The sequence below is a fragment of the Mytilus californianus genome, unplaced genomic scaffold, assembly GCF_021869535.1.
Source record: "Mytilus californianus isolate M0D057914Y unplaced genomic scaffold, xbMytCali1.0.p SCAF_2, whole genome shotgun sequence".
Classification (NCBI taxonomy): Eukaryota; Metazoa; Mollusca; class Bivalvia; order Mytilida; family Mytilidae; genus Mytilus; species Mytilus californianus.
In genome coordinates, this window is record NW_026262668.1 from 19,327,457 (window position 1) to 19,397,614 (window position 70,158).

At 32.0% G+C, this 70,158-nt stretch overlaps 2 protein-coding genes across 3 annotated transcripts; one reads left to right on the forward strand and one right to left on the reverse strand.

The window, feature by feature from the left end:
- Positions 1 to 1,501: 1,501 nt before the first annotated feature.
- LOC127729429 (abasic site processing protein HMCES-like) lies at positions 1,502 to 17,386 on the reverse strand. The gene is made up of 9 exons (XM_052237256.1): positions 17,118 to 17,386; positions 11,944 to 12,087; positions 10,559 to 10,780; positions 8,734 to 8,894; positions 6,715 to 6,782; positions 5,733 to 5,813; positions 4,342 to 4,407; positions 4,026 to 4,135; positions 1,502 to 3,078 (listed from the first exon to the last, which is right to left on the reverse strand). The coding sequence occupies exons 1-9, from the start codon at positions 17,135 to 17,137 to the stop codon at positions 3,033 to 3,035; spliced, it is 918 nt and encodes a 305-aa protein (XP_052093216.1). The 5' UTR covers positions 17,138 to 17,386; the 3' UTR covers positions 1,502 to 3,032.
- A 44-nt stretch (positions 17,387 to 17,430) lies between these two features.
- Positions 17,431 to 55,834, forward strand: LOC127729428 (serine/threonine-protein kinase N2-like). Of its 2 annotated transcripts, none has more exons than XM_052237254.1 (21): positions 17,431 to 17,696; positions 23,077 to 23,392; positions 23,861 to 23,961; positions 24,257 to 24,422; positions 26,263 to 26,417; positions 27,437 to 27,660; positions 28,297 to 28,457; positions 32,127 to 32,236; positions 32,865 to 33,008; positions 33,623 to 33,698; positions 34,193 to 34,327; positions 37,215 to 37,375; positions 38,227 to 38,438; positions 40,714 to 40,786; positions 42,368 to 42,547; positions 42,943 to 43,094; positions 45,283 to 45,502; positions 46,454 to 46,561; positions 47,518 to 47,598; positions 50,200 to 50,259; positions 50,976 to 55,834. In XM_052237254.1, exons 1-21 carry the CDS (start codon positions 17,664 to 17,666, stop codon positions 51,117 to 51,119), a joined length of 3,012 nt encoding a protein of 1,003 aa, XP_052093214.1. In that variant the 5' UTR covers positions 17,431 to 17,663; the 3' UTR covers positions 51,120 to 55,834. The 2 variants fall into 2 exon arrangements, with proteins under 2 accessions (XP_052093214.1, XP_052093215.1); XM_052237255.1 differs by having other exon boundaries at positions 26,266 to 26,417.
- The last annotated feature ends 14,324 nt before the right edge of the window (positions 55,835 to 70,158 follow it).

Consider the following 70,158-nt stretch of genomic DNA (forward strand, 5'->3'; position numbering starts at 1 on the left):
GACCCCAATTTGGACCAACTTGAAAACTGGGCCAAAAATCAAAAATCTAAATACATGTTTAGATTCAGCATATCAAAGAACCTCATATATTCAATTTTTGCTAAAATCAAACAAAGTTTAATTTTGGACCCTTTGGACCTTAATGTAGACTATTTTGAAAACTGGACCCAAAATTAAAAATCTAAATACACTGTTAGATTCGGCATAACAAATAAATAAATGTGATCAAAGATTTTACAAATCTAATGCGCCATACTGTGCAATTAAAGATTACTTCTTGAAATTTTTCAATATTTGAAATTTGAAAAAAAAATAATATTTGAAGAATAATTCTTTTTAATTTCTGAAATCTGAAATGAGAAAAAATTGACCCCCCCCCCCCCCCCACAATTTCTTTTTATCCCCCCCCCCCCCTTTTTCCCCCAAAAAATTCTTTCCCTCAAGATATGGTCATAATCTCAATTCAAATTTCCAATGGAGTTGGCAACCATAATTATCCATTTAATTTTACCATAGTGCTAACTTAATCTATTTTATAATAGAATTAAAAATATAGTGTCAAATCTTTCATATGGATTTTTTTGTAAAATAAAATGATGCAACATTTGCAGATATTTTTACTGGTCTTCCTTTATAAATATGCATTTCTTTAAACATAATTTAAAAGCAGTGTAAGGGAAGTAACCAAAATGTTGTATTTGGATTACCTCCCTTACATTGTTTTAAATTATCTTTATTGTTCATTAACCATTACTTTATACATAATTTAAAAGCAGTGTAAGGGAGATAATTTCAATGATGTATTTGATTTATCTCCCTTACACTGCTTTAAATTATGTTTTGTACTAAAGTATTTGTCCATTAACCAGGACAACCTTGTTTTTCCCCCTTTTTTGCCCCTAATTCCTAAACGGTTTGAGCCATAACCCCCCAAAGCAAATCCTAACCATCCCTTTGTGGTATGGAAACTTGTAGTATAATTTCAGAGAGATCCATACACTGTTCCACAGTTATTGTCTGGAAACTAGAAAATGCTTATTTTTGGCCCCTTTTTGGCCCCTAATTCCTTAACTGTTGGTACCATAACCCCCAAAATCAATCCCAACCTTCCTTTTGTGGTATTTAACCTTATGGTAAAATTTCAAAAAGATCCATTCACTTAAACTAAAGTTAGAGTGCGAAAACCAATGTGTATTCGGACGACGACGCAGGACGACGACGACGACGACGACGACGACGACGCCAACGTCATACCAATATACGACCACAAAAATTTTTTTGCGGTCGTATAAAAACATCAAAAGACAGAAAAAATAATGATGGTTGTGCAATACTTCAACGGCATAGTTATTAGGAATACTATTTTTTACATACATGTAATTTTAATGAACTGTGCTATGAAATTCAGCATGGTAAATCTTTGACCTAAATCTGATTTTCATGTGTCTCATAAAAGATAATGAAGAATTGAATGGTTAGTGTTTGATTGAAAACTACAACATTTCCAGGTTAAACTTCTTTATTATTATAAAGTGCTAGCTTACTAACTTGTACATTAAGTAATAGTAACTAAAAAGGCTGATCAAAGCTTAACTTCAATAAATGAATAAGAAATATGTATACCTTACAACAATTCTGCAGAATAAATGTAGTTCTCGTTAAATTGAGAGTAAACAAAAGTACCACTTCAACACAAAAACTAAATGCTAATCAATAAACAATAAACTGTTGACACAGAGATATGCCTCGCCTGTCTGCATAAAATTCAGAAAAAGACAATCTGAAGGACAGCAACATTGCATATTAATTCAAAGTCGCTGGACCATGATCTAGTGTGCAGGGCCTAAATGGTCAACAAACTGAGATGTACTGATAGTAATGCAACTTTATACAAAATATCATTGATCTGTTACATGGTTCTTATCAAACTGACTTAAGCAGAAAACTTAACATTGAAAATTACTAATTAATTCAAAATCACAGGACCATGACCTACGGTGGGCAGGGCCTCAAAATAGTCGTCATACAGATATGTACTGATAGTAATGCAACTTCATACAAAATATCATTGATCTATCACAAGAAGATCCTATCAAACTAACTCGAGCAGAAAACTTAACATTGAAAAATGCTTATTAATTCAAAGTCACTAGACCATGTCCTAGGGGACAGGGCCTCAAAATAGTCGTCAAACTGATATGTATTGATAATTATGCGACATCATACAAAATATCAAATATCTATCACCAGTAAATCCTATCAAACTAACTTAAGCAGAAAACTTAACATTGAAAATTGCTTATTAATTCAAAGTCACTGGACCATGAATTAGGGGGGCAGGGCCTCGAAATAGTCGTCAAACTGATAAGTACTGTTAGTAAGCGATACAAATACATTAATTCTGCAAAAGAGGAATATCAGATCATTTTATTGCAAACACATCTTTTTTATATATCTTGTCACATTTTAAATATGTTAAATGGTATTTTACTAAACTTTACATCAATCAATATCATACCACTGTTACAATTTTAAATATTGGCTAGCAAAAACAAAAATGTGTCTAGATGACAATTAACGATACAATGACTCCATATAAACTATTATTTAACAAATAAAAAGTAAAGTCTTCACATATATATATATATATATATAAAATGATGTTTGAACACAAGGGTATTTGTGTAATGGTATGTATGATTAATTTCAAGCATTTCACAGCCAAATTATGATAATTATACGATTTGTTACAAAACTACATTTCAACATAAGATATTCATTTTTATTTTTGAACACAAATGGCACCAGAGTGTAAATTCCAAATAAATTCAAGCATCACAAGTTTTTATCTTCTTTGCTGGAGAGTTGTTATCTTCATCTGGTTCCCTTTTCCCCTTATGTAACCAGTTCATCATTAGATTACTACTTTTTGATTGTTTTGTTGGAGATGGTCTCATTGATGGTGAGTTAGATTTTAATGGGGATTTTGTAGGTGAACTTAGTCCATGGTCATTTTGTTCCTTTTTAGGCTGTTACAACCAGTTCTTCATAATGCTGTTTACTGGTGCTTTTGGTTTCCTTAAATAAAACATCGAAAATATAAATAAATATATATAAGTCTTGAATGATAATAAAAGAAAAAGAAAAAGTAACCTCAATCATGTGAAAATTTCCAGAAAATGTCCAGACCTTAAAGCTAGATACCCCCCAAAATAATTGATGGGTGAACCCTGTAGAATGTATATGTATTGTACATTGTACATGTACATTCTGTTTGTACCTGTCCCAAGTTAGAAGCCTGTAATTCAGCAGTTTACGATTGTTGCTGTACATCATTTTTTTTTTCAATTTGTTTTGTTCATAAATTAGGCCATTGATTCTCTCATTTGAATTGCGTTACTTTTTATTATGTTGGGGCCTTTTAAAGTTCGCTATCTGGTATTGGTTTTGCTCATTGTTGAAGGCCATACCGTGACCTATAGTTGCTGACATTTGGTCTCTGGTGGCTAGTTGTCTCATTGGCAATCAAACCACATCTCCTTATTTTATATGTTTACCTTTCAATGATTCTATATACCAAATATAGTTGTCCTATTTACCTCATAATAAGTGCAAAAATTATATGATAAAAAAAACTGTTTTTTCAAGCAGTTGCTGAAACATTAATATGAGTTCTAGGACAATGGATATATGCAAGATGGAATCATCAAATCATAAGGCATCTATATACAAGATATGAAGTATCTATGTCTTATACTTTCTGAAATATAAAGCTTTATACAAAAAACAAAAATTTGACGCTATCGCTGCTTAGCAACCCTATGTTCAGCATTTTGCGACTTTTGTCGCATGTTATACAAAAATGACATTACTGACAGTGGAGTCTCATTCACTGCATTGTATTTGAGTAAGTTATTTTATTTATTCTTATTTGAATATACATCTTCAACTTAGAATGGATGAAACTTGAGAAAATAACTCTTCTTAAAATGTATCCTAACATTAAAGATGACCAAGCAACTTACTTCAGATCTACTGGTTGAACACAGTCTGGTGATTTGTAACGTGAGTTACCCATGGCTGTTGTTACTGGGTGCATCTGTAAGCTTTCTGTAGGTCTAATATTCTGTACTGCCTATAGCATATAACTAAAAGAATTAGGCAAATAAAAAAAACGGGGACAGTACTTAAATACAAGTTCAGGCTATTCAAGTTTACAAGCTACTGCTTAGGTTAATTTTTTTCTCCTCAATTAAAAAAAAAATCAAATAGAGATTTTTTATCATTTTATTATGAAAAAATGAAGAAATGTGAAAATAAAGGAATATTTTGCAAACTTACCCCTCTTAATGGAACTTCTGCAAAGTTTAACCATTCTTCAATTTCAGCATCATTTGTCAATATTGCCTACAATAATTAAAAATATTAGATCCGAAATTATTTTGGAAAATTCTGTGATATTGCTGATATTAACCTTTGATATGAATTTGATAAAAATCTGGCAAAAATTGTAATTGTGAGAGTGCTTACAATGCAAATTTCCATATAATTAATATTTCTAAGGGGCATAACTCTTTTAAAAATAATTCATCAGTCCGAGACATTGCTGTTATAAACCTATGATATAAGTTTCATAAAAATCTGGCAAGAATTGTGCATATGAGAGCGCTAACGATTCAATTTCCAATATAATTAATGTTTCCAAGGGGCATAAACTCTTATGAGACATTGCTGATATAAACCTATGATATAAGTTTTATAAAAATCTGGCAAGATTAGAATTGTAAATGTGAGAGCACTAATAAGACCGGACAGACGTCAACACGTTGCGCGGGGGACAACAATATTCAGTTAAGTAAGTCAATAAATGGACACACAGTCAGATTAAGTTCAGAAAACTTGTGTAACAGAGAATAATAAGTTTTAACATGAGTTAATACTAAAGACTAGGATTTCTCTAATTTTTTTACTATTTTCACATTTCCCAACCGATTGTGAAAAAATTGTTCTCCTCACCAGAGAAATATCTGTTTCCTGGCAAATGATTGGTCGAAATTTGCAAGGTTCAGCAGAAGTCAACAAAGCAAAAACATCATTTTTAAACATTAAAGAAGCATTAGCTGAGTTGCGATTATTTTTGAAACAGAAATAGTTTCTGTGTTGAGGACTGTGGATTTTTTTTTTGGTATGGTGTGGTGTGGTGTGGGACCTACTGACAAAAAAATCAATAAGGGTCTTTATCTTTTCAAGGGGTAATTCAATATATGCTTGGTGAAAGTTTGAAATATGGTTAAAAAGATATCATCAAAAACAAAACTTGTGGCCAAATTTCTGTTTCAAGAACTGCTGCTGTGACCTTGACCATTGATATAATGACCTCAAAATAAAAATGTCTTCTTTGATAAAACTATCTTCGGTATCAGTGAAACATATGATAAAAAAATCTTCATTCCGAAACAAAATATTTGCCCTATTTCAGTCATTCAATTGCTGCTGTGACCTTGACCTTTGAAAAAAGAGGTCATCTTCATCCCATGGGACATTATCAAACCCAGCTTAGTTAACTTGAAAATGGTTCAAATGATTACATCATGTACATCAAGAAACCAAAATGTTGGCCAAATTTCAGTCTTTCAATATATTATGTGACCTTGATCTTTGATCAAGTGACCTTAAAATCTAGAGGGAACTTCCTCACTCCCTGTGGGATCATTAAATCAAATACAACTTACAGGCATTCTATGGTGTATCCATGACATCACAGGCGAAGATTCTACTGTTATTACACTGTAAGAATATACTGGAGCAGAGTTCTGAAATGTCAAAAGATCAATTTGCTAAAAAGACATACTTAAAAAAAATCCCAATTTAAAATTTACAAATTAATTATAAATAGAAGATTGTTTATAGCAAAAGTTGAAATGAACTCTAGTCTAACAATCGAAACAGTACAATTCTTAAGTCCCTAAAAGTGTTATTACTATTTAAGGAATGAATGCCAAACACCATCCAAGATGAAATTTGTAATTTCAGAACTGAATGTCCAATGAACACTTGTGGGGATCAGAAAAAGTGTGTCTAAATAGAAATAAGAAGATGTGGTATGAGTGCCAATGAGACAACTCTCCATCTAAAGACCACATTAGAATTTTTTCTGAGTAGAACTCATTGTTGGTGACAAATACTTTTTGTCATGCACTGCATTTGTCCTATTCATGCACAAATGAAAATATTACCTAAAAACTTAACCACTGTTGTTAAAGAAAACATTTCTTGTGTAAGCAGTTTATATGAAGGACAGATGGAAAATTTTCTATCTAATTTAATTTTGTGTTTTACTTTAGACATGTTAGACAAAATGACCAAAATTGTAAGTGTATGCTATTTTTCTGTTTAAATATATATGCCACAGGTATTGTCTTTTGGAAAAGGTAGTTTAACAAAACAATTACCATACCTTACCAAACATCATAAATTAAACAAATGAACAAATACCTTTTCACACTACATGTAATAACAGCCTGTGAATTTTTATACATGTACCTGATGGTAGTTATTCTACAAAAAATGGTCTTGTGTGCACCAAAATCAGTATCAAACATTTTTATGTGTGGAGAATACTTATACATTACATGTTTAAATTTACTTAAACATTCATGTATAATAAGAGCATATATAAATATGAGTTGTAATATGTCATTTAAGCTATCTTACATCTGGGGGATGCCATACATCAAATACACCTGCCATCATCAACAGCTTTCTCTCTGTGACTTCTGTTTCTACAAATACAACACCAAGTCTACATAATTACACTGATTTTGTTAATCAACAGATCAATTTAAGATAAAACAAATATTATTCTAGCATAATATTAACAAATTTTGGCTATAATTTCTTCTTTTTTTCAGAGTACAAATATGTTCTATCAACATGACATTCCATGTGGCCAAATACCAAGGTTCAAACATGCTATTACATTTTCAATAGTATAATTTGAGATAGCTTTCATTTTCTAAGAGTGTTATAATCTGAAAATTCAAATAATTTCATATCCTTGGCATTGAACTAATTTTGTTATCCATTCTCATTAATTCCTAGGATTTCAGGTAACATCATGAATAATGTTATGCCTAAAACATAAACTGTAAAACAGCATTAGTGAGAATACCTCATTTCAAATTATGAGTTAAAATTCATTTCATAAATGTAACTTGTTTCAATTTTTTTTATGATAATTTTTTTCAAATATTTTCTTATTAAAGAGCAGTTCTAACAGCCAGTAGCTTTGAGAAAGTATCCTTTCATGATTTATTGTACATATTTATTTTCTCAGCTGGTTAACTTTGTTATTTTAAAAAAATTTGAAGTTGCATCTCCCACCGGCAAGGTTTACCTTACATATATTTTTTTGAAAAGTCCTTTTTAAGGTCACTTAAGCATGTGTCCATGTTATTTAGCTCCATCCATCTTTGACTGTCCAAACATTATAACTCTTTACTTCCCTGATGAAGGTCAACCCAGAAATGAGAATTAAACACAGAAAACATCAAAAAGGAAAAAAAAAACTGCATAATCTCTTTTATTTAGGTTCAAGAATCATAATGATTTCAATAGCCATATTATATAACTAATCAAAACTAGAGGCTCTAAAGAGCCTGTGTCGCTCACCTTGGTCTATGTGCATATTAAACAAAGGACACAGATGGATTCATGACAAAATTGTGTTTTGGTGATGGTGATGTGTTTGTAGATCATACTTTACTGAACATTCTTGCTGCTTACAATTATCTCTATCTATAATGAACTTGGCCCAGTAGTTACAGTGGAAAATATTTTGTAAAAATTTACAAATTGACTATAAAGGGCAATAACTCCTTAAGGGGTCAACTGACCATTTTGGTCAAGTTGACTTATTTGTAGATCTTACTTTGCTGAACATTAGTGCTGTTTACAGTTTATCTCTATCTATAATAATATTCAAGATAATAACCAAAAACGGCAAAATTTCCTTAAAATTACCAATTCAGGGGCAGCAACCCAACAACGGGTTGTCAGATTCATCTGAAAATTTCAGGGCAGATAGATCTTGACCTGATAAACAATTTTACCCCATGTCAGATTTGCTCTAAATGCTTTGGTTTCAGAGATATAAGCCAAAATCTACATTTTACCCCTATGTTCTATTTTTAGCCATGGCGGTCATCTTGGTTGGTTGGCCGGGTCACCGGACACATTTTTCAAACAAGATACCCCAATGATGATTGTGGCCAAGTAGTTTCAGAGGAGAAGATTTTTGTAAAAGTTTACGGACGCAGGACGACGGACGACAGACACCAAGTGATGAGAAAAGCTCACTTGGCCCTTTGGGCCAGGTGAGCTAAAAATGATAAAAACTTTTTAATTTTTTCCTTAATAGTTCTATTTACAAAAGCAAATTTACTCCATCAACACATCAGTCCTCCATGTACCTGGGTGCAAAATAAGTTCACTTATAACTACTGGTAAGCCATACACAAAATAAGGTGAATAAACTAGAATAATATACATTATAGTGTGATGTAAATTTGTTATAATCTTTAAGATTCAATCATTTAAGGGTTAAATTAATGAGATAAATATAGTTGGTTACATTTCTGGATATAATAATTGCCTAGGCAAAAGTTTGGTGCCTATGATTATAGCGAAATTCCTTATTTCACTTTTTGCTGGTAACATGTATAATGAACAAACCTTCCTCAAGTTCTTCGTCTTTAACATTAAAGTTCTGATCAGGATCAATAGGCTCCTTCTTCACTTTTAAGTCAGGATTTTCTTTTTTAACCCAAGTGTCTTGTGGGGAATAAATAAAGTATGGTTGCTTTTTGTTTTGTTCTCTCTTCCATTCGAAGAAACTTAAATTAAACATGAATTTCATTCAAATCATTGAGAGAAGTTAATTTTTGGTTAAAGATTAAGAATATCATATTCATTCACTTAGATAATGTGATTTCCCATAGGTTTTGATATGATTTGACATGAATCTTTTCATCTCAACAAACTAGATGGAAATGGATGCAAAGGAAATACAAGTTGCTCAGTATATATTGTGAACTTCTTTTCAAGGTCTTTTTGGTCATATAACACACCGAGGTGTGTCAGGATTGATCAAATGAAAGAGGGAGGTCTTTGTCTGGGCAATCCTGACATCCCGAAGTATGTTATACGACAAGAAAAACCTTAAAATATGTATTATCTGACTTATAAACAATAAAAAAATATTATTATCTGCAAAGATTTAAAGGATTTGCATCCTATTTTACAGACCACACGAAAGTGGGATATTCTTTTCCGATGCATTCAGGTTTTAATACACCCTACAGCTCATTTATAATGTGAAATAAAACTCACTTATTAATCTAGATATAAACTTTAGAAATCATTATCCAGTTACAATAAAAATATAACTGTAACTGCATGATGCAAGACACAAATGAATTGTTACGGTGTACGAAAAATATAAGTCGCTTTGTAAATAATCAATTAAATCAACTTAGTTTATGAATGGGGGTGCTATGTTTTTTTCTTTTTATCATGACCTTTTTTACTGCGGAAAAGCATATTATTTTTTCAACAATTTTTCCGAACTATTCCGAATAATTGTTTTCTCTCTTTTGTCTAGCAATACAATTTTTTAAAACCGAGAATCGCAATTAAATATTATACTCCCCCAATTAAAAAGTATGTGGCTGTTATTCTAAATAAAATAATAATATTTGGTCATTTGATAGAGTAAAAGGTATAAACATATATATATATCCCATACACAAATGTGTTAAATCTGGCTTGTTTTAAAAGTTTTATGAAAAATTTTCATTATCAAATTCATCTGACATTTACATGTCCCTTTATCATGTTTATTGTAGCGATAAATTAACAAAACTTTACATTATTTATTTCGAAAGTTAAAATGTGCATCAACGAGGATTTCAGTCTTATAAATGAAGGAAAGGATTGTTTCTGCTTTAAACCTATCAAAGATGGAAAATTAAAAAGTAAAACCCCAATTGGAAAAAAAAACACACAATAACTATCAAACGAATCAAATGTTTAAGTACATTATAGTCTACATTTTAATCAGGGAAAATAATGATCTAACACAGGTCATTATTTTATGCCTTGAAGTAAATTTCATTGAAACTTGGTATCATCCGGGTTGATTCTTCAAAAGAATGACCTATCATTCTGAAATAAAAATATCTCCATATAGGTATATAAGGAATAAGGAATTAATAGCAGGTTCTGTTAAATTTATCGAATTTTTCTAGACTATAGACAATTTAGAGCTTGACATTTTTACAGACACCTGTCTATTGTTGAAGACCATATGTTGACTTCTAGATCTGTTTTGGAAAATGATTTTGTTTGGTCTATTTGCCACTAAGTTGGGGTATCATCAGCATAAACTACACATATCATTTTCTATAGCATAGGATCTTAATAATTGGTTGATCATACTCTAAATGTATTGGTTGCAAAATAGGATAATAAAAACACCACCTTACAAACATTATCTTACCCATCAGCTAGTACCACACATCTTCTACCTTTTTCTAATGGAACTTTATATGTCTTTTTCTCCAACATTCCTTCTGCTCTACAGTTATTGGTTTCATACCCTACATTTGTTGGATCTCCTTTATGCCATGATGGGACTAGACCCCATCTCATTGGTTGTATCACTCTCTCTGTATTAGTATCTAGTTCTCCCTGGTAATGCTGACTTGAAATCAACACCGGTCTGTATAACAGAGGAAAAATTACATGTGCAGCTATGGAATACATACATATACGAATCTTTAAGGAAATTGTATTCACATATGTCATATTATCTATCTTAATCAACTTATCTAAACAGAATAGCAGGCTGAGCAGCATGAACTAAAGGCTCAGAGGAGCCTGAATCCATCATCTTGCAAAACTATGCATACTGTAAATTCAGAATTCATTACATGCATTTGTTATTGCGATTTTGAAGAATTGAAAAAAATGTTAGTTCAATTATTGCAATTTCAGAAAACTCTGCATGCAGATATATGTAAAACTTATCAGAATGTGAGTTCTTATTATTGCGATACTCACCCAGGTGCATTATTCGCATTAATAAAAACCTCGTAATAATTTCTGAATTTACAGTAATTGAAACCCAAAAAAAACAATGGCAATCATCTTATATACACTAAGTTTCATATTAGATAGGAACACAGACACAAAACCTTATCCAAAGTCAATGTAGTGTAAAATGTAGGTTATAGTTACATAGTATTGCCTGGAGACTGACCTACTCAACAAAATGCATATTTACAATAGATATTCCTATTCATGTATTGACTACAGTTTAGGGACATGAACCTTAAAAACGTCAACTAGGACATTAACCTTAACAATAGTCATTGAACCATGCCAGGCACAGATCACATGACTTTTTTCTTTCATTACAAAGTTTGACTTGATTAGGTTAAGGTATTTACAAATTAAGAAGAGTATTTGCCTACTTGGTACTAAGATCTGGCTGTGGATACAGACATGCATGCACATACATTGCTGCTGTTGCCATTGAATTAGCATAAGGATACAGACATGCATGCACATACATTGCTGCTGTTGCCATTGAATTAGCATAAGGATACAGACATGCATGCACATACATTGCTGCTGTTGCCATTGAATTAGCATAAGGATACAGACATGCATGCACATAAATTGCTGCTGTTGCCATTGAATTAGCATAAGGATACAGACATGCATGCACATACATTGCTGCTGTTGCCATTGAATTAGCATAACTTTGTTTTGCATTCTGCAACTTTCCTTGCAGGAGAGACACTATGATCAAAGATAAACTTAAATTTACCCTTCTTGACCACTAATATTCCAAAACTTTAAATAGGTTACAGGACTTACGTATGCGAACCAGGAGCCACATTGTATGATGGGTAATACTTCTGACCACCAGGCGGATCCCGCCATACAGGTTGTTGTCTCCCTTTAGCAGTTGTTTTGGAGTTGAAGGAACAGGACTTACAGATATCATCTGGTTCCAGAGCACTAAAATGATAACATAACATAATAACAGAGGTTACATAAGATGTGAACAAAATCTTTAATACCATAGTATATTTCTATAGACGTCAAAATGTGTGGGAATAAAAGGGGACTTAAAATAAATTCCAAGAAAAAGAGCTATTTCTATTTTCCATAGCCTGACTGACAGACCATAAGGAATTGGAAAGGAATAAACAAAAGGTGAATGTACAAAAAACAATCATTCTGTGATATATTTTGGACGGTACTAAGAATTAGCCAATTTATCAAAGGAGCAACGCTTGCCTAACCTTTGTGTTCTTCATTTTAGTTTATACATAAAAAAGGAAAACAGGAATTACAAAAATAGAGTACAACAGACCACATCAACCTAACCAACACCCAACTCCTCTGAAAAAACAAACTTACAAAGACAAATAACAACCAAAAACACATGGTTAACATGGTTAAGATAGCCTGACTTTTACAGGTACAAAATGTGGTGGGGTTAAACCAGAACAAACTTCCCCCTTTACCTATCCTTACCAAAATCGTAAAACTAAAATACACAGTAAATGAATGACCACTAACTTGAACAAGGTAATAAAAAATAGCAAATAATTTGGAAAGTAGGGTCAATGTGTGCTCCCTACTACAAACTAGAGGCTTTAAAGATCCTGTATCGCTCACCTAGGTCTATGTGCATCTTCAACAAAGGACACTCTCCAACAATGTGAACTGGAATAGAAATTAAGGGCAATCACCCCTACAAAGAGTCTAATAACAATTTCAACAAAATTTGACTTATTTGAAGATCTTGTCTTGCTGATCTTTTTTACCTATTTAAAGTTTCTATCTATTTTTTTTAGCTTTTAAAACATTGGGCAAAAACACAAAAAAATTGGTAAAATTTATCATTAATGGGCAATAACTCCAATAAAGAGTCTTTGGACAATTTCAGTCACGTTAACTTATCTGTAGTTCTTTTCTTGCGGATAATTTTTGCTTATTTCAGTTTCTATCCAACTATTTCAATTTTTAGATATTGGACAAAAACACAAAAAAATTGGTCAAGTTCGTCATTAAAGGGCAATAACTCCAAAAAGGAGTCGTTGGATGATTCGGTCATGCTGACTTATTTATAGATCTTGTCTTTATGATCATTTTTATATTCAAAGTTTCTCTCAACCCATTGTAACATGTGTAATATTCAAGATAATAGGCAAAAATGAAAATAATTGGTGAAATTTGTCATTTAACAAAATGTTTAAGGGCAACAACTATAAGAAGTCGTCTGACAGTTTCGATGTAAATGGACAATAGGTAGATCTCAACTCTCTAAACATTTGTGCTTCCATCAGATTTTCTCTTTTCATAGCGTTTTAACCCCCTATGTTCTATTTTTAGCCATGTTGGCCATGTTGGTTGGCAGGCGGGGTCATCGGACACATCTTTTTTACTAGATACCCCAATGATGATTGTCGCCAAGTTTGGTTAAATTTGACAGTGTAGTTTCAGAGGAGATTTTTGAAAAAGATAACAGATGACGGAAGACACCAAGTGATGAGAAAAGCTCACTTGGACCTTTGGGCCAGGTGAGCTAAAAACTGATTAAGGTAGCTATATCTGTTGGTTAGATACTGCCGCCAAATAAATGCCTTCTAATTCTAATTATCCCTCATGCTTACAAATTAAAGTAAGATGAAACATATGGGAACCTTCTCGGAAGCTAAAACTAGTTCAGTTGAACCCTACCACAAGTATGTGTGTCTGTCCAATGAGGGTGTGGATGGAAGTTTACAGAATAGAGAGTAATGGGCAAAAAATATAAAGAATATAAAAATGGACCAAAAAAATAAAGAATAGAGAATAATGAGGTGCTAAAATATAAAGAATAGAGAATAATGGGCAAAAAGTATAAAGAATAGAGAAAAATGGCCTAAAAGATTAAAAAATACAGAAATGAAGGACCCCACATCCAGATCCTCTTCAATGTAATACATCAGCTGTTGTCTTTGGTTATATCTTAATTTGTTTGTCTCTGTTAAATAAATTGACATCTTTTCTACATTAAGGGCACATCTAATTAAGCTGTGATATTTGAAGTGTTGAAGACGGTACATGTATGTTAACATTTAAATATTTTCTTTTTTTTTTGGCAAGGATGGAATGTTGTCTCATTGTATACCCTACATCTCCTTCTCTTCATATTTCATGTGAGAATTAACATGGGATTCTAAAGCTGGCTGTTTTACATATCTTTCCAGTACTATAATGTTGTGCTACTAAGTTTCAGCATGCTAGAAATGTAAAATTTCATCATAAATATATACATTTAAACTAACCACTTGCAACTTCAAACCATATACAACTAAAATTGACACAAAAAGAATTTCATTTGGAAAGATAGGCACTTTTTCAGCAATAAATTGGTTCTGTTAATTGATTTAAGTAAAAATATTTGACCATGATGATACAGCTGCACACTTTTAATAAACTGTTATCACAGAGATATGTCTCGCCTTTTTGTAATTTTGATAATGCAAATGTTGAAATTAATATAGCAATACTTTAACATGTAAGTTATGCAAATATTCAAAGACAATGAACCATGACTGAAGGTACATGGCTTTACAATCTCCAAATACCATTGACTTATTATAAGTCGTTTCCTTTAACATGTTTAAACAAACCTAAACGCAAACATTAACTTGTAAACTATGTAAAAGTTTCAAAGTCTAAGAACCATGCTGATGGGTTGGGCTATATAATCTCCATTGAAACGAGACTTGCAAATGCCAATAAATTTGCATACCAAATATCATTGACTTAACATTAGTGGTTCATCTTAAACTGATCTAATCACAAACTAATACATGTAAACTAAGCAAACGTTTCAAAGTCAATAGACCATGACTGAGGTAGCAGAGCCCAATAATTTCCATGGAAATGAGATATGTCAATGCTTATACAACTGCATACCAAATATCATTGACCTACCACTAGTGGTTCCCCATAAACTGACCTAATCACAAACTAATACATGTAAACTAAGCAAAAGTTTCAAAGCCAATAGACCATGACTGAGGGGGCAGGGCCAAATAATTTCCATGGAAATGAGATATGCCAATGCTTATACAACTGCATACCAAATATAATTGACCTACCACTAGTGGTTCCCTAGAAACTGACCTAATCACAAACTAATACATGTAAACTAAGCAAAAAGTTCAAAGTCAAAAGACCATGACTGAGGGGGCAGGTCCAAATAATCTCCATGGTAATGAGATGTGCCAATGCTTATACAACTGCATACCAAATATCATTGACCTACTACTAGTGGTTCACCATAAACTAGACCTAATCACAAACTAATACATAGATGACGCCGCCACCGGAAACAGCATACCTATGTCTCGCTTTTTGACTCTGTCAAGGCGAGACAAAAATGGTTAAGTTATTCATTGTCAATCATAAATTAGAAACATATTTGACAAACTGGATGCTGTAATAGACAAGTATTTATTCATATTTGTAACCTTGAAAATTGTATAGAAGTCGAGTAGCATTAAATCAAAGAACAAAAACTCCAATGTTATATAAATACAAATTCTGTCTGATATAAAATTAAAGGGGCCTGCGTAGGCATATAAATCAAATAATTAAACCTTGCATTCTAATTAAACATCATAATTCTGATATTGCAAATGCTTTAAACAGATGGAGAGAGCCAATCAGACAAAGGGGAGAAACTCTATTTAATTGCAATAAAATAAAAAGTGTTAAAATTAGTATCAGAGGACTTCTCTCCAGATTAGCACTAAAATTAAGCACAATCACAACTAACAAAAGATAAAGTACTGATCTATTACAGCCGATTCCAACGAGTGTGTAGCTAAAGGTAGAATCTTTGGTTAGCTTCCTTGCTAGCTCAACCATGAAATGATTATTACCTTAAGATTGGGAGGAGCAAAGCACCATTCTATCATCCAATGAAAACATTTATATCAATGGCCTGTTTATTATTTATAATATATGTATGTTTCATACAAAGTCAAAGGTTTACCTAGACTAATTTGCAAATAAAATTTCATTTCTTAGTCTTTGATTGAATTAAAAAAATCTGTTTATTACAATAAATTAAAAGCGGAGTAACATTTTTTTTTAAATATTTACGCCGTGAATAGGCAGTTTAGTTAATTAGTGTCTTTACATCAAGCTTAAGAAAGGAGAGGATATATCACTAATCAAGATTTAGAAAGGGGAGGACATTCACTAATCAAGATTAAGAAAGGGGAGGATATTCCAAATGATCATGGCACCAGCTGAGGGTATTTTTGCATTTAGCATGAAGGCATCAATAAAAACAATACAAAAGCTAGCCTTCCAATTTATTCTGAAGAAGGGGGGTTGGATCTAAAAAAAACTGTCACATATCATTGTTTAAGTCAGGAACCTTTTGGGTTGTCTCTAGTCTAATCTTTGTACATTTTTGCAGGAACATATATATTGACAGATATACTGTTCCCAGATTTTTGTAAATGTAAATGTTTTTTTTACTATTTAAAGAATGTGTTGGTGATGATTTAATTTATTTACAATTTTTCAGACATGTTAATAGCTCGAATCGGGAAAATTTAGAGCTTGACATATTGAAGACTGCCCACTGTCGAAGATGGTATGTTGCCTCCTAGTTTCTATACACAATTGTGTTGTTAGGTTGCTGTCTTAATATACCATGTATACCCCACATAGGGCACATCTCCTCTTATGTTATAATAAAATCTGTTTCAGAACATCGGGTCGACCATTTATGGAAGATATAAAAATTACACTGAAAATAAGTGAATTTATTTCAGAAAACCTTCCAATTTAAATGTATGCTAATATTAACAATGTCATATTCAATGAAAGTATTATACAATATATTGTTTGCCTCTTTAATAATTTGTTATGCTATGATACTCATGTATTTTGTGTGTATGCCCCTTGAGGGTCCATGATTGGATAACAAAATCTTGAATCTTGGTAATTCAACTATTTACTAAGCCTACCATGCAGTACGTCCACACATTGTTTTACAGCACACTGTTATGTTCGTGGGTGTTATATCATGTTACATTTCGGACCTGTTGATTCATTAATGAATCATTCCTACATGATTTGTCATTTAAAAGAAATGACAATAATGTGCACTCAATAAATTATATTTTGTTGTGGCAATCTTCATTAAGAATGATGACAGAAAGTTTGTGGAATAAGACACTAAAGTGCACTATAGTTTACAAAATATTGCACATGGCAAAGTTTGTTTTTTTAGTTTAGTGCGAGATGAGTGAAATGTAAAACCTGTTTTCATTGGTTTATTTGACTAATGACCTCGTCACGTGACTGTACATGTCAGATTGGTGAATGTCGGTTGTGAAGAAATTTGGCATGCAAACAAGGAAATAATCAGGACAAACTCCTTCGCCACACCATAATACTGCTTTCTCGTAAACAAATAACAATCATAGTATCGATCTCAACTGCTAATGGACAGCAGAACTCATCTGTGAAGCTTGTATCTGCCCCATTTCCGCATAACTTTGTCGACAAACATGGCGCATGAAACTGGCACCTCCTACTATCAGGTAAACAAGAAGTAAAACATTTGTTTTTCTTATTCATGTACATTTTATTTTAAAACTCATTGACAAGTGTATAGGGTCGCGGTAGTCCCGTGATTGCGTTACTGACAAATGATGATCAGACGGCACTGGCAGCTATAGATAGTGCTACCATAATTTTTGGGCATTCCTTAAATAGCTCATGAGTCCTTTCTGTAACCTGTGTTTAGTAGTTTTGCCACACAATTTGCATGTGGTAGATAAACATCATTTATATTGAATTAGATGTCAATCCTTATGACATGTTGCACATCAATTTTTTTAAAGCTGACCATGTTAATATACAAACAAATTTATCAGTCATCCATGGCATGGGGTACCACTATATCCTAAAAACTTTTAACTTAATTTGTTAAAAATATTGTCACTTTATTGCTTACCTATTAATTTGTCACTTTGTTAAGCATTACAGTAGTTTCCAACTGTATTCAATAAGATTGAGAATGGGAATGTGTCAAAGAGACAACTACCTGACCAAAGAGCAGAAAACAACACGTCGCGTCACGTTAGCAGACCATAACTTTTAAGATGTATGCTGTACCGTAACCTATTATTCCGTTCTGCTATGTCATTTGGTCTCGGGTGGAAAGTTGTCATCAAAAAGTTAACAGTTTTCTGTACATTTTCTTATTTTTATATGATTTTTTAAAATTCTGTATTATTTTCATTTTATGAATTAGCACCACATTTTAAGATAGAAGGCCGGTCAGAATTAGATTTTTCTATAATTGATGCAACATTATCAACAAAATATAATAATATTACCATATAAATGTATTTCATGTCTATTGTTTACACACAGCTTATCTTCAAATAACAATAAATAACAAAAAAAAATTGTAACTTAAAAGCACTAGACTTTGATGTTAAAAGGAAAAAAAATGCAGAATACACAACCATAAGAGTGGTCTGTCGGTGTAAACAATATTTTATTATGAATAATACAAGTATAATTATAAACACATTCACAATTAGTGGTCTGTTGACAGGTCTGCTGCTTCATCTGCAGTTGATCTGGTAATGGACTACAGGACCAGAGAGACATCTCATTTTGAAACAAAAATGAATTTGATGAATATTTTTTAACATACAGATACGAACCAAAAATTTGTTTGTGAAAATACCAATGATTTAACACAACATGTTTTAATTTGAATTATGCTTTAAAATACTTATAATACTTATTATTATTACAATAGATTATGGATACATCTACTGATACATTTGTACATTTGCAAATCATGAGTATTTCTAATTATATAATTGGATTAGATAAATGATTTAGTGTCTTAGTTGATTGACAAAGAAGTGTGTCACAGTAATTAACCAATCAGCTTGCAATTAACATGATTTAATTTGATCATTTACAAACAAGACTATCACTATGCTGCTTCCCTATTGTCACTTTGTTAAGCATAAGGATAGAACAAAGTTAATAAAAAAGTAAAAAATATGTGTTGTAGAAATACAATGTACATGTATTATAGAACCTATTAATCTCGGTATAAGTGAATTAAAAAAAACACTGAAGGTGATATATTTTTAGTTATAACTTACCTCAGAAAACAATTTTCAACAAATTAGAATATGTGCCAATCTTGATAAAATCTGTTAATATTTTCTGCATACTGATGTGTGACAAGGTTGTCAAATTTGATATGAAATTCAGTATATAATTTTAGGATTTTTTAGCATCTTGTATAATGAGGAAAAATTTTCAATAGCTTGGACTCAACATGGGACTATAACACTCTTGAAGACCATGATTCTTTTTGAAACGTGAGCAATTACAACTTCTAAACAAAACATTTTTCATTTAAAAGTGTAAAATAGAATCAGAATATAAACAACAAAATCTCAAGTACTTTTAAAATATAAAAGTATTGCTGAAATGACTTTTATTACATAGCAGAAGTCTTACACATTGGAATCATCATAGGCCAAATTTTGAAACAATCACATTTGCTCTGTGGAATCTGACATGGTCTCTTTAAGTCTTATCATGCTTGTGACATTAAAATTTAAGGAACTTTGGTGATACCCAGTAATGGAAGACAAAAAGCATTAAGATGAGCATTGATTATGATGCTTTTAATTAGTATTCAAGAATACAATATATAAAATGATGTTAAGAGATATTAATAAAATTTAAAACATGATGTTCCATTACTAATGAAACATACACCATTCACACACAAATGAATAAGCCATTATAGCTTACTATGCTGTATGGGTTTTCTCATTGTTACAGGCGGTACAGTGACCTATAGTTGTTAACTCCTACATTAATTGGTCTCTGGTCATGTAAATGCAATACTAAAAATTTTTATCTTAAATTAAATTGTCCATAGGCAGCAATCTTCGTACTCAACCACAGGCCCACCAGCCCAGGCTTGTAAAAATGCTGTTGGGCCTGTAAAAATAATCTCTACAGGCCAGTAGAATCTTAAGATTTTCATAAATTTCACCTTCAGGTCTGTAGATTCGAAAGTTTATCATGAAGACTGCAAGTTAGGCATAGGGCAAGTCTAAAAAATCTTTTACTGGCCTACCTAAAATTGAATGCCTTGTGCCATTGTGTCTGTGCTTAATCAACCTGTTTATCAATCTTAACTTTTTGGATGTAGCTCTAAAAAATAATGTGGAAAAACCCTGTTTCCATTCTCAATATGGTAGATGTGGTATGATTGCCAATGTCAATGAGACAACTATTCATTAGAGACCAAAGTACGAAGATGCAAACAACTACAGGTATGGCCTTCATTAATTAGCCAAACCCATATAGTAACAACTAAAGGCACGGTTTTCATTAATTAGCCAAACCCATATAGTAACAACTAAAGGCACGGTTTTCATTAATTAGCCAAACCCATATAGTGACAACTCCAGGTATGGCCTTCATTAATTAGCCAAACCCATATAGTTACAACTAAAGGCACGGTCTTCATTAATTAGCCAAACTCATATAGTAACAACTAAAGGCACAGTCTTCATTAATTAGCCAAACCCATATAGTGACAACTCCAGCCAAACCCATATACATGTAGTAACTATGAGTAAGCTCTAAAAGTATAATGACAAAATGTCATACAATCTAGAGAAAACCCAACACCCTGTAAGATATATATTCTTAAACAATTATTGCAGGGGCCTTGATGGCCTGTTGGTCTTAAGTAGTTCTTCACTTATCACTGACCTGTCAACACTGAGGTAATTTTTGAGTTCAAACCAATGTTATCCACAAGTATTGCCAGTATGGCCCCTTAGAAGTGGTTAATATCCAACATTGTCAAGGTTATTTCCCTGAGAGCTTTTATATTGCATACCTAATGCCTAAGTTGTCTTAATTGGGCCGCTTAGTTTAATTGTAAGAAAATTATCAACTGTTTTCTCAAGATGAAGTAAGAATAAGTAGATTGAGATCAGAAAAGGTTTTATTTTATTGTTGAATACATCATGAGTATGTACTGATACTAAGAAACTGAAACTTCAAAAATTTGGTGTTTGGTTTTTGTTGGTTTTTTTTTTTAGGGGGGAGGCAAAATATAGGAAAACTTTAACTGTCTCTCTTAGATTATTTGTGTATTAAATATTTCCTTGCAGATAAGTCTTTAACAATGAAAGATAATAACACAATTGAATTCTAAAAGTATGTGTCAAATTTGATTGATTTTGTCACCTGGCTAATCACCTTGTTGATTGACACAAGACCACTTGGTTTATCTCAATAAACAAAGGTAATTATACCAATAAACAAATTGGTAATCCTTTTAAAATAGAGATAATTTATGGTAAACAGTCAGTCACATCTATTACCTTAAATACTCACAAAGAAAGGTGTGTAACATGTATTAACCTTTATATATTCTACATGTATACAATCATGACAATTCTGTGTGCTTAACATGGAAGATGTGTAGCAAATAATATAAGTGGGAAAGACTTTTTTTTATAATTCATCAGATCTATAGTCTTTTAAGATTTGAACAATTTTTCATTAAATAGTGATGTTAAAAAAAATGTAAACAACATGTATTTTACTTTAACTCATGAGTAAAGTTTTTTTTGTACCAGTCTTTTCAAGTGTTTTATTTAACCTTGGTGTATCTTAATAGGACTTTACTACATCAAGTTGATTGCTGGTGGTACTTTTAAAGCAGTCAAGTGGATTTTCTATAGCTTTAGATGACATATAATCAGTTTTATATGATTTTGTTCCTGGTTTTATAACGTGTCCTTGTACTAACTGATGTAAGTCCACAGAGTGTTGTAAGTCACTGAGTACTTGTACACAATTATATTGAATATCTGCTTCTTGTTATAAATGACAAATTGAAAAATTAGTTACAAAGTAGAATGTGTAGGTATTGAATTGTCAAATTGTTAATTGAATTGAAAATGGCTCAGGTGTCAAAGCTTGAAGGTGACTTCAACAAACATGACAAAGGTCAACTCCAGATTAAAGTTTTATCCGACATAATAATTAGGTCTAAATTTTAATGAAAGGGTGATATTTTTAAGACTGGAGTGTTACATATGTGAAACTGCACCTGATCAATATTCATTATGCTTCATAGAACTCAGTTCTCTAGTGTATTTACATTATACAAACTTCTTTTGTATGGAATAATACTATGTCACTTATGAATGATAAAAGATAGAAAAAAAGAGGTTGACATCCCTATCCTTGACATAAGCTGAATAAAACAGGCAATACCATGACCAAAAAGACAAACATCTGCAAAAAGAACTTACTGCAGACTGAGCAACACAAACCCTACCATGCCTACCAATAACCAGTTGTAAACTTGTGTCCTCCTGAAGGGTAAGCAGTTCCTGCTCTACAAGTGGCGCCTGTTGTGTTGCTCTTGGCAAGTAAAAAATTATTATTGTCAATATTTATAAACTCCTTGAACATGTTGAACAGACCATTTGAAGATGTTTGAGAAATTGTACAATTTTACAAAAAAGCTTGGTGCATTATAGAGACAATCGATTTTGTTGTGCTTTTGTTTTTGTAGGGTTGCTGTTTCATGGAGGTAAACCAAACATTTGCTTTCATTGAAACATGGTGTAGGTATTGTATTGCATTAAAATTGTGAATATGATTTTAACAAAAGTTTGTGAATATCTGGTTACAAGGAAACATTTTCTTGTACAGAAAGATGATGATTTCCCCCAGTCAGTAATGTAATTACCTCAACAATTGGTTACCTTACATAGAGCTGGCAGACTTTAATTGACCTATATATATCTATGTACATATTTAGAAAATTACATGTAGTACACAAGGAAGTAAATATGTTCCACACGAAATTTAGTAATGGATATGTTATTGTTTCAGGGAGGTGCCAAGAGAAACTCCTATCATGACATTAGTCAGAGATACGGGTTGAATCCCCATCTTACTGAAGAAGAACTTCAACTTCAGTTGGAAGAAATGAGGGAGAATCTCAAAAAGGAAATCAGAAAAGAAATGAAGATTAAAGAAGGAGCAGAAAAACTAAAGGAAGCCACAACAGACAAGAAAAGTTTGTCGGATGTTAATAGTATTGTGAAAAAGGCAAACTCAAAGTTAAAAGATTTACATAATGAACTTCTGGAGATCAATTCTAACTTACTGATGTCAAATAGTCACACACACATGGAATCAATGTCTGGTAAGTATCTTATGTATACATTGTATAGAAGTAATATGAATAAAAGGAGATGTATTTGTAAGGGTTGCTCATATTGGATAAAATATCTTGAGAAATTTTACATCCATAGACATGGATGAGCACCAATGTTTAAATTTAGATAAACTTGTAATTATCAAATTTTATATGAATAAAAGGAGATCTTTATTAAAGCATGCACATGTATTTTACAGATCAAACATAAAATGGATCATGAAAAGTTAAATTGTTAACAAATTAGTTCTTGTCTATGTATATAAACATGATGAAGTACATTGTAATAGAAAAAAATATGCAAACATGTTTCATTCATTTTTATGTACATGTTGATGAAGTATTAAAGTTCTCTATGTTTATATAGATGTAAACATGGTAAATTAGACTTTCTGTTACATATTAAAAGCGACATCAATATATATATGAATTTATTATTGTGTGTTTTTGTCATAGATACATTGAAGTCACCAGACACAAAAGATGGAGGAAGTGATAACAGTCCTTTAGCTCAGAGGCTGAACAATCTTCAGAAACAGCTGGAAATTGAAAATAAGGTATACATGCCTTCATGTGCACCAGTGTGCACTAAATCATGTAAACAGTTGGTCCACACCAAAATTAGAGTTTCAGACAATTTGTTTCCCCATGAAATATGTAAAATGATATAAAATATGCTTTTGGGTGGGTTTTTTTTTTAGACAATTTAGTGTTGACCATTTAAATGGTCCTTCAAATTCTGCTTTCCACGATTTTGTAAGATAATTTATTTAAATTCATAGAGCTGTGTTCTTGTTTAGAAATTAATATCTAAAACAACATGAGAGTTAGTGATTGATAAATCCTTTGTAGGTGAAGCAAGGAGCAGAGAACATGATAGCTATGTACAGCAGTGGTACATTTCGTGACAAAAAAATGTTAGCTGAGGCACAACAGATGTTATTGGATGCCAAAACAAAGATGGAAATCATAAGGATGCAGATGTTAAAAGTTGCTCAAGATGCATCCTGTGATGATGGTAAAAATCATACAAAAGAACAAAATATTATTTTATTGTAAAAAAAAAATTTAACATCCACCATAAACATTATATCATGTATATTGGGCTGGTCTAAACACAAGATATTATATTTTATATTTTTATATACCTAAAAAATTACAGTTGAAAATAGTGAAAATTGTAAACTATCTTGTAAAATAAGTTGCATTGTACAAAATGTTGTAAAAACCTAAAAAATGTTCAGTTAACCTTAAATTAAGAGTGAATTCCAATGCTAGATCTAGCTAGGTTCAGCCACTATACATGCACAGATCTATTATTTTTAAATTTAAATTTATAAATGGAAAAAGATCTTTGTACATCATGTTCATGATACAAGAAATTTGTGTTGTTGTAAGATCAGATAATTGAGAAGATCATGACTTGGACAAATTATACATGATGTTACTTTGTTTGATCAGATCCTTTACATGAGACACTTCTTACCATATCATTGTATAATGTTCAGGATTATGAGTGATATGACAGTGTTACTTTGTTTGATCAGATCCTTTACATGAGGCACTTCTTACATATCATTGTATAATGTTCAGGATTATGAGTGATATGACAATGTTACTTTGAATGATCAAATCTTTTACATGAGACACTTCTTACCATATCATTGTATAATGTTCAGGATTATGAGTGATATGACAATGTTACTTTGTTTGATCAGATCCTTTACATGAGGCACTTCTTACATATCATTGTATAATGTTCAGGATTATGAGTGATATGACAGTGTTACTTTCTTTGATCAGATCCTTTACATGAGGCAGTTTTTACCATATCATTGTATAATGTTCAGGATTATAAGTGAGATAACAATGTTATTTTATTTAATCAGATATTACATGAGGTACTTTTTTCCATATCATTGTATAATGTTTTTGATGACAAATGTTATTTTGTTTAAGATACTTTACATGAGGCACTTTTTACCATATCAGGATTATAAGTGAGATGATAATGTGTTATTTTGTTCTGTCAGATACTTTACATTATGGACTCAGTGGTATTGTTTTTCTCAAATTACCTCCGAAATTCGTCTTTTTCCCCTAGAGAAAATTCCCAATTACTAAAAAAATGGCATAAAATTCCTCCCAATAAGTTGTACATTTTTCCAAAACAGTGATGGCATCGGTAGTAATGTACGTAAATTTCGTATTCATGTTATTAGTTTGAAATTATGAAAGCGGTTTTGAGATCCGGGTTTCTGATTAGAATCATTGGGGTGTTTGTAACATACATGGTTTTCAATGTATTAAGTACTGTCATTTAATCCGTTTCTTTCCCCTCCCCAAAAAGTTCCTTTCCAGTTATAGTCTCGATTATCCAGACGCTCCATAGGCATATATGTTATTGTTCGCAGTAAGAACGATAACTCTGGTGCAACGAGACTATTCCAGTTAAAAATGTCTCACAATTCAAGTTTTAGTACAATTAATTTTTATTCAAAACTTCCCAATTTCCAAAAAAATGATGCATTTTTCCCCAAAAAAATGGTAGAGGTAGTTTTGAAAAAAGACAACAATATCACTGTGGACTTCTTACCATACATTGTATTATTAACTTTCTTTGTGATTACTAGATACCATTAAAATCTAAAATTTAACATTAAAAAATTTGGTTGTTATTAATATAATTATGTTCATTTCTTGACACATTACATTTTATTCCAGTTTTAATTGTAAATCTGAGAGATCATGAATCAAAATGTTCTTCAAGGCCTAGAAATTGGTCTCTATAAGTTAAACCTTTTAATTATTTTCCAAATGTACTTGACAGATTTATAATTGATTATTTATATTTCCAGCAGGTCAAAGATGTGAAGTTTTGTCTCCCTTAGAATTAAGAATAGAAGAATTGAGGCATCATTTGAAAATAGAATCAGCTGTTTCAGAAGGAGCCAAAAATGTCCTGAAATTATTACAAATGTCGAAATCTCCTGACAGCAAAGCTTTGAAAGAGGTATTGTCATCAATCATGATTGTTAATATTGTAAATGATATCTTTTTGCACAGATGACTACAGCTTATATCCACCATACGAAAATGGCATGGTGTACTCAATATGCTAGTTTTGAGATTAATAGATTATCGTTGGTTTCTGAAAATGAGAGGGTGTTTCTTAACTTCAATTAGATGCAGTTTAGAAATTTCGACTTATAAAGACCATAGATATATAGAATAACCATACATTGTCTCGAAATATAGATTTTATTTGTACAAGACTGAGAAACAGGTAGAAAGCGAGGCTTTGCCGAGCATTTCTTTCCTGTTTCTGAGCTGAGTACAAATAACATTTATATTTGGAGACAAAGTATGGTTATTCTTTATTCACTGCAACTTCTACAACTGCTCCAAATGAAATATTTAGGGTTAACGCATTGTCAACATCATAAACAGTCAGTGACTGTATATCACAAATGATTATACGGTCAATGCAATTTGACTGGGCAAATAGCATAGCTGCAGTATATAATCTGTTTATCACCATTTTCCCAGTCAACATTAATGATGATATCATCACATTCTCAGTCTACTCATCTCAGTCTAGTAGCTCGAGATGAAAATAGACATGCAGAAAGATTAATAGAAAAATTTAGAATATAGTTATAATGTCCACTATTGAAGGAAATGAAACATTTTCACATAATTTTTTACTCTCACAACAGAAAATATGACGCCACAGACAAAGAAGTGATTGGTTTTCAAGAATTTTATGCCAACCGGAGCAAAAGAGTCAGAAGTTTTAGAACTTAGAATTGATGCATATACAAGGAGATAATGAATTTAATGTATTGAATACAGTACAGTCTTTTATCCTCCATCATTACATTAAATGTTTGTAAACATATTAAGCACACTAAAAAAGCCAACAAACAGCAAATAAAAAACAAGTACAGTGAATATCCCACAAAGAATGAACCCACAGTAATTATTATTAAAGTTTTAATTAGACACTTATTTGATATCCTTTTTTTCCAGGCACAGTCAACAATGTCAGAATCCAGTCAGAAGTTAGAATTACTAAGAATCTCATTAGAAAAGCGTTGTGAAGAATTAGAACCTAAATCTGCCAAATTACACATTTTACAGCAAGAGCTTGATGCTGCTTATTCTTCGTCTTCATTACTTAAAACAAACGATAGAAAATCTGAAACCTCAATGTTCTCAAAGTCTGCTGCTATTACTGGCAAACTGGAAGTTAGGTAGGGAGTATTATTTAACAGTAGAGAATCTAATTATTGCAATGCCTCTTTCTTTTCTAGCAGATTAAGTATGTTTTGACATACTTCCATTTTCTGAAATTTGCAAGAAATATCAATGAAAAAGTTACTGATAAGGTTTGATTTTTCCCGATAAAGATCTAAACTAACATTTTATAATTTCAACAGCTCGATAATATAATTATGAAAACGCCATTATCAGAACTAGAAATTTTGAAACAAGTGCAACAGGTCTAACTTGGCATAATAAGTATCTCATTGATGTTACTTTGACATCTTTTTTTTTTTATTCATATGTAAACTTTGATGGGTCACTTTATTACTTTGTCATATAAGGGTTCGTTCAATCATTCTATTTAATTCTGTTTATTCATAAATTTCTGCATGCATTAATTTTTTAAGTGTTGAACACTTTGTCAAAAATGGGATATTAATTTAGTGCTTACAAAATTAAGAATGCAAATTTTCATTTTTGAGAAACCTTTCCCATCACAATATTCCCCATAATAAAAGCATCTAAATAATTTCTGAATTTACAGTAATACATGTAAAAGATACATACATGTACTTGACTATAAATGAGTATTGTATTGATTCATTGTCTGTTGTATATTTTAGGTTGGTAGGTTGTCAGACCTTATTAGAGGATATTCCAGGCAGAAAGAAAGACAATCTACAGTTACTTCTCTCTAGTCCAGGTGAAAGTAAAAGTCTGTTACGAGGGTCTAAGAACTATAGAGGCAGTACTAAAACTTATAATGTTAAAGAGGAAGTATCAAGTAAGTTATATCTGTAAACCTGTAATACATGTACAGTCAAACCTACTATAAAGGTCACCTCTTTAAAGAGGAAGTATCAAGTAAGTTATATCTGTAAACCTGTAATATACCTACAGTCAAACCTACAATAAAAGTCACCTCTTTAAAGTGGAAGTATCAAGTAAGTTATATCTGTAAACCTGTAATACATGTACAGTCAAACCTACTATAAAGGTCAGCTCTTTAAAGAGGAAGTATCAAGCAATTTATATCTGTAAACCTGTAAAATACCTACAGTCAAACCTACAATAAAGGTCAGCTCTTTAATTTAAAGAGGAAGTATCAAGTAATATCTGTAAACCTGTAATATATACAGTCAAACCTACTATAAAGGTCAGCTCTTTAAAGAGGAAGTATCAAGTAAGTTATATCTGTAAACCTGTAATATACCTACAGTCAAACCTACAATAAAGGTCACCTCTTTAAAGAGGAAGTATCAAGTAAGTTGTATCTGTAAACCTGTAATATATACAGTCAAACCTACTATAAAGGTCACCTCTTTAAAGAGGAAGTATCAAGTAAGTTATATCTGTAAACCTGTAATATACCTACAGTCAAACCTACAATAAAGGTCAGCTCTTTAAAGAGGAAGTATCAAGTAAGTTATATCTGTAAACCTGTAATATACCTACAGTCAAACCTACAATGAAGGTCACCTCTTTAAAGAGGAAGTATCAAGTAAGTTATATCTGTAAACCTGTAATATATATACAGTCAAACCTACTATACAGGTCATCTCTTTTAAAAAAAAATCTGTATCTGTCAGGTCATGTTTCTCTTGTCTTGCTGTAGTAATATTGATGCATTTTTATACGACCGCAAAAATTAAAAATTTTTTGGTCGTATATTGGTATGACGTTGGCGTCGTCGGCGTCGTCCGAAGACACATTGGTTTTCGCACTCTAACTTTAGTTTAAGTGAATGGATCTCCATGAAATTTTACCATAAGGTTCAATACCACGAAAGGAAGGTAGGGATTGATTTTGGGGGTTATGGTACCAACAGTTAAGGAATTAGGGGCCAAAAATAAGCATTTTTGTTACTTCCAGACAATAACTTGTGTGTAAGTGTATGGATCTCTGTGACATTGTACCACAAGGTTCCATATCACAAAGGGAAGGCTGTAATAGATTTTGGGGGTAATTGCCTCAAAATTTTAGGAATTAGGGGCCAAAAAAGGGGCAAAAAACAAGCATTTTTTCTAGTTTCATGACAATAACTTGTGTGTAAGTGTTTGGATATTTCTGAAATTGTACTACAAAGTTCCATATCACAAAGGGAAAGCTGGAATTGAGTTTGGGGGTAATTGCCCTAAATGTTTAGGAATTGGGGGCCAAAAAGGGGCCAAAAATAAGCATTTTTCTAGTTTCCAGACAATAACTTGTGTTCAAGGGTATGGATCTCTCTGAAATTGTACTGCAAGGTACCATACCACAAAGGGAAGGCTGGTATTGAGTTTGGGGGTGGTGAATCATAAGGGGGTTTAAAAAATTTGGGAGGGGGGATTTTTTTTTTTTTCCTTTTTTTTTTCTTTTAAAATTTTCCATTTTATGTTGGTTATTTCTGATTAATATTTAAAAGCAAATAAAAATGATATGGAAGGAGATACACACCAAACAGGATGTATAAATTATTATATAATAAGTATTGTGCAATAGCAAGAAATTTTCAATTGCACAGTATTGCACAATAGCAAGAAATCTTCAATTGCACAGTATTGCGCAATAGCAAGAAATCTTCAATTGCACAGTATTGCGCAATAGCAAGAAATATCCAATAGCACAATATTGCGCAATAGAAAGAAATTGTCAATTGTAGAGTATTGCGCAATAGGAAGAAATATTCAATTGCACAGTATTGTGCAAAAGAAGATACTTCGTATAAATTGCTTATTTCTTGATCAATTTCAATGGGGTTTTATTCTTGAATTCTTGGGGTTCTTTAATATGCTGAATCTAACCGTGTATTAAGTTTTTGGATTTTGGGCCCCATTTTTAAATTGGTCCACATTGAGGTCCAAAGGGTCCAAAATTTAACTTTGTTTGATTTCATCAAAAAATGAATTATTGGGGTTCTTTGATATGCCTAATCTAACCGTGTATCTAGATTCTTAATTTTTGGTTCCGTTTTCAAATTGGTCTACGTTAAGGTCCAAAGGGTCCAAAATTAAACTTAGTTTGATTTTAACAAAAATTGAATTTTTAGGGTTCTTTGATATGCTGAATCTAAACATGTATTTAGATTTTTGATTATGGGCCCAGTTTTCAAGTTGGTCCAAATCGGGGTCCAAAATTAAACTTTGTTTGATTTCAACAAAAATTGAATATATGGGGTTCTTTGATATGCTGAATCTAACCATGTATTTAGATTTTTTATTTTTGGGCCCCGTTATCAACTTTGTCCACATTGAGGTCAAAAGGGTCCAAAATTAAACTTTGTTTGATTTCATCAAAAATTGAATTCTTGGGGTTCTTTGATATGCTGAATCTAACCATGTATTTAGATTTTGGATATTGGACCATAATAGGTGAATGTCCAATTTAAAATTTTTAAGTTCTTAGACCACATTCATTCTGTGTCAGAAACCTATGCTGTGTCAAATATTTAATCACAATCCAAATTCAGAGCTGTATCAAGCTTGAATGTTGTGTCCATACTTGCCCCAACTGTTCAGGGTTCGACCTCTGCGGTCGTATCAAGCTGCGCCCTGCGGAGCATTTTATTAACCTCAGTTTAAAGGTCACTTTTCTTGGTCCTAATGGTGACTTTATATACAGGTTTGACCTGTATATTTATTTTCTTATGAATCTGCATAAGGGCTGTTCCTTTAAAACATACATGGTACCCAGGGAAGGCACTTTAAAAATGGGATAACCACCTATAGAGGCAAATTAAAATTTCACTTAAATTTCCACTATGCAAAAAAATTGTTGACACCCACCCATAGTTGAGATTTGAAAGTGCCTTCCCTGGGTCCCATGTATGTTATTATAGAACAGCCCTAAAATTATTTCCTGTATTATAGTTAGAACTTTATATGGAGAAACAGGTATTTCAGTAGTCCTATATCACAATATAATAAGTTTGATGTCATTGAAAGGCCACTAGAAATAATTTCCCCATTTGAAATGAATCTTCTTAGACAAATACCAGGTGCATGCAGTATTTTATATATAAATGATTTACAATAGTGTAAATAGTTAATATGTATAATCATTTTATTTTAAAGCATTTATATAACCTCCTCTGTTTCTTAGTAACTATATGTCAAAACTAAGTAATTTTGCCACTAAAGATCAAAAAGTCAATTTTTCACTTGGTTAGATGTTAAAATCTATTTGACTGTTATTGATATTTTAAAAACCTTAAAGTTAAGTCCTTGTGTATATATCCTAAGAAATTTCAATACAAATTTTCTATTTTTATATAAAGATTCATTTTATAGTCAAAGGAAACCTGCAATTTGACATAGTCCTTCTTAAAAAAATAATTTTATTTGAAAGTTAACTTATCGAAATATTTGAAAGGGTCAAATGAAAAAGTTGTATGTATACACTATTATTTATAGATGAATATTTTGTTTAAATCTAGAGTTTTAATAATTGATTTAATGATTTTGGTACATTTTAGATGAAGTGATGGCTGTTATAAAATTAGACAATGTTCAAGTAGGTCAGACTGGCTGGAAGACATGTAGTCAACAGTGCTGGGATCAAAGATTTAGTATAGAACTTGATAGGGTAAATTATACATTTACTGTACTTGCCGATGCTTGTTTGAAAATTGGCTGGTTCAATGTCTCTCTTATGAATAATGCTTTATAAAATCATACATTGAAGTATAGCAAATCTGTTTTCTCAGTCTGTAAACATTGATATATCGGGTTAATAAAAAAAAGAGTCAATTATAATAATATAACTCTTTTGTTCATTTCTTTGGCTTATAGCATAAGGTAACCTATACCAAGCCATGAGGGGAAGATATAAGATAACTAAAGTTTTGATGGAAAAAAAAGCTTATGTACTTGAACTAATGAATTTGATTTTAGAAAATGATACTGATGTTACTGATGAACAATCAAATAAACCACTTTTGAGAAATATAAGATTTGAATAATTTTTATTTACTGTGAATTAATTATTATTTGTGGGATACTTATTTTCATGGATTAAGTGAGTACAGATGAACCAGGAACTTAAATGCTTGACTAAGAACAAATTTTCTATTGGCTTGTACGCAGACTTTTGTACAATCATGGAAATCAGATATCCACAAAAATACAGTTTTTCCTTAACGAAAAATTGGAGCCCACGAAAATAAATGAATCCTCAGTATACAAAAATTGATTCCAAAATACTTTTGTTACAGTCTAGAGAGTTGGAGTTAGCAATTTACTGGAGAGATTGGAGACAGATGAGTGCTGTAAAGTTCTTACGACTTGAAGATTTCCTTGATAATCAGAGACATGGAATGGCAATTCATTTAGAACCACAAGGAATTTTTTTTGCAGAAGTAAGTTTACATACAACTTACAAGCCTAAATTAAACAGAGGACAGTATATCACATTTTTGGTATCAGTGGATCATATTCTCCTGTTCATATACATATATTACCAAAACAAGACTTCTAGCTACCATAAAATCTTGGAGGATAATCAAATGCCAAAATATTATGGCAAACTCTTATTCTAGCATTTTGTAGACAAGTTCGGAATAAATACAAAAGAAGCAAAAAATTAAAAAAGACCAGAAAAAATTTGTTTTATAGAATGTGTTCAACACAGTTTTTTTGTAGTATTCTTTTTTCAAACATAGTTCAAAGTTTGCATGGAGAATTCAACTTTTGAGATACTACTTGTGAGATTAATTCATTATCAAGAAACGTCAAATACTGTAAATTCAGAAATAATTACAATGTTTTTATTATTGCGAAAATTGCAATTGGTTGGCAAAAAATAAAACCTGGCATTTTGAATACTGATAGCAATATTTATATGCAGTATTTCCTGGTATTGCAATAATTAATCTCACATTTGTGTCTATTGCTCAGCATTCACAATAATTTCTGAATTTCAAGTAATATGTATTTGAATATGTTACATAGATAACTTTGTATTCCTTTATAGATAACATTTGTAAATCCTACATTGTCGAGAAAACCTAAACTCCAAAGACAGAGGAAGATTTTTCCAAAACATAAAGGTAGTTTTCATAATAAGATTAAATATAATTTATAGATGTATTTAACACAAATTCCAAGTAACAAGAAAAGTTCATTGACAAACAGACAAGTTTTAAGAAGGGATTTTTCAAAGAGTTATTACTTTTATTTATCATACTTTGAAAATAAGGTCAGTCTCTTAAAAGCCTCACTCAGTCAGGTTAGATAAGTGATATTATATTGTAAACATAGTAAACGCTTCCTTGGAAGGACTACTATTTGTAATGGCAAAGTTATATTTTGTGTAAAGTTAGATTTTAATAAATAGCTACAAGCTGACTTTGTGAAACAAACATTTGACGTGAGTAATGGTGAAGGATTATGTGTACATTGTCTTTTTTCACTTCTTATTTATTTATTTATTTATATATTAAGATGAAGAGAAAGAGATGAAAAAACAAATGATCTATAACTATTTTGTAAAATATGGAAAAGTAAGTAAAAGTTATAAAAAAAATTTACTTGTATATTACAGGAAAGAATTTTCTTAGACCTGGCCAAATGAATATAAATGTTGCAACTTGGGGTAGGCTGATGAAACGAGCTTTACCACATGAATGTAGAGATAATGCCAGTGCTCTTAGTCCAGCCAGTCAGATAAGTTCACCTGGTATGTACTAGATTTTGTTCATCATGATATTAATAGATAAAAGGTCAAGAAACAATGCAAACTATGGATGAAATACAAGATACTGTTGAGCGCATGAAGTAGAAAAAAATTATAGTAATAAAAAAAACCATCGAAAAAACAGACTTCTTATAATATATTTTATTGCATTCATGCTATTTTCTGCATATTAAAAAAATGGAAGACATTATAGATGATTGACAGTTCAAAGTTGGTTACACAACCTAATGACATAACATCTTTATTAACATTCATCACAACAGAAACGACCTGAAATCTGATAAAGAAGGTGGGCAAATGATACTCTTTTAAAATATTTGCCACTGGACGTTAAGCAACCAACAATCAATCAATTCATCACTAAATTATAAAATCATAATTTAAATGTGTTGTAAAATGTTAAATATGTTCAGTAAGGTCCAAGCATAATAAACCCGAATCTGAATAACATCTACAATCACTCAAGCATGGAGTTTCTAATTAATATCTATGTTAATTATATGAATAAAGAAATGATGGTTTAGAAATGTCAGGGGCGTAGCTACCTTCTTAATGAAGTGGAATCACAAACTAAAGGGCGAGGGGTCTGGGGGCCGCTAAGGCCCCAGTGGGTGCAGGGCACAGCCCCCACCCCCCCTGGAAGCTCCACGAAATAGCGTTTCAAAACAATCACATGTTCATTTTTGTTGTGGTTTTTTGGTCAACTATTTGTTTAACTTCAAGTCGAATGAAGACTAAACATTGTCGTTTGCGTTTTTTGTAAGCCGTGAGAGCTTTTAAAATCACGGAGATTTGTTCCATATGCTAGTATTTGTATTGAGCAAAGTATAATATGTACAAACAATAAACATAAACACAATATGATGATTAAATAACGTATGTATTATTTTGTTCTTGTCTAGAATATGCATGAAATATTTGCAACTGGACAACTACCAAACAATATAATAAACAAGTTGCTTTCTTTCAAAAAAGAAATGTAATCGTGAACCTAAATGCTTGTTTGGTATATAAGATCAGATAATTGTTATATTAAGATGCATGATTTTACCTCATTTTTTTTATATAAGATGTAGAAAAACTGACATGGATTCTTAATGAAACTGCTGTTCAATATTGGGCATAATTTTCTTGTCTCTCTCTCACATCCCTCTCTCTCTTCCAATAAATATAGAAAACATTACAACTTGATTAATAGGAGGCAAACACAGTATGTTCCATTCTGAGGTGCTGTTTTGGAAATTAGAGGTAGCTTCCTTGCTAAAGTCGACATGTAAATATGAAAACAGTCTTTGTTTTGAAGAAGTTTAAAGAAATGAATCAGGAGTATTTGTTTTTGTAGCCATTTTGAAAATAGTTCAAAATCCTAAGCTGTATTCTTATTTGCTCATCCGGTACTAAAACCGTTCTGGAAAACCAATTACACTGGTTTATATGTTTTGGTCATTGTGTATCTTATTCAAAATAAATTTATGCTTGATTTCATTTTATTTATACCCAAGGCAACAAACTCCAATCAGACTGTTAAAGTAGAAACAATTTGAAACCTCAACTTTTTACTTTAGTTAAATCAGTTTGTTCAAACAAATCTCACTTTTTCATTTCATAATATGTCCTTTTGTAAATTAGCAAATTTATAATAATGCTGTTGATTTGTTTTTTTTATACTATTGTGTGACAGACAGAGGGAAGCAGGAATAACGGTGCCAATTCAGTATAGTGCATGTCTAGTACGCAATTTAAAAATCCTGTTTTTGCAATCGCATTTCCATTGAATACGGATAATGATTTAAAGAAAAATAATTTGGTACTAAGTTGTGCTATTTTTTGCCTATGAATACAAGCGTTTTTGTATCGCCTAATTTGTAAGGATATCGTCATATTTTTTCGCCAAAAATGCTCTAGTCCTCCGTCAACTAGATCATCAAAACTCGCTTATGAATACAGATTGCCTCAACTACTTGAAAACAAATTGATGGAATTCCCAGAAACTTGCACTGAATCTTCTTTATTAGGGACATGAAGTTGTGCACCAGCTACTTCAACTTTTCGTCCGATTTTTTGTGTGTGTTTAGGGGTGGGGGTCACATACCACAAAGAATATCACTCAGTGTGTCTGTAAATCGTTTCATATCAATAGAATTATTATAAGGAGTCAATTACATATTCATTTATGAACTGTATCGATATGACATATATTTTCTGTATTTAACACACTTGAAAGGTGCTTTTGGAATATCATCGTAATTTCCAGGGTTAACTTGCATTTTTTAATAAGATTAGGATAATAGATGCATCACGTTAATACCCCTCCCAATCTGTCCGATTGACCAATTCCTATATGTTTACTTTGTCTGTCCCTTTCTCTCCATCTCTCTCTAATTTGTTTTTTTGATTTTTGTTGTTGTGAAAATGACATGGATGCACATGCTGTTGTGCCTCCGGGTAGCTACGCCCCTGAATGTTAAAGATAAATAGTTAAAATTTGCATGAAATTCATTAAATGTGTGAACATACAATATAATGATATAGGAACTGGTACCAAATAGGGATGCCTTATCCAAACACCCAGTAAGGAAAAATAAATGAAAATAAGACCTTATTTGTCATATGAAAATTAAACTTCAGAATGCAGAGACAAATTCTTACAGAACTGATTACACTTTGCATGAGAGAATGTTAGAACAGATTGAAGAAAGTTGATCCAGTTAATGGTAAAAAAATATCTTTACTGCTTTGATAGTACTAACCAGACATTGAATTAAAATATGCAAAATATTTACATTATTTACTAGATATATTTGCAAACATTTCAAAGGTAAAGGGCATTTTTTAGATATATATCTGACATTATATTTTGTACTTTCAGGTATTATGGCACAGGACCGAGGACCTCCTATTCACACTATTAATTTTGAACCAGTATCAAATGATGAAAAAGTTCCTGCTCTTCCTATGTCTCCTCCACCTCCTGTCATGTCTAATAGAGACTTTACAACACCTCCCCAGCATCAAGAACGTGCTATACAGGTGAGAACACCCCTCCCCTTGATCCTCCAACTCCTGAGATATCCTATTAGAGGCTATACAACACCTCCCTAGCATTAACAATGTGCTATAAAGGTGAGGTGTAGCTCTCTTCCTGTATCCCCGTACGGCTTCTATGATGTCTTATATCAACTTTCACACCACTTTACTAGCACCAAGATCATGTTATAAAGTTGAATGCAATCCCTTTTCCTGTAACTCCTGCAGGGACTCTGTGCAATTGATACTCTGTTAAGGGGGGTGAGAAATGGAATAAGTTTTCTGGTCTCTGTCTGTCAATCCATTTGTCTTGTCTGCTAGCCCGTCCCATATCAGGTTTAATCTTATGTTTAAGAGGATTTTTAATTATGTACCAAATTTTGGTTTTGACCCCAACTTCATAGTTCACTGAAAATGCTGAACATAAAAATGTTTTAGTGTGAAATTTATTGTTCACAGGATAAATTTTGGTAAAGGCACATAACCATAAAGTTGTGGTCACATCAACTTGAAACTTAGTACACAGGTTCATTATGTGGTGAACTTTTAAATTATATGCCCAATTATGATTATGAATTATGATATATTCAACATGGACATAGGAAAGTGCAAGCAGGGCATGGTGTCCGATGGACGTATATTCTTGTTTAAAGCTAAAAATGGTATTTGTTTATTTAGCAAAGATTGAAATGGAGTTGCATATTTGAATAACTAAAGCATAGATATTTTTGAAAACATTATAGAATACAGCATATAGATGCAAATAGCAGTAGCCTTTTATGGTGTAAATTATATGCCTTTGATATGTACCATTTGTTAATTATACGACTTTAATATGTACCATTTCTTTTCAGCGTGCATTAGAATCTTTTGACTTCCTTCCTGATGGGGATGATGCCAATAGTACGATAGATTTAGATAAAGAATTACCTGTTGTGATAAACACTCTGCCCAAACCTTCATCAGAGACTTCATCATATCGACCCTCATCATATAAACAACCATCACCTCCCCCTCCACAGAAAACATCAACTCGACAAAATTCCTACGTTGTGCCTGAACCAGAGTATGTATTTGATTTAAAATCATGGTCTTGTTTTTAAACTTAAATGAAATAAAAGGTTCCCTGCAAAAGAGTTTTTACTAAATATGTTTTGGTATATCAGGTTAACCAGTGTTACCAATATGAAAAAGGAGATGTGGACCATTATTCACTTAAGTCCACATAACATGGATGTGACCATTAGTTCATTAGAATTTAATGCCATATAATTAAATAGTTAGCCAAAGTCATTCAATTTGTACTAATGTAGGAATTAGATTATCTGATGTACAATTGAATTTACAGAAAAGGAAAGTTTAGTTTCTTTAATTAAACTTCCAAGACAATTATTTAATGCAGGTGTTGTTTTTTTTATCTGTTTTTTTTTGTTGATTCAATAGATTTAGAATTCACAAGTGATGATTAAAAGAAATGTACAGGATAATGTATTGAAGGACAGCTATTTGTTGAAAGTATAAAATCAAGGTTCCACAAACAGTGTTCTCCCCAGGATTTTTGGATAGCACCAGGGTAACACGTGTGGACTTCTTGGTGAAATATTTCATGCAATCAGTTGTATCGCGTCAAGTCGCTTAGCTCTAGTTACTGTAGTTTTTATGTCTCTTGTTTTGTTTTAACACTGTGGTACTGTGTTATGTAGACATTGATTCAGAAAATTATTGGTAAAAAAGAAGTAAATAAAAAAACAGTTTGTATACTTTAATATTTTTTTTAAATAAATAAATTATGATTCATAATAAAATATTCATCTGAATTTAAAGTAATTAAATCTTTTATAAGATCCAAAATCAATAAAAATAAAATATCATTCAAAAGAGAACAAAAATGTTCAATTTAAAAAAACTTTCTAGTTTCTTGAAAAAAAGTTGTTGTATGTGAAAGGATTCCTGTCATAAGAAGACATAAAATTAACAAGAACAGTTGCAAATATTGTTTTATTATTTGAACCAGTTTCTATCTTAGATTTTAATAAAAAGAAATTTTTCATAAATTTTAGAACATTTTGCCATAGATTTCATGTAAATATTAACCTTTCTTGTCTTTGGTGATAATCAAACATAGATACAGACTTAATACTGCCCTAAATTCTAAATCTTTATTTGTCATGAACCATTTAAAAATAATTCCTAAATCTATAAATTTATCTTTGGTCTATATATCTATAAGTAACTATATTCAATGTCAACAACTAAGTCTCCCTATTTTCCCACCTAAATGACAGGAAGTAGATATAAATAGATTTAACATGTGTTTATGGATAAAATTTGCAAGATTACTTCTGTTATTCATTAATTATGGATAAAGATATCCAGTTTGAAGGTACAGTCATGCATTTTATTTATAAAATATAATAGATTGCAATTAATTGTAAATAAACTTGAATATTCTACGTGATCTAACTGGGTCATGTGATATGTACAGACAGATACTACAGTTTGAAACCTGACTATCATGCAATAACTATGTCATAATTAAAGATAATATTGGCCATGGTTTAATCAGAGACATATAATACTATAATATAAGAATTGGGAAATGTATAGTTGTCCATTATACGTAATGAGCCACCATTATGATGTACAAAAAATGTACCTTTCGGGTCAAGACACTGTTTGTGTACAAAGTATTTGCCGACTTGTCACAGGTCAGTGCTTGGGTGGAGAGTGAAGCCATAAAATAGTTATCTGTGATCATAAAGTTATGAACTCTTAATTAAAACACAAAAGAATCATGTTACAAGTGTTAATTACATCGATTAAATCTAATCAACAAGGTTAACCTCATAAGGTAAATCGATCATGTGGTGTAAACAATCTGTGTTGAACTGGTTTGAGCTGGTCAAATTTCACATGGAATTTTATACCGCACGGAAAAGATTTAACAAGTCGTTTAAAACTTTACCGATTTACGATTTTTTAACTGAAAATTTTAGCACCACGGAGAAAAATTATACATCGCGGTAAGAACGATACCACCACGGTAAAAAATTATACATCGCGGGCCCGCGGTCCTTTAAGGGCCTGGGGAGAACACTGACAAAATTAAACAAATCTTCATCTTATATAATTCTCCATTAGATGTATCGGTATCACCTTTCCTTTGTCATAGCAGGAAGTGTCCAAATTTGTTGAATATCAATAAAGTATGACAGATTGTGTTCAAATATTCACATAATACTGAAATCAATATATTGGATACCATTTCTAAAGTTGCCAAATAGAGGCAAAATTTACCAAGGTCATGATGTAACATCCTGGTATTGCTTCGTATTTTTTAGTTTCTCTGATCAACATGTACAGATGGATGAATTTAGGGCTGTTAGTGTATTAGGTAGAGGGCATTTTGGAAAAGTGAGTAAATTGTATACACAATATGATGATGGAGTGTATTAGGTCCAGTCAGTTTAATATACAAGATAAGTAAAGTGAGTTACACAGTTCATTCAACTAATGAGAAGTTGTGTTACTGTTGTGTTGGACTGTTCCATTTGAGGTATGTAGGTAACCAGGGTAGGCACTTTTCAATCATGGAAACATCAAATTTTTGAGTTTTTATTTTGAAAGTGACCATTATAAAATAAGAAGATGTGGTATGATTGCCAATGAGACAACACTCCACTAGAGACCAAATGACATAGAAGTCAATAACTATAGGTCACTGTACGGCCTTCAACAATGAGCAAAACCAATACTGCATAGTGAGCTACATGTATAAAAGGCTCTGAAATGAAAAATGTAAAACAATTTAAACAAGAAAACCAACTGCCTAATTTATGTACAAAATGAACGAAAAACAAATATGATATTCAGCAACTAACGACAACCACTGAATTACAGGCTCCTGACTTATGACAGGCACATACAGAATGTGGCAGGGTTAAACATGTTTGAAGACATCAACCCTCCCTCTCCCATTATAGCAAGGATTTTAGAGTACAATCCAGCTTTTTTTTTTTTACATTTCAAAGGAACAGCCCTCATTTGTTTCATTATATGTTTGTAAGATGCATTCAAACATTGCTAAAAATGAGGTATTGTATAATAATGTATTATTTCCTATCAGAAAGTTATAATAATTTTTATTAAATTTGCTGTTTTAAAAAAAAAGAATATTGATAAGATATCTTAAAAAAAAAATTGTGCTTGTCCTAAAGATTATTGAGAATGAGATTAATATGATAATAGACAAATTCTATTTATTATGTAGAAAATGGATTATTATTTTAAATAACGATATCAGCATGAGAAGTTTAGACAGCAACCTTACAACTCAATAAAATATGAGATGTTTAGACAGCAACCCTACAACTCAATAAAACATTAGACATTTAGACAGCAACCCTACAACTCAATAAAACATGAGAAGTTTAGACAGCAACCCTACAACTCAATTAAACATAAGATGATTAGACAGCAACTGTACTACTCAATAAAACATGAGAAGTTTGTTTTATGTCAATGAGACAGCAACCCAACAACACAATGAAAATTGAAAAGTTTCATTGTCACACTATATCATGAATGGTGTGTGTAAACATTTATTTTGTTTTTACATAAAAAAATCTTTTAAGTAGAACTATATCATACATCATAAATACCACCAATTTTTCCTGTTTGAATTACAATATCTTCATTATATTAAACACACATGATGAAAATGTGTTGTAAATGTATATGAAGCAAATTCACAGGAATTTCTCCAGAAAAGTAAACATATCATAGCATATATTAGTTCTTTGTCTGAGATGCAAACTTACTTTGTAATATGATTCAGAAGACGGATTGATCATCAAATTAATTCAGTAAATTAAATGGATAACTTCATTATACTTTCATCAGGTTTATGGAGAATTATATTTCTTGAAAGATCTAACCAAAAACATTGTTTGGCTAATTATTAAATAACTTGAAAATTTTCTTTTTCTTTTTTAGGTTATTTTAGCAGAATATAGAAATACTAAAGAATTTTTTGCATTAAAAGCTTTAAAGAAAGCAGAAATTATAGCAAGGGATGAAGTGGAAAGTTTAATGTCGGAGAAACGAATATTTGAAGTTATAAATTCCATGAGACATCCGTTTCTTGTTAACTTATTTGCTTGCTTCCAAACTAATGTAAGTTGACTATTGTTTGTTCTTTGAAATGGATTTTTTTTTTATATAAAATGGTTTTATTAAAAAATAATCAGGATTACTTGCCTTAAGCTTTAATCAATTCTCTGAAATTCAACTTAGGTTTATCTCAAATTTGCATGGTTGTAGATACTAGGTAATAAAACTCTACATCTATGGTTTCCATTTCCTTAAGCTCATTACTGTGAGATTTCATTTTCTTTTTTTTATCATTGAAATTGAAAATCCTTTAAAGTTGACACTACAACTTTGTCATATCTATTAGTCATACAATTCCTTGGTTAATATTTGTAATGCAGAACATTCTTTTTGTTGATGAGTATAACTGTGTTGGAATCAAGATATTTAACTAATATTTATTCCTGTACTGTTTTCAGGAGCATGTGATATTTGTGATGGAATATGCCTGTGGTGGAGATTTAATGATGCACATTCACACAGATGTGTTTTCTGAACCACGGACTGTATTTTACGCTGGTTGTGTTGTATTAGGATTACAGTATCTACATGAGCATAATATTGTGTATAGGTGAGTCTAAGTGTGGTGTAGTATGTGAGCTATATTGTGTATAGGTGAGTCTAAGTGTGCTGTAGTATGTGAGCTATATTGTGTATAGGTGAGTCTAAGTGTGCTGTAGTATGTGAGCTATATTGTGTTTAGGTGAGTCTAAGTGTGTTGTAGTATGTGAGCTATATTGTGTATAGGTGAGTCTAAGTGTGATGTACATGTAGTATGTCAGCTTGCTGCTCACTAAAGGTTCTTTAATGGTTTGTTGTCCCCAGCTGCAATGCAGAGCCTTGCATATAAATATATTGGACATTTCAGTTCATTGAATAGTCAACCATTCAGCACATTCTTTTTCATCTGATAACAGTCGTTTGATCCTTCTTATTTTACCCAACAAAATGAATATGATTAATATATTTTAATCGTTTCTTTTATCCAAATCTTCAGAAATTTACTGCTATTGAATTATTGTAGTGCTATTTATTTCACTTACTTTTCACATGCTCAATGATTCCGTGTTCATTGTTTATCAATTTCATGATTCGGTAAACTTAGGCTACAAAACACGAAAGTTAATTAGCAGCCAAAGTTTTGCATCGACAACCACTAAATGGTCTATTTTTTGTCGATTATAAGTTATGGATTCTTAATAAATTTTGAAAATGTGCATAGAGGACTTAGTTTAGTATATATGTATAAAAATAAGAAGATGTGGTTTGATTGCCAATAAGTCAGCTCTCCACCAGAGACCAAATGACGTAGTTAACAACTATAGGTCACTGTACGGCCTTCAACAATGAATTAGTTTAGTATATGTGCATGAAATGGTTCAATAATTATGCCCCTGCCGTAGCGGAGGGGGCATTAAGTTTTACCCTTGTCCGTATGTCTGGAAATTGGATTCCGTTCTCTCTAACATTAGTTTGCCTCAACCAAATGTTATGCAACTTATACACAATGCTAATTACCACAAAACTCGGATCAAGTTTGAATTTTAGTGGCATCACTTTTACCGTTCTAGAGTTATGCTCCTTTACAAATGGAAAAGTTGCTGAGTTTTTTCGTTTCCGTTCTCTAACTCAAGTTTGCCTCTACCAAATGTTATGAAACTTAAACACAATGCTTATTACCACAAAACTCAGATCAAGTTTGAATTTTGGTAGTGTCACTTTAATTGTTCTTGAGTAATGTCCCTTTATAACGTTATATGCAAGCGGGGGCATCATCTGTGTCCCATGGACACATTCCCCATTTATTTTCTTAATATTATAATCATCAGTAAATCTTTTCATATGACTTTAAGGCTTTGCAGAACCAACAACAGAAATCTTTTAATGTTTTTAATAGAGATCTCACCTTAATGATATAGCATTCTCATTAAGCATTTGATATTGATAGTTTTTATACGCCTGTTTACGGGACATAATACGGCATACTGTTGTCCTTCCATCGTCAACATGTTGGGCAATAACTCAAAAACGCTTTAACCAATTTACATGAAACTTTGGTGAATTGTTTATATCTATTGACGTGAGCTCCCTTTCGATTTTTATAAATTTTAGATTTTACATTTCCGAGTTATGGGGTTTTATTCATTCAAAATGGGGGATTTTCCTGTTTTCGGACAATAACTCAAAAATGCCATGAGCAGTTTTCATGAAACTTTGGTGAATTGTTTATATCTATTGATGTAAGCTCCCTTTTGATTTTTATAAATTTTCGATTTTATATTTCCAAGTTATGGGATTTTATTCCTAAAAAAAGGGGTGATTTTCCAATTTTCAGACAATAACTCAAAAGTGCTTTGAGAAGTTTTCATGAAACATTTGGTGACTGGTTTATCTCTCTTAAAATAACCTCCCTTTAGTTTTTTTTTAAATTTCTGATATGACACTGAGGGGTTATGGAACTTTATTCTTTGAAAAAGCAACGGGCATATCATGCGCTCATGGCCCAGCTCTTTATTTGTAATCTTAACAATTATGTTAAGTAAAAAAAGTGTACAGGTGTCCACACTCTAAGTTGAATATATAGTTATTTCACTAATTTAGGTTTTACTTGCATCTAATTTATATAATTTGAATCTACCTGATAGTTGAATGAAATGAATTTCAATATTGTTGATTTTTATGACTGCATGTTATTATTATGTACTAAAACACATTAAAACCATTTCAAATCTTAATTGTAAATTATTCTTCAATTTCAGAGACCTTAAACTTGACAATTTACTTCTGGATAAAGAAGGATTTTTAAAAATAGCCGATTTTGGACTATGTAAAGAAAGTATGGGTTATAGTGATAGAACTAGTACATTTTGTGGAACGCCGGAATTTCTTGCCCCAGAAGTTTTAACGGAAACCTCATATACACGTTCGGTTGATTGGTGGGGATTAGGTGTATTAGTATTTGAAATGTTAGTGGGTGAGGTGAGTCTGATATTAAGATTTATAATAAATTAAATAACTTGTACTTAGTGTCAGTTATGTTTGTGTATTTATTGTTACAGGTTAACAAAATGTCGAACAATTGTTAAAAACTTGTATAATTCTTCAAAAAGGATAATGAAGTCATGAAGTGCAGAACAAACAGTTAGTTTATGAAAAGTAAATATAAGTTATTGTGATGAAATGATTTCAGGAAAACAGTGTCTGGATGGTCAAGAAAGTTTGTTACTGGCAGGATGGTCATCATGATAGTATTGATATAAAAATAAAGAGATGTAGTATGATTGCCAATGAGACAACTATCCACCAAAGTTCAAATGAAGTGGATGTAAGCAATTATAACCAACCGTACGGCCTTCAACAATGAGAAAAACCCATACCGTTTAGGCTATTAAAGGCCCAGACATAAAAAAATATATATCCAATTGAGGAAACTAAAGGCCTAATTTATAACAAAACAATTTACAAAAAAACAAATATGACAGACATGAACCTACGACAACCACTGAATTACAGGCTCCTGACTTGAGACAGGCAAATAAAGAATGTGGCGGGGTTAAACATGTTTAATAGCGGGTGCCCAACCCTCCCCTTGAGTTTACATTTTGAAGAGTGTATCAATACACTTTACTCTATTAATAACTGATTTGTATTCTAGAAATTTTGTATAAACTAGAATTCTCAAAATGAATGAGTTGTTTCCTTTACATATTCAAATAAAATCTGATATGAAAGTGCCAATGCTTGTACACAAAGGAAAACATTGTCTTAAATTTAATGAAGTCCCTCCGTCCCTCTCCCCTTAAAAAAAAATAAATAAAAAAGAAGTCATCATTCTGTGTTGGGTAAAAGTATTGGAAGACAATTTTCATGGAATATAGAAGCTGAAGAATTTGGTTTTAATTGATTTGATGTGTTGTAAATGTTTTTTAGTCTCCATTCCCTGGTGATGATGAGGAGGAAGTGTTTGACAGTATTGTTAATGAAGAGGTCCGGTATCCAAGGTTCTTGTCTACAGAAGCCATTGCAATAATGAGAAGGGTTTGTATATTATCTTCATTAGATGAATTGTTAAGTGATGCATGTATAAATGACAAGCAAGGATACCTTTGAATCTTTTATTTATTTGTCATTTATCCACATATCACTTATCACTTAGGGCTTTTCCAGAAATAAATGTATGGGGGGTTGGAAGGCACTTTTTATTAAACCCAACCATGCATAAAATTTTTATTGATTATTTCATGTAATTGTTGAGGCTATCTGTCTAAAATAACCACCACCCATCAAGTCTTAATAAAAGTGCTGTCCGACCCCTCCCCCCCCCCATTCAATATATTCTGGAAAAGCCTTAACATTTGAGTATAAGACACTTTCATGAGAGCGTTACCTGGATTGGGTGTATCTATAATTTACACCAAGATATTATGGTTAATGCAAAAGGGGTCTTTCAGGAAGTTGTCCTAATAGTAAGGCAAAATATGATTATGTAGGATATCCAATTACAATTTTTGCCAAGCTAATAGACATGGTTTATAAAACTCACTAATTTGAGTCGAATTTGTACGATGTCAACTCAAAAATCTCAAATTGATTCACACCGGAAATGTTTTTTGTAAACTAACATCCAGCAACCTGCTGGGAAAAAATTCTGAAACAATAAGAAGAAAAAAGGAAGTTGGAAAATTTTGACAAACAAGACAATAATTTGGTGTGGCCCAATGTTGTGTTTGTCTTGCACAAAAAGTTCAATAAACTTACACCTATTCAAATAAAATTATACAATAGTCATACAACTAGTGAAAACAAGCTTCCCTATTTTTATTTATTTGAAGAGTTATCATGCAGTTCAGAACTCTTTTGATGTCAAAAGGAGGGAGACAGATATATTGCACACTCACTGTGTTTACTATTAAATGTTAAGCTTTATACAATTGATGTCATGTCTTATCTGTTGAATAAATTAGCTGTAACTGTTAAATTATTATGCTTTTTAGCTACTGAGACGAAATCCTGACCGACGTCTTGGCTCAAGTGAACGTGATGCTGAAGATGTAAAGAAACAAGCATTTTTTAGGGTAAGTTCCTGATAGTTAGATATTTAATTCACTGCCGTAGCACACGGTACGGTTGGTACGGTTCCGACCGTACCAATTTTAACTGCAGGTACAGAAAACCGTACCAAAAAAAAAAATATGTAAGAATATTATGCAAACTTCCATACAATAAATGTTTTACATTTACCCCTGCCTGTTTTCATTAAAAAGAAAAAACGTCTCTCAACGATAAAAGTACAGAGCAATGTCAACGTACGTTACAGCAGTACCGTAATCGGTTTATTGATTAGCAATTAATTATTAATTAATCAGAATCATGCTTTTGTTATGGATGCTGTTTGGTGTTGTCATTGGTTCATGCTCTAATCTGACACATACTGAATAAACTGAAATACCATGATGGATAATCTGAAGAATGCAATAGCCAACAACAATCGCCAGTTAATTGGGCAAATCTCCACAAAAGTTGCTAGTTCTTTAAGTTTAACGCTTCAGCTTGGAAACATTTTCACGATCGAAGAAGCCAGCAGTTTTTCTTTTAATGAATTCGGGATTGGTTTTGTTCGGGACTTCGACATGTCATGTTTTTTAATTCGGGATTTGGGGATAAGGTCCCTTCCTACCCCTTTCTGCACTGTGCCCTTCCGTAACATATGCATAAACCCTGAGCATAAATCACCATTATTTTACATGTTGAAAAAAAATCTATACTTCACCGGGCGGCAGTTTTTCGCGAGACCGTCGATTTACTCTTTCCATTGATCATTTCAATAATTTAGGAAAACTGTAGGAATGGTGTAGAATTTCTGTAGAAAGTGCATTGTATTTATGATTATCACTATTCTGGTCATTTAAATATTGATTTTAATAAAGCGAATGTCGCGATAAAAATCACGATACCGTTGCTGGTCAAGAATAGATGCACCCTTAAAAGCAAGCTACATGTTTTTTTTACCAACAAAGGTGGAAAAGAGGGGAGGGGGGGGGGGGGGGGCTTCCCATTTCTTGGGGGGTATCAAGGTTTGTTTTGGATAGGGGTAAACTTATAATAAAAATAGACAAGAGGAAGGAATAACATTCCTTATTATTCTAACATGAAGAAAAGTTTTCCTTTTTGCAAGGGTGATTTTGGCATTTTTCATCGAAGTAAAATTAGAGATAAGGAGCTCCCCAAAACACTACCGGTAAAAATGATTAGTCCTTTGAAATCGGAAATCTGATTTCTTATGTAATAAAGTTTTCAATCAGGAAAATAAAAAGCCACCAAACTGTTAAAAAGGTGTAATGGAGTAAAAAGAAGAGTTGACAACCGAAGCGCTATCCAAAAAAGAATCGCGATCAATGGACAAAAGACAAACCAGGAATCAAATAAGACACACAAAGACAAACAACACCATTCAACATTAAAACTAAAAACAAATAAGAAACACAGACCCCGAAAAAAAAGGTGCGACCTCATGTGCTCCTGAAGGGTAAGCCGGTCCTTCTTGCAAGACACCTGCTGTCCAAAAAATCACGGTAATTGCGACAAGCTCTCGACTAAATGTGCATATGCCAAAATCGTACACAATACATATAGACAAGATACAAATTATCAAGAAACACAGTGCTTTATTTCATCTTGACAGTCGCTGCATGATTTTCAAAAATCATATCCTACAAGGTCAAGACGACCCCCCCCTAGTGTCAACTTAAGTGGTTGTCTTTAAAGTTCACATTAAAACATGTTAACCCCGCTGCAATTTTGCGCCGGTCCCAAGTTAGGAACCTCTGGCCTTTGTTTTTCTTGTATTGTTTTCAATTTTAGTTTTTTTGTGTGTTATGGAGTCTAGAATGGAGTGCATTCCTCTGAACCAACTTACATCGTTGTTTCTGGGTCGGCTGCAGCCTACCCCAGTGTATTGTTTTATTTTTTTAAAATACTAAAATTTTATAACAAATAAACTGACAGAAATCTCTTATAAAGCATGCACTTTGCGCAATGATTTGTGGTGAAGTGGCGAGGTATAATATGTCAATGTTGTTCTCATTCACCGATCTTGTTATGTAAATTACACAAAAAAGGAAAACAAACTACTAAACCCACAAGTGATGGGAACACACACATTCATATTTGATTTTTTTTTCAAGTTGTCGAGTAAAAAATGCTGCTTTTCAAAAACAATTTTTAGTGCCAGGTAACACCTAGAATGCAGGATTTTAACGCTATTAACCCCAGACCTTCTGGGTGCCTTGAGCAGCCCCCATACCCCCTGCCGTAATGCTAATTGTCTAATTTGCCGAAACCGTACCATTGTTTTTGGGCATGCTACGCCTATGTAATTCAATGCAAAATAAGTAATTTGAAAATTCTAACAATATTTTCCTGCAAGTGTAAAAAGCAAAAAAGGAAAAATAGTACTATTTTTTGGGGGCGGGGGTTATATTCTTGGAGTCACCAAACTTCAGATTTACAATATTATACAGTTCCATTGCCATTACTTTTGAAAGTTGTTTGGAATGTCAGCAATTTGTAAAGGAATGCTATGATTACTTTATTTTTACTGGTTCTTATTTGCATCAGATTGTATTGATAGAATATGACTTGGACATTTTTTATTGATAATATTTTTGCTTCTTCAGAATTTGAATTGGGATGACCTACTTATGAAGAAAGTTAAGCCTCCATTTACTCCAACAGTTGTAAGTATGATAAGTTGTATTTGAGTAATACATTTGTTTGCCCTGCCATGATTGTGACAGGGACACATTGATCTACTCTCTTCAGTCTTTTCATATTAATGTATAGGTATTTGTGTGCTAGGCGGCAAATAAAATTCCATAGTAAATGTTTGACAGGGCTTTGAATCAAACCTAAAACCTTCCAGACTCAGCTTGTCAGCTATCTTATGACCATCATTGCATTTCTGTTCATACTAAAAATATTCATATCTTGATTGATAACTTAAGTGCCAGTCTTTGTAAGAATTGGGCAATTTTAGAAAAATTTCAAAACATTGCCAAAAAAAACCCACCGACCTAACCATCATATTTTGAAGTTACCGTCATCCTGAGTTAGAAATGGTATTTCTTTTGTTTCTGCGTGTCTGGTAATTCGAGAAATCTCTAGATAACTTTTGGTTAGAATGATAGCAAATTACAGAGTTAGCTCCCCTTAATTGTTAATTTCTAGTGCATTTCAACCAAATTATACCTTGAATTACCAGAACAGGAAAAGGAAACGAATGTTATATTCGTGCATCATTATACAATTTGAACATAAATTAATGTCAACTTGAGTGGGTTTTTGTTTGTCATGTTTTCACCACTTCCTGATTCTGAGGCAGATTGGCACTTAAACATAATTATTTTTAAAAGCAGCATCCATTCTCTTGGTACATTTTCATTATATGTTACAGAAAACTGCAGAAGATGTAAGCAATTTTGATGAGGAATTTACGCAAGAACAACCAAGACTCACTCCTGCTAAGGACAGACGAGAACTTTTATCTGATGATCAATCAATGTTCAAAGATTTCAATTATATTGCTGATTGGTGCTGAGAATATTCAAGTGCCTGTCTCCTGAAATATGATTCTTAGGTGTGCATGTTCATCTTTTCTGTAATGTATGAAGTTAGATGCCAGAATCCTCTCTGGTTACACAATTTTTCTGTTGAAATTTTTTTTATCATCAAATTGGATAACAAAATTTTCCATTGCACAGTAATTTGCAGTAAAATGCATATTCTGTATGGGTAACAAGTAATGGTAAACTCAAATTTCAAAAATAAGTCACCTTAATTCAAATAAATATAAAAAGAATGGTGAATTATAGATATCTGTTTTGGGTAAAATTTAATTATTGGTCACTGACTCAATGCACCCCCTCCCCTTAAATATATTAATCTCATCCTTTTTTATTTTAATAAAGGGTAAACCCATTTGTTAACATTCTATAAAATGTTATACAAAATATTTCTCACTATCATTCCATTGTTTAATAAGTAAGAGATATTGGAGGTGATGCAGTAGTCTAGTCTGAGAGTGGTGAATATGAAATGCAGCATGTTTTCAATTAGCTTTACTTTGTTTTTTTTTATCTTTCATGAGATAGGCACTTGTAATTATTTCCTAAAATGTGATACTATTATTTTAATTGAACAATATTTAAGGCAATACAGTTATGAAGTGTTCTTTTGGGATGATATTCTCAATGTAGATTTTTCGCTCTTATTTTTTTTGTTTAGCGATGTACTATGTTTATTTTAATGCTGATTTTATGGATATTGTTACATGAATGTTCATTAAAGAATTTCTGTACTGTCTCAAAGTCAAAGTGAAAGCCTATTTCTTTGTCAATGTTTAATTATTTATCTGTGTACAAGGTATTACAAACATGTATTTTGTGATCATTCCCTTTCAAATTTCAATATTCTAATTGTATATTTCTTCACATTTTCAATACATAAGGCAATCAATGACATGCATATATGAATATATCAGTATCTGATAAGTATGTGTCAAGTTGATCAAATAAGAAAAAAAGATAAGTATGATGACCCTAAAACTTACCTATGGTTAAAAGTATAAATTTCTCAACAAAAAAAACAGAATAAGTCATAAATTTTATAAATTGTGCGCCTGCTTCATATTGAAGATTCAGAACAATTTTACTGAAATTTGATGCCAGCCTAGTTAAATGATGAAAAAATTTAAAGTAATGGCAAGAGAAATATTTTTTTTTAACAATTTATAAAAATAAGGAGATATGATATGATTACTTTTTATTTTTAATCTCAGAAATATAAAGTTTTTATTTCTTAAGAGTTGTAGTTACTGTTCGAACAATCCAGAAGATATCAATGGGGGAAAAAAGATTTCTCTGAATAAACATTTCAATACCATTCCTTTATGTTGTTTAGAAAAAAATCTCCAGTTTTATATCACAAGTTTTCCCTTAGACCTGGAATAAAAATGTAAAGGGTTACAAATGAATATGAATTTGGAAGATTGCATGTAAAATAATTAGAAATCGTTCCTATTGGTCAAATTTGTCATTATAAGGATGAAACAACTGTTGACACAATATCATGAGATTAACTTTTTGGGGGGTTATGATAAATGTGAAACCAAATGTCCTGTTGAGCTTTCACATAATACAAAGACACTTATAAAACTGTATTATGTATGACTTTACAGCATTGCTCTTTAATTGATCCAGTATTGGCAAGTGGTATTTGGTCAGACAGGATCTAGTATTTATATTGATTGGTGGAGATTTAAGGTTGTACTTGATATTTACAATGCATAATTTTAAATTAGATTTTTATTTTGCGAATGATTCATTTATTCTCCCTTGCATTCATAGGTTATTTATTTATAGTGCTATTTTAATTTTTCTCTGTTACATTGTGGTGCAAGAAAACGTGAAATTCAGGACGTGTGTAATTCTGATGATTTGTTTTATTGTGTAGTTGCAATGCATTTGGAATGAAATCTGTTATGAATTTGTAATTTTTATGCTCAGGCTACAATAGTAGGGACATTATGCTTTCCGATTGCCTTTTCATCTACATGTCCCATTATCAGGTTAAAGTTTTTGTTTTAATGTAGGTCAAAGTTTCGGATGAAGGTAGTTTACTGTGAAGTTGTGGTCGAACCAACTTGAGGCTCAGTTTACATGTTTATTATGATATTAACTTTTTTTTTAAATATATGCCAGATTAGGGTTGTGACCAAGGTTTTGCATTCACTGAACATGGAAATATGATAGTGCAAGCAGGGCATGGGTTCCTATGGACACACTTTCTTGTTATATACTAAAGGAAAAATGTATTTCTCACTGAGAAACCAATACATGCTGACACAGCATTAGACAATGAATCAATCAATTCTGACTGATAAAACACAATGCATTTTGAATGGATACTTAAAGGCCACATCACAACTTAACTAAAACGAAAAACTTCACAAAATGACCATAGATTTTTTTCTGATAGCGGATTATACATTTTTATTGTTTCTTCATTTAGTTTTAAGTGGTAATAGTCAGATTTGGAAGGAATATTTGATTTCCATTTCTTTGTTTATTTGAGCTGTTGGTCTACATTCTAGCAGGTTTTTATTTAATGAAAAATTGACATCCCATGAATAACATTTAATCAACAGTTATTAAAATATCTTATTTACTTAAAAACTGGTTGAATTTCAAAGAAGGAAACTGATTTTAACGTAAAAATCAGCTGATCTCTTTACCATTGGATTTATTATTTAATCGTCTGTATCAAGTGTGGATTTTATTCTTTTATCTGTCAGACATACATTGATTCTCATCTTTCCAAGTCAAAATATGTACTAACTTAAAACAAACAATAATTGACATAAGCATAGGTGACTCATTTCATAATAAAATCTTACTATTAAAATTGATCTTAAGTTGTCTGAAATGTTCATGGCTTACAAGCTGGTAATTTATTATTTTTGTTATTTTAACTGGTAAATTTTAGTGAAAGAATGGCTCTAAGGCTCCCTTATTGAAATACCTGTATCAATTATCAACATGCTTAATCTATATCCATCTATCTAGGATTGAAAATTACAGTAAAAGAAGAAAAAGTTCAAGATAAAACTATAAGAACAGTGCTTAATTTCTGTTACAATAAGATTATTGTTGACTCCTATTGGGTAATCATTTGCTCATGTTATTGATTATGGTCAGTTTATTTTAAGTGTCAATATGTTTAAAAGAGGTGTCACATTTACTCAGGTTTCAGCAGAAGTATACATTTTTCAAAAGCTTCTGTAAATCACTGCACACAGTAAGTCAGGGATAAAGCCAAGTGTGGTCCTTTACATCTATACTTAAATGGTCGGGACTTATGGTTAAATCTTGTCTTAAGGATGTTCGCTACTCTGTTTCAGAATAACAAGCTTTTTAAATGACTGTTTTAAAATGATAGTATATAAATAAAGGAACTATAAAAGCAGAAAAAAATGAAGGGTCCATGTGCTTGTTTTCGAGATATAAGTCATTAAATATTTGGCGGGAAATGATTCTCTCTAGATTTTTCATACTGTTTACATTGGCCGCTTTTTTGTTTCAAAAACTATGAAAAAATAACAAGGATTTTATAAGATTTTCAAATATGGCTTTTTAAACTATACGTAATAAAATTATAAAAAGAAAAGTAGGGGTTAGCGGGCAAAATGTTTTAATGGCAATACATGGATAAAACCAGAGGATTCCGAAAATCTGGCAAAAATTCAAAAACAAAGAAGAGCAAACATCCTTAATTCACTGTGAAGAAAGGAACATATATATTGGTTGGTTCCTTTTTAATAATTTATGATTATTTTTAATTTGGTATTAACCTAATTTGATTAGAATGGCTAGCCAGATTATATCAATAAATTAAACCTGATAATTGTATACCTCTGTTATTTTGGGGTTGTATAAAACTTGATAGGATTGTTTAAAACATGTTTATTAATAAACAAGTCCAAAAACTGGAAAACTATGTAGCAAATTAGTTGAATTGAAACATTATTTGTGACTGTAAAATTAAACATTGATGTCTTTAGGGTTTTGAAATACAATACATAATCTTGGTTGTAATTTAATGGTTTTAATTCTTAAAATTGTATTAAAATTTCTGTTTAAACCTATGTGCAGTCACACAAAATGTTCATGGTGTGGTTTCTTGAAACAGAATGTAAGATTTATGAATTTGTAACTTCTTATAAAGTGTGTAAAACCTGCACTCACAAGTATTACTACTGTTTTTGAAAACAGTACCTTTGATAGTTAAGATGTCCAGTCTCAATTGATATCATATAGAACATTTTTATTTTTGCTGGTTTCAGCTTTCAGCTATACTTCATACATTGTTTTCTTCATAAAGGACTGGCACCTTTTGTGTTCAACCAAAACCATACATGATATATACATCTACCTTAATATAGAAATTTTAAGTCATATGATAAAAATCTTGTCAAGTTTTCAAACAGGAATACAACTTTAAACTCAGCTCTTGTTTTTTTTTCAAAATACATTGTTGAATAATATATCTTTCTAGTTACATGAATTTACACCATAATGAAAAAGTGTATAAATTTTTACCAATCATTCCGTGGATTCCGATTTGGACTTGTTTATATAAGAGTAATATCATTCCATCCAGATGTACATATATTGCTATCAGTGCATTTACAGCATATTGTGTATATTTGTATATAACTTATAAATAAAAGACTATGCAAATGTACATTCAACATAATCATGTCTTGTTTACTTATGGCCTTGGGAGGACATTATGATTATCATTTTTGTTGAGCCTTCGACTTTTGTCGAAAAAGCGAGACATAGCGATCCTACATTCCGTCGGCGGCGGCGTCCACAAATATTCACTCTGTGGTTAAAGTTTTTGAAATTTTAATAACTTTCTTAAACTGTCCTGGATTTCTACCAAACTTGGACAGAAGCTTGTTTATGATCATAAGATTATATTCAAAAGTAAATTGTGTAAAAAAAAAATTCCATTTTTTCCGTATTTTACTTATAAGTGGACTTAGTTTTTCTGCCAGGAAACATTACATTCACTCTGTGGTTAAAGTTTTTGAAATTTTAATAACTTTCTTAAACTATCCTGGATTTCTACCAAACTTGGAAAGAAGCTTGTTTATGATCATAAGATAGTATCCAGAAGTAAATTTTGTAGAAATAAAAATTCCATTTTTCCATATTTTACTTATAAATGGACTTAGTTTTTCTGCCAGTTAACATAACATTCACTCTGTGGTTAAAGTTTTTAAAATTTTAATAACTTTCTTAAACTATCCTGGATTTCTACCAAACTTGGAAAGAAGCTTGTTTATGATCATAAGATAGTATCCAGAAGTAAATTTTGTAAAAAAAAATCCATTTTTCCATATTTTACTTTTAAATGGACTTAGTTTTTCTGCCTGGGAAACATTACATTCACTCTGTGGTTAAAGTTTTTAAAATTTTAACAACTTTCTTAAACTATCTTGGATTTGTACCAAACTTGGAAAGAAGCTTGTTTATGATCATAAGATAGTATCCAGAAGTAAATTTTGTAGAAATAAAAATTCCATTTTTCCATATTTTACTTATAAATGGACTTAGTTTTTCTGCCAGTTAACATAACATTCACTCTGTGGTTAAAGTTTTTAAAATTTTAATAACTTTCTTAAACTATCCTGGATTTCTACCACACTTGGACAGAAGCTTGTTTATGATCAAAAGCTAGTATCTAGAAGGAAATTTTGATAAAATTTTGTTCCATTTTTTCCGTATTTTACTTATAAATGGACTTAGTTTTTCTTCCAGTCAACATTACATACATTCTACAGTTTCAGTTTTTAAAACATTAGATTCATAAATTATCCTGGATTTTTACCAAACCTGGACAAGCTACTTACAATCAAAAGATAGTATAGAGAGGAATATTTTTATTAATTTTTTTCCTCATTTTTGTTGAGCCTGCAATTAACACCAAAAGTAGGCGAGACACTGGGTTCCGCGGAACCCTTACGAATTTTTAACCACTTGTATAGTTGATTGTTCAGATTCACTTTGATTCATATACAAGAACTGAAAACCAAAGAGAAACACTCAACATTGTTATTTTATTGCAAGCTTAATGACACAATTCATCAAATTTCACCTTTTTATAATTTTGCGGTCGTATATTGGTATGACGTTGGCATCGTCGTCGTTGTCGTCCAAAGACACATTGGTTTTCGCACTCTAACTTAAGTTTAAGTGAATGGATCTCTATGAAATTTTACCATAAGGTTCAATACCACAAAAGGAAGGTGGGGATTGATTTTGGGGGTTAAGGTACCAACAGTTAAGGAATTAGGGGCCAAAAATAAGCATTTTTGTAACTTCCAGACATAACTTGTGTGTAAGTGTATGGATCTCTCTGACATTGTACCACAAGGTTCCATATCACAAAGGGAATACTGGGATTGATTTTGGGGGTTATTGCCTCCAAATTTTAGGAATTAGGGGCCAAAAAGGGGCAAAAAACAAGCATTTTTCTAGTTTCATGACAATAACTTATGTGTAAGTGTATGGATCTCTCTGACATTGTATCACAAGGTTCCATATCACAAAGGGAATGCTGGGATTGATTTTGGGGGTAATTGCCTCCAAATTTTAGGAATTGGGGGCCAAAAAGGGGCAAAAAACAAGCATTTTTCTAGTTTCATGACAATAACTTATGTGTAAGTGTATGGATCTCTCTGACATTGTATCACAAGGTTCCATATCACAAAGGGAATGCTGGGATTGATTTTGGGGGTAATTGCCTCCAAATTTTAGGAATTAGGGGCCAAAAAGGGGCAAAAAACAAGCATTTTTCTAGTTTCATGACAATAACTTGTGTGTAAGTGTATGGATCTTTATGAAATTGTACTACAAGGTTCCATATCACAAGGGGAAAGCTGGAATTGAGTTTGGGGGTAATTGCCCAAAACGTTTAGGAATAAGGGGCCAAAAATAAGCATTTTTCTAGTTTCCAGACAATATCTTGTGTTCAAGTGTATGGATCTCTCTGAAATTGTACTGCAAGGTACCATACCACAAAGGGAAGGCTGGGATTGATTTTGGGGGTTATTCCCTCAAAATTTTAGGAATTAGGGCCATAAAAGGGCAAAAAAAAAAGAAAGATTTAATATCTTGTAAATGGTCAAGATCCCCACCCCTAAACCATATATATTATGGTTTGTCATGATAAAGCACATCAAATGAAATACAGGATTAGTCTTCAGGGGTCACCCCCACCCCCTGCCATTTAAGAAAGTTCAAATATCTTGTAAGTGGTCAAGATCCCCTCCCCTAAACCATATATATGATGGTTTGAATGATATACAGGGTTAGTCCCCAGGGGTCATCCCCACCCCCTGCCATTTGAGAAAGTTCTAATATCTTGTAAATGGTCGAGATCCCCACCCCTAAACCATATATATTCTGGTTTGTCATGATAAAGCACATCAAATGAAATACAGGGTTAGTCCCCAGGGGTCACCCCCACCCCCTGCCATTTAAGAAAGTTCTAATATCTTGTAAGTGGTCAAGATCCCACCCCTAAACCATATATATTCAGGTTTTTCATGCGAAGATGGTTTGAATGATATACAGGGTTAGTCCCCAGGGGTCATCCCGACCCCCTGCCATTTGAGAAAGTTCTAATATCTTGTAAATGGTCGAGATCCCCACCCCTAAACCATATATATTCCTGTTCCTCATGTCTCAAACATTTGAATGACGTACAGGGTCAGTCCCTAGGGGTTCCCCCCACCCCCAATGTTCTAGTATCTTGTAAATGGTCGAGATCCCCACCCCTAAACCATATATATTCAGGTTTGTCATGCCAAGATGATTTGAATGATATACAGGGTTAGTCCCCAGGCATCACTAATGCATATAACTTTACTGGACCAAACCAATTTTCACTGGACATTGCCCAATGTCAGGCGACCTTGGGAATTACGAATTATGGGAGCTTCGTTTGGGAGACTTCGTAACAGCATCCTGTTACAATCATTTCTTGTTTTCTTTAAAATTTTTCATTTTAAATTGGTTATTTCTGATTTATATATAAAAGAAAATAATAATGATATGGTTTGAATAGGTAAATTAAAAATTTTTAAGTTCTTAGACCACATTCATTCTGTGTCAGAAACCTATGCTGTGTCAAATATTTAATTACAATCCAAATTCAGTGCTGTATTAAGCTTGAATGTTGTGTCCATACTTGCCCCAACTGTTCAGGGTTCGACCTCTGCAGTCGTATCAAGCTGCGCCCTAGCGGAGCATTTTATTTCAATTAAAACAATACAGTTGTGGATCTTTGTGAAATAGATGAACCCCTGAATATTTTTTTGTAAAAGCTGATAAATGTGGCTATTATAGATCTTGTTTCAAGAAAATGTAGGGCTTATCAAACTTTATATAATCTGAATCTATATTTCAAGAAGATGGATAGTATTATATCTTTTATAAGTTGGCCAATAATAATCTTCATTTAAGCACTGATGTCCTATAAAATGTTTTTGCACAATCAGATGTATCTATGATAGTTCCATCACATTGCCAACGGTTTGCATTTAGTAGGACACTTTTAAAGTTTAAAAACCTCAGGAATAACATTAACAGTACCAATTTTATTACTCAAGATGTACGTTTTGACATCTAATGTCCCTAAAGTGGTGATCTAGGTCAAAGTAACTGCAAGTCCAAAAGTTAATACAATTGTTGAAGGTATAGAACCACTAATTCGGGCCCGGTCGGAAAGAACATATAAGAAAGTAGTACATATTTAAAACAAAATAGTTCCTACGCATAGCTGTATCTTTGTCAATAGGTGAAATATTTGGGTAGTTTTGGTATCAAATGAAAGCTTGGGGACTTTGGATCACTGTAGAGCACTTGTTGAAAGTTTCTTTTGAATAATAAAAAAGTATATAAAATTATAATAGGAGGGCACATTTGCCCTGTTGTTCAGATCATAAGTACCTGTTTTTGTACTATCAAAACTTCCGGGAACCAGTAGGCTCTAATATGCAATTAAAGGTATGTTGAATTTTTCAGCACAAGTCGGGATAATGTATAGTTTTGACATGAAATGACTGACACTTTATTTGAACTTAAGACAAAGTAGCCATTAATGCCTTAAATTGCAGAATTTAACATAGAAAGCAATGGGGCTATGAATTAGTGGTTTTATACCTGAAGAGCTGACAGAACCGAAAGTGAAGCCAAACCCAGACAAGGAATTGGAGCTATGCATGTGGCCTCTGGAAGTTCATTATAATTGTAATGTCCTCAAAACACACTACTGACCCTCATGATCCCACATACAAAGAGACCTTGATGGTGTCAATACAGTCGGCAATATTTTTCCATCTGATCCAAAAGGTCAAAATTAGTCCATTCATCACAATGCAAGTTGAGAAATCTCTTCTTAAACTACTTGTCTTATTGACATGAATCATCTTTATGAAGGGGAGTATACTTCTTACCATGAATTATTTCCAAAACAACATTGTCACCATGACTTGAAATGGGTGCATGTTGCATGAAATCCTAGGGGAGGCATAAAACAACTCTTATAGGGAAATTGCTCAAAGATTTATTTTATGCCTGGACATCGATATTACAGTCCTACAAAAAAATATGTGATTTGAGGAACATCTAAAATCCAAGATGAACACTAGAAAAGAAATATTGTTTTGAAATAGTGGACATAGAGAAATATACACATAGATCACCACCATAGAAGATAGATTAATTAAGTGTAAATTTTGTTTTCTTGGAGTCCACATCAAACTTGGGTTAATTCACTATGTATGGATGACCAATTATTGTCTTTTAAAACACCAACAACGCCTACACGGCTGAACACAATTTAACACTTAATTATTGTGGGGAAAAGGTCATTTAAAATTGCATCACAGACAAAAGGAATGTGCATCGTCCTTCAATAATACTGCCAGCCTTTACTCCAAGATGCCCTCTACAATGGAACATAATTGAAAATTAGATGTAGGACAGAAAATCTTAAGGCAAAAAGTCACAATTTAGTGTTGATGTATTTATAATTGACAATTTGCTATATCTTTTTTTTTGTAACTTGCTTCAACTATTATGCAACACACAATTTTGTAATCAAAACTTGTCAAAAATAAAAACAAGTCATGATTGTATCATGATGCTGCTAGTAAGTCCCCTCAGACCTCCATAATTACATCTTTTGTATTAAATTGTTCCATAGAAAAGCTTGGGTCAATATGTTTCTTTAATATATGTTTGCAAGGTACCTTTCTTCCCAAATTGGATTATCCTTTAAAAGTTAATTTTTTTCATGTCCTAAAATATATAGTTGCCAGGTGCTTTTCCAAATCATAATTGTTCTGATAGACTTTCAGGAAATTCTCCAAATTTGTAATCACATCCCAATTAAGTTCAATTATTCCATGACAAAGTTCCGGTCATAACTGTCCTCAAACTAAATGGCGCTTTTCAAAATAATTGTTTCGAGAGACTTTCAGGAAATTCCCCAGATTTGAAACCACATCCTTTTAAAATTCAATTGTTCCATGTCAAAGTTTAGGTCACAATAGTTATCAAAATACGTATGGTTGCTTTATGGTTTTTTGTCCTCAAATTTTAATTGCAAGGACATATACGAACATTTGAATCACATCCTTTAGATATTCAATCGTTCGATGTAAAAACTTAGGACAATATGTGTTAAAAAAACTGATTAATCCTAGGTAGCTTTTTCTTTTCAAAGTTGTGGTCATTCAGAAAAATTACCAAATATAATCCAGTAAAGATTTGATGCAGGAATAACTTTTTTTATCGCCCCCTTGATATTATCAGTGACCGCTGTGGATAGTAAACTTGGAATTGATAGTAAATAGCTGATACAAGTTATTTCTAGTATCTTTATGTTCATATAATACTGAAAAACGCGAAACTAATTGAAGTTAATAGAAAACCAAAAAAATAACGGATTTTGGAAAAAGGGGGAGGGCTAAAAAAAATTGTCCTGTCCTCAAGTACCTGTGCGCACACACACACACACACACATCTTCAAATTTTAACCTGTAGGCACAACGTAGAACAAATTCAGATGTGAGAAACCCGAAAAAAGAATTGAGCAAAACAGTGTCTCCAAACTTAGTTTGGGAGACTTAATATGAAATAATTCAGAAGAAAACGAGCTGTCAAAGTGGCTTATTAATTGACTGCATCTGTGATGCCAAGAAATATATATCTAGTAATATTGTATGATTAAAATTTGATAAATCTTCATTTAACGAGAGACACATATTAAAAGTACTATATATGTCTCTGATGTAACCATGTTAACTGGGACTATTAAAGGCATTAACAATAAATTTGCCGTTCTTCGGACTCTATTTTTAAAATTGTTTCCCTAGTTCCCCACCCATCCCATTATGGTTAAAAAGGCATTTTCATTAAAAATTATTTCTAATTCGAATAAGAAAGTAAGTATCTTCAAAAATGCACTTTCTCACTTTTTCTTTGGCTTTTTGTCAATCATTTTAAAATGCAGAAACAGTTAAAAAATTATACAGAGCACAAAAATTGATAGAGGTTTAATACGACCTAATATTTAAATGGCAATAGGATGATCCTGTATAAAAATAAGTAGATGTGGTATGATTGCCAATGAGAAAACTGTCCACCAGAGTTCAAATGAAGTGGATGTAAGCAATGATGGGCAACCGTACGGACTTCAACAATGAAAAAAAAACCATATCGTATAGTCGGCTATAAAAGGCACCGACATGAAAAATATGAAAAAAGGATGATACTGTGTTAACTTTGTGATTTGAAAGTGGCAATAAAAAATAGAAAACTCGTATGCACTGAAGAAAGTTGAATTATGGAAGCTTTAGTTTCAGAGTTATAGTTTGCAGTCACGATGATATGACGACCCCTTTGATCATTTTTATGGTCATAATTGTAAATTAGCAGTTTACAAACCTTTGAATTTTTCGAAATACTATGATTTTCTTCCCTAGGAAAATATTACCTTAGCTGTATTTGGCAAACCTTTTCCGTAATTTTGGGTCCTCAATGCTCTTCAACTTTGTAGTTTATTTGACCTGATGAGTCTTTTGTAGACGAAACGCTCGTCTAGCGTACAAACATTTAAACCTGGTATCAATGATGAGTTTACTTATTTGAACATCACGTAGTCGTCAACATTTTTTTTTACAGCGTGTGTTTTTTTCTGCCATAACTGTTTTTCAGTTATAGTTGTAATATAAACAAAACTGTTTGTCTTCTCTTTTTAAATGTCTTACATTTTGTTATCCTTTGGCCTTTTACAGCTAACTATACGGTTTGGGTTTTGATTATTGTTGAAAGACGAGTGTGGCCACTACGTATTAGAAAGAGAAGGGGCATTCAAAACTCATAAGTCGACGAAAAACTGACAACGTCGCGGTAAAACAAAACGAAAAACGACGAAATGACTGAACAAATCCACAACATAGAGAACTAAAGATTGAGCAACGCGAACACTAACAAAAACCGGGGGTGAACTCAGGAGCTCCAAAAGCGCAAAAAAACCCTTATCAAAGATAATTATAGGCTATGGTTATATACGCGCGTTCGTCTACAAAAGGCTCACCAGTGACACTCGAATATCAAAAGCCAAATAAAGAACGAAGTAGAAAAGCATTGAGGACCCAAAATTCCGAAAGGTTTTTCCAAATACAACTAGCTATTTCTGGAGTAGAAAATTTTTAGTATTTTAATTATTCTAGTTTTGTCAATAGTTAATTTACGAACATAACAATATCAATGATATTTACAGAAATTGTAAGCAGTTCCTGCTCCAACTGTGGCACCGTTGTTTTAGTCATGCAAGTACAAACTGGTAATAATGCCCATTGATGTCACGATCGAAAGAAGACCGGATTGTGGTCACGACCATTGGAACCTATCCATGGTCATTTGTGACATATATTTCATAACGATAAACCAACTCGTGATGGCGTCCGTACAACTTTCGTAGGAAGGACAAATTTAACATTTGGAATCATTGGTTAAATAGCTTCATTTTAAGCAGAAACCCTCTATCAAGGAAATAATGATTGATAACGCAAGCTCTGAAATATCGTATCATCTGAAAGATATTTATTCCAGATGCAGGCGCTGCTGGAATGTTAATTGTTTCATTGAAAAGGAAAATTCACAATTGGGAAGCTGAAATCATCCCTTTTTTCGTATAATGTTTCAATACAGCGGAACTTAAAATTAAAGGATAATGCTAGCTTCTTACACTTGTTCATGAGAAGCTCCTGTATGAAGTATGCCTCATATAAATAAAGGAGCAAGTCGGCAAGAAGAAGTCACAGTTGGTTCTCAAAGGAATGCTAATTATTTGTTTATAAAACACGTCCTCCAACGTAGCAAATATGTTGTCAATAACATGTTTGGAGTTGGGTTTCGGGGAAGGTAGATGTCTGTCAAATGCATTGTAAGGAAAGAATAAAATAACATTCTAAAGATCTAATAACTTAAAGACACGATATCGTAAAAGTTATTTAAGGTTAAGTTTATTTTAGCAAGCAACGGCACTTTCTAATCCGTGAGTCCAGATATATGAATTGTTTCATATGTCTCTTGTAAGTCACTTCTAACATAGACGTATAATGTAAAGCATTATATGTCTCTTGTAAGTCACTTCTAACATAAACGTATAATGTAAAGCATTATATGTCTCTTGTAAGTCACTTCTAACATAAACGTATAATGTAAAGCATTATATGTTTCTTGTAAGTCACTTCTAACATAGACGTATAATGTAATGCATTATATGTCTCGGATTCTAACAAATGTTCAGTCAAAGTTTATAATATAGTCATGTGAAACCGATATAAATTAAATAACCCTTATACCTGATATAACATAACACATATTAACAGAATGGCCATGAATCAACCAAATACTCGCTATCAAAAAAGGAGGCGGAAGATATCAATATGGGACAATCAAACTCCGAAAAAGACCAAAAGACAAGCAACAGTATATAAAACATAAAATTGAAAACTAAAGACTAAGCAACACGAACCCCACCAAAAACCGGGTCAATAGATTTACCAAAAGTAACCCAAAGTAACACATAAACATACAAAATAGTCATTGTTAGTATCTTAAACATTTGACACAATCTTTATATACAAGCTATTGTTTCAATTAAATTATTTGAATATTTTCGTAATTTCAATTCATCATGTTTTGATATGGCATCATTTAATAATGTTACAGAATTAAGCGATAATATGGAAGTTGAATCTTATTTTCCATTTTTATGTGGGTCCATATTTTGGAGATTATGTTACACACAATTAATTAGTTTGATTATCAAGAGATCTGTATCGATGGTTAACAGACTTACCCATTCATTTTAAAACAAGCATTTATTTAACTTTAATGTTTATGGCAATTTCTAAGTTATTTGGAATTTGTATTTTGTGTTTATGGTTTTTTTTTGTAACTTTGTGTGACTTCGGGTAAATATATGGACCGCCAAAAACGTAGGATAATCTCTGGTGCTCCTGAAGGGTTAGCAGATTACGATCCACATGTGACATTCATCGTGTCACTCCTATAGAATATAAGAGAGGCTAGCGATACCAAAGGGACATTTAAACTTAATAAGTCGAAAATAAACTGACAACGCAGTGACTAAATAATAAAATGACAAACAGGCAAACAACAGTACATAAAACACAACATAGAAAACTCAAGACTGAGCAACACGAACCCCAACAAAAACTGGGGGTGATCTCAGGTGCTCCGGTAGGGCAAGCAGATCCTGCTCCACATGTGGCATCCGTCGTTTTGCGCATGTTATAGTACAAACCCGATGATAATTATATAGGTATAATTCGGTAAGTCACATTCTGGGAAAGGGGATGGGATAGTAGTTACGACAATTGGAACATATTCGTTGTCATCTGTGAAACAAATATTCCATAACAGTTAACCGATTCGTCGTGAAGGCGTCCGTAAAATTTACCAAGAGACGAATTCAACTTCACCATTTGGAACTCTTGGTTTAACAGTTTCCTTGTGAGCAGCAATTCTCAATCAATGAAATCATAATAGGAAATACAAGCCCTGGAATATCATATCAACTGGGAGATATATATGCAGGCACTGCTGGAATGTTGCTACATAGAAATGGAAAGTTCACAATTGAGAAATTGAAATCATCTCTTTTGTCGTAAAGTTTTGTTTTCAACCGATCATCATTGTTAATTTCTAGATGTAAGTCAAGATATGAGTAGATATAAGAAGATGTGGTATGAGTGCCAATGAGACAACTCTCCATATGAGGCAGACTTAACTGTATCTGTTGTATCCTTTATTCCAAGTTCGATAGGATAAATGTGTTCAACATAGTCACCAAATTTTGAATTATCTAGTGAGAGAACATCATCTATATAGCGGAATATGAAGTTAAAGGATACTGCTAATTTTATTTCTTTTATTCCTAAGAAGTTCCTGTATGAAGTCAGCCTCATATGAATAAAGCGGCAATGTCGATAAGAAGAGGAGCACAGTTGGTTCCCATGGGAATGCCGATTGTTTGTTGAAAAAACACGTCCTCCAAAACGTAACACATATGTTGTCAATCAAGCATCTTGATAATGTCAGTTTCTGAGAATTTTTTATTTGAATCAGAGTGGGTTTTTTTTTACAAAGAACGATTTATCCCTCCCTAAGACAAGATTTTGTGCCTTATGTGAAGACAAGACACTTGTATCTACGTAATATGTTGATAAAATCATAGTGTCAATTTATATTTTCTGGAGAATACGGTAGCAGTTGATGGCATGACCAAACATGTAAAATATACACGGTCGTTCCTAAATATGACAGAAAGATTGTGATCTCAGTGGACGTGAAACAAAAACCCACAAAAAGTTATTAATTTCCGGATATTTACCTACTTTTACTTTATATTTTATACTATGAATTTGACTTCCTGAAAAGATGTAAATATTGATATTGTTGAAACTAGATTTTGAAGGTATTCTTAAAAATGTATTTAAGATACATCAAAATTAACCTGTCCAGGTACAGTAAGACGGACACATAAAAGCATGGATAAAATAAGTATATACTGCAACGCATGCATCATCCATTATATGTCTATTAGTAAACAAAGGTCCCGCTAAGGTCAACATCTAGTACGAGTGAAAACTCCTCAGGCTGATTCATTTTGCCTGTATTATTTTTAAGGTTTGAAAGAGTACAGCTCTTACACTTTTTCAAATTCTTAAATGCAAAAACATATAATATTAGGTCTGCATTTATCAGCCAGTTCGGCAGTTGCGTTTGATTATAGACTATTAGGTCACTAGCACACTATGTAACCAGACATATAATACATGTCTCTTATGCGACTAATAATATCATCAATTCTAACACTGCAATATACCACCGGAATCCACACATCTCCTTTTTAAAATAATATTTAACTTATACTGGTAAATGAAATTTTGTGTGTTCAGGACTTGATCCAACTCACCTTGCTGAGTACAAGTCTCTTCAATTTCATGTCCAACTGACCAGATATTTCAAAGTTATGATATTGAAAATGAGAAGCCTCAAAGATTAAGTTGGCACAGCCTTATTGACTCAACAATCATGCCAAATTAAATTTAACCCTGAATATTTACCAGTTTGTGAGAGAAAAAAAAATGTATTGTTGCATTCATTGCTTACTTTGATAGATTTAAAAAGGATTTGTTGGGCAATAAAACAAACTATGTAACTTTTGTTTAAAATTTACCATGACCAATACAAGAAATGTTCAGATTTTATGCAATGAATGCAACAATACATTTTTTCTCTCTCACGAACTGGTAAATTTTATTGGAACATTCAGTACATCAATGTGAAGCATTACAGAACTCTGAACTTTTTCAATGTTCATGTGCCAATTTTTAAAAATTGAAATACACTGTAAAATGACCCAAACTACATTAAAACAACTTTTTTTTCAGATTGTATATCAAAATGAAAGATGACAAGAACATTTGAATTAGTGGCAGGTTGGACACTACTTACAGTTACCTCTATACTGTACATCTATTACACAGTTTGGGTTATTGTTTTGGTAAGATATACATGTATGGAAAAATTTCTGAAAATCTAAGGCTTCCAACATATTGATGAAAATGAAAATCCTGTGGATATTCACACCTTTGATATTTAGAGAAATATTTTGCAGTTTAAAATTTGAAAGCAAAGTAAGATGGATAAAACTTGGTCTAGTTTTTAGTGAATAAACATTTTGCAAAATAAAAAGCCTTCACAAGAAAACTTTGAAGAGTTTGGTGATCAAACTATGTATCCCATTGTGTTATAACTGATAGTCTAATGTACAGTCATGAGCAAAACAAGAAGTTTGAACATTTTTTGTGTAACTGGACTTAAAAATTATTTGATTTAAAACATGGAGAATGTGGCATGCATGCTTATAGAACATAACAAATACCAGTAACTATCAAATATATTTTTTAAAAAGACCAAGAAAATTGAACATTAAATTAGTAGACTGTGAATGAGGCACTATGGACTACTTTTGTAAATATTCTAAAACACAATGTGATCTCTACATTAGTGGATTGAGCATAAAAGTAAACTAATTTTTGTGTGACTATTGAAAACTCTTATTAGAATAGAAATTTGTCTATTCATCAATACTTAATTTTCAGCCCTTTGTTGACAAAGATCAAATCTTCCACAAAGTATTTCCAGACCACAAATATGCATTAGGTATTCCACTGCTGGTGGGTGTCATGGGATTAGCTATTATAGGTAAATATATTTTGTTCTATTTGAAATCTAATCATATATTGTTAAAACATTTTGTTGTTTTTTTTGTGCATTTTTTAAAGCCCAAACAAAATGCATTGTTCAGTAAATTTTAAATTTATTTTTAAAATTTGGAAGTCATTGGCACAGTTCTAGATTATTTCATAACTATTTTTATCTATATTAGCATACAGGCCTTTTTATTCTTTATAAATGAATTATATAACCATCATAAAGACATGTATTTTTTGAATCAAGATTTAAGTGTAACTTTAGTATAGAAATGAATGTATACATACAGGAGCCTGTAATTCAGTGGTTTTGTTTGTTGCTGTGTAAAATATTTGTTTTTCTTTCATTATTTTGTACATAAATTAGGTCATTAGTTTTCTTGTTTGAATTTTTTTTACATTTGTCTTTTCGGGGCCTTTTATAGCTGACTATGCGGTATGGGCTTTGCTCATTGTTGAAGGCTGTACAGTGACCTATAGTTGTTAAATTCTATGTCATTTGATCTCTTGTGGAGAGTTGTCTCATTGGCAATCATACCCCATCTTATTTTTATACCTAAGAAAGTTTGTACTTTGTTAAACCTTTAAATTTGTGGTTAACCTTTCCACTCGAAATCTATGAAATTTGGTATCATACGTATAATACTGTATACTCAGAAATAATATGAGGTTTTTATTATTGCAAATAATGCGACTGGATGAGTATCACAATAATTAAAACTCACATTCTGAAATCTGACACATACATTTGCATGCAACTTTTCTATAATCACAACAATAATGTCATGTCTGTCATGACAAAATTGCAATAAATCTAAATTTACAGTAATGAGTCTTCAGTATCTTACTAAGGTATCAGTCTATTAAATTGTGGAATAAGTTACCAGAAGAAAAGAGAAATTCTACGTCTTTAAGTATTTTCAAAAGTCGTATAAAAAAAACATATAATAAATGCAGTTCTGCCAACTTTTAGTAATGCAAATGCGTGAGATTTGGCCTAAATCGTAAAGATCAAAGAGAAAAAACAATAGATCAAAGGAACATGCCGCCAAATAAGCATGAAAATGCGTGAGTCTCACGCTAAATGCGTGAGACTTGGCAGCCCTGTAAATGTCCAGATTTTTACTACACTGGTACAAGAATGGGTCAAATATTACATGCCAGGTTAAAGATGAATAGTAGT

Bases quoted from the DNA above. Each gene is read 5' to 3' on its own strand.
- LOC127729429 (XM_052237256.1), bottom strand. From the start codon at position 17,137: ATGTGTGGACGTACTGCATG. The intron at 12,088-17,117 runs GTAGGCTTAGTA...TTATCATTTTAG, and splicing joins ATGTGTGGACGTACTGCATG to TGCTCTGGAACCAGATGATA. The intron at 4,136-4,341 runs GTAAGTTTGCAA...TATATGCTATAG, and splicing joins CAGAAGTTCCATTAAGAGGG to GCAGTACAGAATATTAGACC.
- LOC127729428 (XM_052237254.1), top strand. From the start codon at position 17,664: ATGGCGCATGAAACTGGCACCTCCTACTATCAG. The intron at 27,661-28,296 runs GTAGGGAGTATT...TGTATATTTTAG, and splicing joins ACTGGCAAACTGGAAGTTAG to GTTGGTAGGTTGTCAGACCT. The intron at 34,328-37,214 runs GTATGTACTAGA...TTGTACTTTCAG, and splicing joins CAGTCAGATAAGTTCACCTG to GTATTATGGCACAGGACCGA.